The sequence below is a fragment of the Mastacembelus armatus genome, chromosome 21 (assembly GCF_900324485.2).
Source record: "Mastacembelus armatus chromosome 21, fMasArm1.2, whole genome shotgun sequence".
Classification (NCBI taxonomy): Eukaryota; Metazoa; Chordata; class Actinopteri; order Synbranchiformes; family Mastacembelidae; genus Mastacembelus; species Mastacembelus armatus.
In genome coordinates this window covers 6,200,107-6,272,195 of record NC_046653.1, presented here as the reverse complement: position 1 = coordinate 6,272,195, position 72,089 = coordinate 6,200,107, and positions in this window count along the sequence as shown.

The following is a 72,089-nucleotide window of genomic DNA, read 5'->3' as shown; positions in this document are numbered from 1 at the left end:
AGCAATGACATGCTGCTACCTGTAATTGTGACTGTGACTCAAAGCTGCATACGACGGGTAGAGATTCTGAGTCTAAACAAATTTAAGCTTTACAGGTTTTACTGTGCAAAACTGGAAAGTGTACACATTTTCTTATTATTGTACTATTGTACAATTGTACTGTACTTAGCAGTTAAAATTACAGAACACGGCAAATTACTCAAAAAATAAAGCAGCTCTCATATTTATTAGGATAACACTCAAGTCTAGTACTTCAAATACATAAACATTTTTAAAATACTCCACAATAACAATAACAACAATACATTAAAGTCTGTGACCTTATTGGACTTCTGTAACACACTATTCATCGCTGCTTAATGCTACCATCTTGAAGCTACATTAGCTATTATTCGAACAGACATCTTTCGCTATTGTGACCAAGCTGTGTTGTGGGTAATGCAAGTTTTCATAAGAAAGCAATGCATGGGGTATTAATTAAATAAAGACCACATCTCATTTTCTGCTGCATTTATTTTTATAAGTTAAAAAAACTCATATCCATCATCCAATAATAAAGGTCACAATGGTAAATTGGTGGAGTAACCTTGAATATAAATCAACAGGTAGCAGGTTTGTTAGCTTTGCATAAAGAGCAGAAGTGGCCAGCACCACTCAGTCCAACAGCTACAAAACCTCTAAAAGTCGCAAATGAATGCATCTACTTTAACACAGAAAAATCTAAACACAAAATGTTCTGATTTACTAGGAATTACATGAAAAACAATTTGTTGGGCCAGTAAATTGATAAAATAGAGTTCAGGAACCTCAATTTTCTGGTGCTGCTGAATGGTACTGCATTATACAGGATTATAGCAGAATAACATGAAAGAGTTTAACTGCACCACTACAAACTACATCTTCCAAAATGACTGGGAAATTACAGATAAATCAGTAGCTTTCTAAAATAGGATGAACTAAAATGATCATCATCATGAAGGTAGGATTTAGTTTTAGATTAGTTTATCCAGTAAGCTGCAACTTGAGTATAGTTAGCTTAGCTCTTTGACCTACTTCCAGTTTTAGATATCCAGCTTTCCATTACCTATACCTGCTTATTCCTAACCGGGGTCACAGGGATCTGCTGGAGCCTATCCCAGCTCTCTTTGGGTGAAAGGCAGGGGTACAACCTGGACAGGTCACCAGTCCATCACAGGGCCAGTCTTAGGTCTGTGTGTGGTATTGTCAAATTCTAAATTTCTTAAAGAATAACTGTATTTCCCAAAATGGTGACCTTTTTTTCAGATTAACACAAATTGCTTAGGGTAAAATCTACTATATGTTGGTAAAGTCTGAGAAAATCCATTGATGGGTATTTATCAAGGGCTTCACTTCAGAGCCCATATCTACAGTGGGTACGGAAAGTATTCAGACCCCTTTAAATTTTTCACTCTTTGTGTCATTGCAGCCATTTGCCAAAATCAAAAAAGTTCATTTTATTTCTCATTAATGTACACTCAGCACCCCATCTTGACAGAAAAAAACAGAAATGTAGAAATTTTTGCACATTTATTAAAAAAGAAAAACTGAAATATCACATGGTCATAAGTATTCAGACCCTGTGCAGTGACACTCATATTTAACTCACATGCTGTCCATTTCTTCTGATCCTCCTTGAGATGGTTCTGCTCCTTCATTGGAGTCCAGCTATGTTTAATTAAACTGATTGGACTTGATTAGGAAAGGCACACACCTGTCTATATAAGACCTTACAGCTCACAGTGCATGTCAGAGCAAATGAGAATCATGAGGTCGAAGGAACTGCCCAAGGAGCTCAGAGACAGAATTGTGGCAAGGCACAGATCTGGCCAAGGTTACAAAAGAATTTCTGCAGCACTCAAGGTTCCTAAGAGCCCAGTGGCCTCCATAATACTCAAATGGAAAAAGTTTGGGACGACCAGAACTCTTCCTAGACCTGGCCGTCCAGCCAAACTGAGCAATCGTGGGAGAAGAGCCTTGGTGAGAGAGGTAAAGAAGAACCCAAAGATCACTGTGGCTGAGCTCCAGAGATGCAGTAGGGAGATGGGAGAAAGTTCCACAGAGTCAACTATCACTGCAGCCCTCCACCAGTCGTGGCTTTATGGCAGAGTGGCCCGACGGAAGCCTCTCCTCAGTGCAAGACACATGAAAGCCTGCATAGAGTTTGCCAAAAAACACATGAAGGACTCCCAGACTATGAGAAATAAGATTCTCTGGTCTGATGAGACCAAGATTGAACTTTTTGGCGTTAATTCTAAGCGGTATGTGTGGAGAAAACCAGGCACTGCTCATCACCTGCCCAATACAATCCCTACAGTGAAACATGGTGGTGGGAGCATCATGTTGTGGGGGTGTTTTTCAGCTGCAGGGACAGGACGACTGGTTGCAACTGAAGGAAAGATGATTGCGGCCAAGTACAGAGATATCCTGGAAGAAAACCTCTTCCAGAGTGCTCAGGACCTCAGACTGGGCCGAAGGTTCACCTTTCAACAGGACAATGACCCTAAGCACACAGCTAAAATAACAAAGGAGTGGCTTCGGAACAACTCTGTGACCGTTCTTGACTGGCCCAGCCAGAGCCCTGACCTAAACCCAATTGAGCATCTCTGCAGAGACCTGAAAATGGCTGTCCACCAACGTTCACCATCCAACCTGACAGAACTGGAGAGGATCTGCAAGGAAGAATGGCAGAGGATCCCCAAATCCAGGTGTGAAAAACCTGTTGCATCATTCCCAAGAAGACTCATGGCTGTACTAGCTCAAAAGGGTGCTTCTACTCAATACTGAGCACAGGGTCTGAATACTTATGACCATGTGATATTTCAGTTTTTCTTTTTTAATAAATTTGCAAAAATTTCTACATTTCTGGTTTTTTCTGTCAAGATGGGGTGCTGAGTGTACATTCATGAGAAATAAGATGAACTTTTTTGATTTTGGCAAATGGCTGCAATGACACAAAGTGTGAAAAATTTAAAGGGGTCTGAATACTTTCCGTACCCACTGTACATCCCACTAACAATGTTGGGAAGCCGGTCATTTGGTTATATAGACCCATCTTTGCAAACACATTAAGAAAAATCTAATTATCCACAAAAAAATATGACACAGCATTTATAAAAACAATCGTCACTGTGCTGCCATACCCTCCTTGAAAACTATACGTTTGCATACAGTAACTGAAAAACATGAATATAGAACTGCTTCAGCCCCAGGAATGTTGTATGCACATCATTTGTGATATATAATAGTGTTCAGAAGGATATTTAGTGATGCTTCTTAAGCTATTTCTCATTATACCTGCCACTTTGAAGAACATTTTACTGTTTGTACTTTAGTAATACACATTTTAGAACAATGGTCAATAAGACCATTCTACCAGTATCTGACCTATATTTCATATATTACTCAACGTTCTACTCACTGAGAAGAACCCTAAGTGGCTTAACCTCAAGAGAAATTCAACCAACAGCAGCTCATACTTTTTTACTGTTGTTTCCTGTGATTGCTCCTGCTACTCCCTCAGGAGCTGTAATATTCACTTACAATGTGTACACAAAATAGACACAGGTATACATAGAACAGTTCATGACTGCAAATTCAGCAAAAGAGGTTATTTGTGTTGAGATGTCCTTTGCTTCATAAGAAAAGCCAGGGACATGGGTCAATATTTGAACATGATGGAAAGATGCTTACTTACAACGGGCTTGTGGAAGTAATGGAAAGTGGTCAGCCATTTAGAGTAACACTCCATTTAGTCTACAAAGTGTGAGCACTTTCCAGGTAAAAATGTGTGAAACTGTGCAGGCCACAACGTAGCTAAAAAAGAAAGTATTGCTTTTAGGCAATCTATATTGGGTAAATAAAAATCAACATCCCCAGTATGAATGAAAAATGACGTGGTACTTTCTTTTTTTGTTGTTTTTTTTTGTGTTAGTTTTGTCTTTTTTTGTTTATTTTCAGAGGTGGAATTGCAGCATATACTTATGCTTATACTTATATTTATGATATATTTGATTAGTTTTATTTGTAGATTTTATAAGATAAAAACATTCAAATTTAACTTATTAAAAATATAGGGAAGCATTTTACCTTTATCCAGATGTGGTGAGAGCAGTGGGTAGACATGAAACATATATGGCAGAATAAAATCAGTGACATTGTGATTCCATGATATAAATCTTAAGATGCTGTCAGGAATGCCCTACAATTTCTCATTGTAAACATGTCATCCAAGAAACACATTTACTGAGTTAACTACTCTGTATATAAACACCTGTTAATCACTAGCAGCTTCCAATCATCTATTCTTCTGCTCATTTGGCTCATGCCAAGATGTTGGAGTGTTTTGTGTACTGAATATTTGCATGGTGGTTAGCACTGTTGTTGCACAGCAAGAACTTTACAGCTTTGAATTACACAAAACAGGGCACCCTATGACACAGTTTGGAAAGGACAGGCACTTTTAAATGATCATTTGGCAGGTGATTGGTTAATCCATCTGTCAATCACAAACTAACAATAAGTTATTTCAAGTAATCAGAGCAACAAGGCATACAAAGTTGTACACCAAAGTGTAAACAGCTGTGGGCGGTAAAGAGCTACAGTTGTTACCATTATCAATGATTCTGACTTGGGTCATTTTTGTAAGGTAAATATGTGAATAAAAGGCGTATTATCAAACACAAAACACTGTTGTTGCCACCACTGTTGTTTGCAACTGTCACTTCTCGCTGTCATCACCATAGACTGTCGTCACGCCCCAACTGACGCTCCCTCCTCACAGGATGCTGATTAGTCCAAACCACTGGCGGTTCAGTGAAATTACATACCACCAAGTCTCACAATATGCATTGTCAAAAGTTTGCAAACTCACAAATATCACGAAAATCCAGCAACTATGCAAGGATAAAGTTTGAATCCCATTCAAACCTTGGGCCTTTGTGTGGGGGTTTTCATGCCGTCTCCTACCCTGGGTTTTCTGGTTTCCTCCCACAATGCAAACATATGTAGTTTGGAGTTAGGTTATTTGATGACTCTGAATTGCCCATAGGTGTGTATGTGAGTGTGAGTGTTTGTCTGTCTCTGCCTCTATCCCAGTGTCAGCTGAAAATGGTTTCACCCCACTGCAAGCATGAACTGGATTAAGTGGTACAGAGAATTGCTAGATATTTGTTCAGGGAACATTAATGTGTAATCCCATTATCAAGTGGAAGTAAGACAATATGCTTCTTAATCCTGCAGATATGTGAACCTATAGGCTACATGAAATTGATCATATAAAAAAAAAATCAAGAATAGATTAGGCTTAACCTATTATTTTTGCGGTTGTGCTATGTGAATATCTTCACTGTAATGGGACCAAACAGACAGCAACAATGGACCATATTTTCTTCTCTTTACCAAAAAAATCTGAAAAGCTACAATTGGACTGATTACAACAAAATCTGAAATTAGAGAAAATTGGTAACACTGTCCTGACAACAGTATGGACTATGTGTGTGCAGCTGTGTAATGCAGACACACACACACACCCACACACACACACTCACACACACAGATCGCCTGCTCTGCCCTCCTTGTTTCTCTGGGTCAAGTATTTTATCCAAAATAATGATAAATCATCTATTTCCAGAAACTGGTAACTTTGGTATATTTTTCCTAGTATGTAATATAATCCCTGTGTTTGCGTTTATGTAGCATGCTAAAATTTTATCAAATTAATTGATGTCAGTTTTCCTGAATATATGAGAAGTTGTTAAGGGCGGGTATTTCTTGGTCTCATTTTAATCTCTGGAATATCAACTTCCCATATCTCAGCATAAGGCAATAAGGTGTAGGTTTATAGTTTCACAAGTTGCCTTTGGTGAAGACAGTATGAGTAAAAGCATCTCTCCACAGATTGGTGTGTCAAACATTTATTTATTACAATCTCCACAGGACGAAAAAGTGTCTTATTTGGTCAACTGTCTTTCCATTCTCTAGCTTGCTCAAACAATGAACAATGAAAAAAAAAAAAAAAAACACCTTTAAACAACCCTCATCTGAACGCGTCTGGGCATTTGCTTGTTGACTGGGGCAAGCCTGTCAGCTCTGTGACCTGGCTGCCTGAATCAGGCTTCAACAGGCCAATTCTCTGCTTCAGTTCCACCATGACCTGAGTACACTCAGCATCCGTGCCCACCCAACCATCTCCACTCCATAAGCCACAAACCTCCCAAGCGACCTCTTATGTGTTCTTCAACGCAGTTGGGCATGTATGAAAAGGGTCATAGGAAAGCAAGTCTGACTGAAAGCTGTTGTCAGCAGCAGCCATATCGAGTATATTAGTACAGGTCTGCAGTGATGAGCAGCAGCGTGAATGTACAACTACAGTAAACCACAAAAGGAAAATCTTTATTCATTCTCTCACCTACTGCACTGCTTAAAGATAAACGTCACAGTGGATGACAGCTTATTCAGTAACATGTACAAGAAAACCAGCAATTTTCCTATTTACACTCTTGTGTCATCCAGTTCTTCCTAGGGTTTCCAAAGGTGTTTCCAGGGCAGACTGAATATGTGGTTCCTCTGTCATTTGCTGGATCTACCTTGTCTTCTCCTCACTGGACTTGTCTGGAATACTTACATCTAGGAGGCCCCAAACTGTAATACTGTAAAACATACTGTACTACGGCCATTGAACTAGTACATGCTGTAAAATGCCAAAAGGAAATTCAATTCAATTCAGTTTTATTTGTATGGTGCCAAATCACAATACAGTCATCTCAAGGCACTTTACATAAAACAAAAAAATCCAACAAATATCTTATGAGCAAGCACTTGGCGACAGTGGAGAGAAAAAACTCCTGTTAACGGAAGAAAAAACCTCCAGCAGAACCAGGCTCAGTTTGGGCGGCCATCTGCCTCGACTGGTTGGGGTGAGTGGATAGAGGAGAGAGAAAAGAACAGCAACAATAAACAACAAATAGACACTGCAGGTTGGTGGGGCCAGTAACTGCACATCAGCAATATACAGCTCCAGGACCAGGGACACCTGCAGAAGGTACAGAGAGAGAGAACAAAGAAAGAGAGAGGGAGAGAGCACAAACTAGGGGACAAACTAGGCCTTAAAAGTACAGAGAGTGTCTGAACCTGATGAACCCAGACTGGGAGCTGGTTCCACAGGAGAGGAGCATGATAGCTAAAGGCTCTGCCTCCCATTCTACCTTCGCACCTGCACTCTGAGAGTGAAGTGCTCTATTGGGATAATATGGTTTTTAAGGTATGAAGGAGCTTGATCATGAGAAGAATGGATTTTAAATTCTATTCTGGATTTTACAGGGAGCCAATGAAGAGAAGCTAATATAGGAGAAATATGAGCTCTCTTGCTAGTTCCTGTCAGGACTCTGGCTGCAGCATTTTGGATTAACTGACTTTTTATGGAGATACTGGGACATCCAGATAGTAATGAGTTACAGCAATCTAGCCTTAAGGTAACAGATGCATGGACAAGTTTTTCTCTATCATTTTGAGACAGGATGTTCCTAATTTTGGAAATGTTGCGCAAGTGATAGAAGGCAGTTCTAGAGGTTTGTTTCATGCGTGAGTTAAAGGACATGTCCTGGTCAAAAATAACTCCAAGGTTTTTCACAGTAGTTCTGGAAGCCAGGGCTGTGCCATCTAAAGTAGCTATAATTTTAGAAAACCTATTTCTGAGGTTTTTAGGCCTAAATACAATATGATACAATACAGCACTAAGGTCTAGCAGGACAAGTATAGAAATTAGTCCATTATCTGAGGCTAAGAGAAGATCGTTGGTGACTTGTTGGTGACACCTAAATCCTGATCGAAAATCTTCAAATAGTTCATTTCTGTGTAAGTGGTCTGATAGCTGCTTAGTAACAGCTTCTTCAAAGATTTTAGAAATAAATGGTTGGTTGGATATTGGTCTATAATTAGCCAAGGCTCCTGGACCAGGACTAGGCTTTTTGAGTCAGGATTTGATTACTGCAGTCCTAAAGGCCTGTGGTACGTAGCCTGATACTAGAGATAAATTTACCAAGTCTAATAAAGATGAGTTAATTATTGGCAGGGTGTCTTTAAGCAGTCTAGTCAGGATGGGGTCTAAGAGACATGTTGATGATTTAGATGAAGCAACTACTGATGTGAATTCAGAGAGATCTATGGGAGAGAAGCAGTCTAAACATAACTGAGGTCCTACAGATGATTCAAGAGCTACTGTAGTAGAAGATTCATTTATTGCAGGTATAGGAAGCATCTGCTGAATTTTATCTCTAATAGTTGTGATTTTATTTGTAAAGAAACTCATAAAGTCATCACGGCTGAGAGCTAAGGGAACACTGGGCTCAACAGAGCTGTGACTTTTTGTCAGCCTGGCTACAGTGCTGAAAAAAAACCTGGGATTGTTCTTATTTTCCTCTATTAGTGATGAATAGTATGCAGTTCTGGCTTTATGGAGAGCTTTTTTAGATGTTAGTAGACATTTTTTTCCAGGCTAGATAAAATATGAATAACTCCTCTTTTGTTAACTGATGATTTATGATTTATATGTTCGAGGAGCAGACACAATCTCTGTGGGGTCTGGGGCAGGTGACGGCTCTAAGGAAACTGCAGAGAGGCGTTTTAGACAGAGTCTCTGCATCCTGGTCCCCACTCTGGATTGTCAAACTTTAGGTCGGCTAATAAACTCGGCCAGATTTCTAGAGATGAGAGCTGCACCATCCAAAGTGGGATGGATGCTGTCCCTCGCTACCAGACTGGGTTTTCCCCAGAAAGTGGCCCAATTGTCTATGAAGCTCACATCGTTTGCTGGACACCACCTAGACAGCCAGTGACGGAATGACGACATGTGACCAAACACTTATTACAGGTATCATTATCACTAAAGGAGGCAGAGGAATAACTAAACATGTGGCACACCGAGCAGGAGACAGAGAGGGAGAAGCCATGCTATTAGCTAGCTAAGCTAACTGGTAGGCTAACGAGCGCTAAGTCTGGTAATAGCAATAAAAAGGTACTTGACTAGTATTGGAATGTGTAGCGATTAATGAATTGTTTAGAGAGTTTAGTTACTTTTTAGGTGTGTTAGACTAAAGGTAGTCTGTTGCTGATCTGTAAAAACAAACTATTCAGCACAATGCACTTGCAATAGGAAGTGAACTCACTTACCCGGGAACAATCCTCCTTCAGTATCAAGTGCCTTAGCCGACTCTTTTCAGCGTGAAGGAGCAGCAGTTCAACTTCACACTCCCTTTCAGAGAAAATTTATTTCTGTAACATGTATCTGTGATCAGTCATTATTCAAAAATTGGAGGTGAACCTAGACTGACTGGTAAATCAGGAGTTTGACAGTCTGGTACAGTGTGTGTATCAATGTTGACATGGTAACAATTGTGTCAATCTCACCATCTACCTTACCCTCACACGTCAACAAAATACTTTAAGTCCATTGCTGAGGCAGTACCCACTTCTCCTCAGAAACACTGCAGTTTTGCTTTTTTTTCTGACAGTAATAGAATTTACATTTGGAGGTGCTTTCCCTCATTCCAGGCTGCAAATAGGCAGAATGTACACTGGAGGTCCCAGTCTGATGAAACAATACTGTAAGAACCACATCAACAGCAAAAAGAAAAAGGATGCAATTCTAGGCCTACCATTCTGAAGACACTAGCTGCACCTCAGGATTCTGTCCATGATTTAAAAGTTGGTGGGGTTTCATTACATTTAAGATATAGATTATCCCTACAAAACTACTGTGTGTGCCTATAAGTACAGCTTTATTTCATTATATAAAGCTTACCATATTTTGTTTTGGTCTATTTTTTGCACAGTCTGCTGTGCTTATTCAGTTTTGATGAATAGGCATTTACTGTTGATCTGTCGAGTCCATGGGAAAAAAGGGTGATTTTCAATTTTGCTCAGAGAAATCTTGTTCCCATTTATCCAAGTTGCCACAATAATGTTTTCCTCTGCCTAAATGAATATTTAAAACCAGACTTAGTGGGGATAATATTGATATGCCAATGGCATAGATAGTACAGTATTTTACTTTGCAGCATTCCATGTGACACATCATATTAGTTTTGCAGGCATCCTTCTGAGTCATGAGATTTGTTTTTGCTTGCCACTATGATAAAAGGGGTAGTGATATGTCAAAAATGACAAGGCAGAGAGAGAGGATACTCTTAACACTTTACTGAAGTAAAAATAGAATGTTTCTCATGTGAGCACACATCAAGTTAGACACTTTTCCTTGTTTTTAATAACTATAAATTACCCATTTTGAAGAACAGGGGAGGGGTACTGATGTCATATTCCAGATAAATAGATTTAATGTCTTCTAGCAACTTTTTTTCTTCATTCTTGTATGTTTTAGAGTTGTCCTTAAAATATTGGAGAAATATCGGCACAGGGAGCAAGTGCCACAGAAGACTTATCTGCTAACGACCTCTTTGTCAGAATCTGTCAGGATACTATGAAATTAGAATAAACATCTGAGAAAAGTTAAGAAGGAAACTGTCTCAGGATGTCCCAGATGTAATAAATTTGTCATCAAATGGCAGTGCACTCATAGCAGATACTAGCCAAATATATGAGTAGCAACCTATGCTTAGTGATGAGGCTTTCACTCAGTCTTACCACTTCAAACATCAGCACAATCTTTGTTTTCAAGCTCACATGGACATTTTTATGAACAGGTACACAACTTCCTTTGCTTTGAAGATATTTGTGACTATCTGCTAGGACTGAGTTAAAAACATTGTTTTGGCGATGTATTGTTAATAAATCCTTGCCAATATGCACATCGATTTGATACGTTGCTGTATCGATGTGATGGGACAAATTTTCATTCTCATTCGGAAAGAACAGCATTGTAAGCAATGTACCAAGAACATATATGCTGCTACAGCTGCCAGAACACAAACTTATATCAAACGTTACTACGAGATGGAATAGTGTGCATGACATGCCAGAGCGCTTTCTGGAGGAGCAGCCACAACGTGCTGCTGCACTCTCACCTGATGTGTGAGAGTGCAGTGTGAGTGAAACTGCTAAGGAGCTGTGAACATTGAATGAAACTGAGATCACCTACACTGGGTAGAAAGATGCACAGTAAAAGTCTATTACAGACAGAGAAATATCTGCCCAGTTGTAGTTCATCTTTGTCTGGAGCATGACCATAGAGCTAATTAAATTACATGAACATGGATTATTGAATAAAAGTAACCATTTGCCAGTAGGTTGTTGTGGCTGCATTCATGAATTCAAATCATCAGAACATCGTCTGAACTGTTGTTTCAAAGTGCTCAGACCAGGGGTGAATTTAGAGATTTGGGGTTACACAGTGTCACAGTCCTGCCCTTGATCTTCTTACATTTCAATAGCTAATCACATTATAGTCTAGTGACCTGTTCAAAACAATACTGTTGCACTTTGCTTTCCAAGAATAGTAACGGTAGTGTACACATGAGAAAATAAGGGATTTATAGTCTGTACTTGATTATTTCTTTTTTTTCTATTTTTTTGAAGGGGAATAATGGCCTAAGTTTTTGCGTAAATGGATTATGTTAATTTTCTCTCTCCTCTATCCACTCACCCCAACCGGTCAAGGCAGATGGCTGCCCAAACTGAGCCCGGTTCTGCTGGAGGTTTCTTCTTCCGTTAACGGGAGTTTTTCCTCTCCACTGTCACCAAGTGCTGCTCATAAGGGATTTGTTGGGATTTTTTTGTTTTATGAAAGGGGCCTTGAGATGATTATATTGTGATTTGGCGCTATACAAGTAAAACTGAACTGAATTGAATTGTGTTACATATTGTATTGTGAAGTTGTTGGCAATACTCAGCTCCACTATCTGGCTATACTGTCAGTGAATATGTGTTCTTGTTTGATTTGCATTTATGTTTATATATGCGAAGGGCATTAATGGATACAATTTTCTACATCCAATTTTGATATAACTCTCCCACATTACACACGACCCAGACTTAAATGGGCTATGTTGCATTGGTAGCACAATTGGAGAAGATGCGACCACAGGGGGGCACAATCCAGTGTCTTCCTGTGCTGGTCCCAAGTCCGGGTAAATGCAGAGGGTTGTGTCAGGAAGGGCATCCAATGTAAAATCTAAGCCAAATTAAACATGCAAATCACAAATATGACTTCTATACCGGATCGGTCATGGCCCGGGTTAACAACGACCGCCACTGGTGCTGTTGACCTACAGGGTGCCAGTGGAAATTGGACTACTGTTGGTCGAAGAAGGAGAGGAGGAAGGTGTGTTTGTAGGCAAACAGAGAAGAGGAAGGGCAGGAGTGTAGGACTTAGAGTAGGGACTTTGAATGTAGGGACTGTCAGGGAAAACTAGAGAGTTGGCTGATATGATGGAGAGAAGAAAGGTGGATATCTTGTGTGTTCAGGAGACCAGGTAGAAAGGTAGCAAGGCCTATTGATTAGGAACAGGGTTCAAGCTGTTTTATCGTGGTATGGCTGGAAAGAGGAATGGAGTAGGAGTTATCCTGAAGGAGGATTTTGCTAGGAATGTTCTGGAGATGTAGAGAGTGTCAGATAGGGTGATGAGCCTGAAGCTGGAAGTTGAAGGTGTGATGTTGAATGTTGTCAGTGGTTATGCCCCACAGGTAGGATGTGAGTTAGAAGAGAAGGAGAAATTCTGGAGGGAGATGGATGAGGTGATTGAGGGTAACCCTAGTGGTGAGAGAGTGGTGATTGGGGCAGACTTCAACGGACATGATGAGGGAAACAGGTGATGAGGAAGTGATGGGTAAGTTTGGTATGTAGGACAGGAATGCAGAAGGACAGATGGTGGTAGACTTCACAAAAAGGATGGAAATGGATGTAGTGAACACATTTTTCCAGAAAAGGGAGGAGCATAGGGTGACATATAAGAGTGGAGGCAGGAGCACACAAGTTGATTACATCTTTCAACCTGAAAGAGATCAGTGACTGCAAAGTAGTGGCTGGGGAGAGTGAAGCCAGACAGCATAGGATGGTGGTGTGTAGGATGACTCTGGTGGTGAGGAAGATGAAGAGGACAAGGGCAGAGCAGAGGACCAAGTGGTGGAAGTTGAAAAAGGAAGAGTGTTGTGTGGCTTTCAGGGAGGAGCTGAAACAGGCTCTGGGAGGTCAGGAGGTTCTTCCAGATGACTGGACAGCTAAAGTGATCAGGGAGACAGGTAGGAGGGTACTTGGTGTGTCATCTGGAAAGAGGAAAGCAGATAAGGAGACTTGGTGGTTGCTTGGTGTTAAGAGGAAAAGGTTAGCTAAGAAGAAGTGGGATACTTGAGAGGACAGAGGAGAACCGACAGGAGTACAGGGAGATGCAGCGTAAAGTGAAGGTAGAGGTGGCAAAGGCCAAACATAGGGCGTATGAAGATTTGTATGATAGGTTGGACACTAAGGAGGGAGAAGTGGATTTGTACAGGTTGGTGAGGCAGAGAGACAGAGGTGGGAAGGATGTGCACCAGCTTAGGGTCATTAAGGGCAGGGATGGAAATGTGTTGACAGGTGCCACAAGTGTGATGGAAAGACGGAAGGACTACTTTGAAGAGTTGATGAATGAGGAAAATGTTAGAGAGCACAGAGTAGAAGAGGTGACTGTTGTGGTGCAGGAAGTAGCAAAGATCAGTAACGATGACGTGAGGAAGGCATTGAAGAGGATGAAGAGTGGAAAGACAGTTGGTCCTGATGACATAACTGTGGAGGTATGGAAGTGTTTAGGAGAGGTGGCAATAGAGTTCTTGACTGGGCTACTTAACAAGATCTTGAGAGTGAGAGGATGCCTGAGGAATGGAGAAGTGTACTGGTGCCCATTTTTAAGAACAAGGGAGACGTGCAGAGTTGTGGAAACTACAGAGGAATAAAGCTGATGAGTCACACAATGAAGTTATGGAAAATAGTAGAGGAGGCCAGACTGAGGTCAGAAGTGAGCATTTATGAGCAGCAGTATGGTTTCATGCCAAGAAAGAGTACCACAGATGCAATAGTTGCTTTGAGAATGCTGGTGGAGAAGTACAGAGAAGGCCAGAAGGAGCTGCATTGTGTCTTTGTAGATTTGGAAAAAGCGTATGACAGGGTGCCGAGAGAGGAGCTGTGGTTTTGTATGAGGAAGTCTGGAGTGGCAGAGAAGTATGTTCGAGTGGTGCAGGACATGTATAAGAGCTCTAAGACAGTGGTGAGGTGTGCTGTAGGTATGACAGAGGAGTTCAAGGTGGAGGTGGGACTGCACCAAGGATCAGCTTTGAGCCCCTTCTTGTTTGCTGTGGTGATGGACAGGCTGACAGATGAGGTTAGATAGGAATCTCCGTGGACCATGATGTTTGCAGATGACATTGTCATTTGCAGTGAGAGCAGGGAGCAGGTGGAGGAAAATCTAGAAAGGTGGAGGTTTGCTCTGGAAAGGAGAGGAATGAAGGTTAGCCGCAGTAAAACAGAATATATGTGTGTAAACGAGAGGGACTCAAGTAGAACGGTGAGGTTAGAGGGAGTAGAGGTGAAGAAGGTGGAGGATTTTAAGTACCTAGGGTCAACAGTCCAGAGCAACGGAGAGTGTGGAAAAGAAATGAAGAGACGTGTGCAAGCAGGTTGGAACGGGTGGAGGAAAGTGTCAGGTGTGATGTGTGACAAAAGAGTGTCAGCAAGAATGAAAGGAAAGGTGGACAAGACAGTGGTGAGACCAGCAATGTTGTATGGTTAAGAGACAGTGGCACTGAGAAACAGACATGAGGTAGCGCTGGAGGTAGCAAAGCTGAAGATGTACATCAAAGTACATCGGAGGGTCAGCTCATGTTAGACGTTTTGGAGAAAAAGCCAGGGAAGCCAGATTGAGATGGTTTGGACATGTTCAGAGGAGGGACAGTGAATACATTGGTAAATGCTGAGGTTAGAGCTGCCCGGAAGGAGGCCTAGAGGAAGACCAAAGAGGAGGTTCATGGATGTAGTGAAGAAGGGCATGAGGATAGTTGATGTGGGTGTGGAGGACATAGAGGATAGGGTTGAAGGGAGGCGGATGATTCGCTGTGGTGACCCCTGAAGGGAGCATCCAAAAGGAAAAGAAGAAGGTAGCACACCTAGCAGCTCTGGGGTTTCCATTGCCAGCCTCTCACCTCTTACCCTGTACTATAGCCATAGTATAGTATAGTGCTCACAAGTGACAGGCCTAAGATCTTACAACCCCTGCAGCTTTCCCGTGCCCCACTGGGAATTGCAGCATGGCAACAATACCTTGTGGGTTTGGCACCTAAAAGTTAAAAGAGAGATTTCAAGTGTAGTGTTCATTAGAAAAGGGGAAGGGGTAAGATGGAATCAGAAAGTGAAGATGTCAGACATATGAACATGAATTTAGGACATTTTTTGAAAAATCTGAATGCAGACACAATAATATGATTTCTTGTCATTATTATTTTCCATCTTGTCTTATAAGGTTGATACTTTGTGCAGTGTGTAATGTAGAATGTCTGCAAAAAAAAATCAAATGATGGATTCATCCATTATGCTTTCAAATCAGCAATTTAAATACTTTGTGACATAAACCCAGTCTCTTGAAAGATGTCTGAAGATGAAAATAGGAAAATAACGCTGACTATAATGCTGAATTATTCTCAGCAATTTAGTCAGTTTTATAGATATGCTTTCCCACATGTATAGAAATTACAATCTAAATCAGAACCATTGACTGACATAAACAGACTTTAAAACAAGCTGTCAGTGGCGGTCTGTCTGCCTCTGCTAAGTGACAAAAAAAAAATTCTGCACAGGGTGACAAACTAACAACATTGGGAAACAAAACCCAACTAGAATAAACAAGCATAACATATAGCTGCTGTTTACAGGTACATGAATAAAAAAATGGATTATTGGTCATTGTCTGTCTACATTGTATATGGTTTATTACTCAATTAGACTATGCTCATGTGCTACATGTGCCTGTGGATTAAAAAAAATAATAATAACACTGTTTATGCTACGTAAAGTAAATATTAGTAATTTCCATTCCCATGGTCATGAGAAGAGGAGGAAATCAAGCTATGTTATTTGGATTTAGAACATACTGTACTGGTATTTTTAAGGCTCAGTCTCCCACTCTGTTACTTCCTAAATGCAAATGTGAAAAATATGCTAATGAAAACTTGATTGGACTCTATATACAGTATGTAGTCCATTTAATTTGGTTAGGACCAAGAGGGAAGAGAAAAGAAAACTTGTTGCCTTGTATTTCTGGAGCAGGCTGGTAAATATGAATCAGAGGAGGGATGAAAAAACTCACAATTCAGTTTGACTTTTGGTATCATTTGATTCAGAATCAATTCTTGATGCAAAATGATTTTTGATTCAACAAAAAACATTAAGTGTTTGAAGTAGAAAGCACAAAAAGAGCAGTCATTTAGCAATGACCATTAGATGTTAAAACAAAAGCTATCCCAATCAAGTCATTGTGCAGGGATGTTAATTAGGTGTGCAAAGTAACTCACCTTGTTCCTTTCAAGATAAAGGAACAGCAGTTCTACTCTGAACTCTGACACCTTGCTCCAATTCTCAGCCCAACAAAAAGAAGTCCAGAAATGAAGTGAGCACACAGACACTGACTGCTCTAAAATCCGCAGCTGCTCCTGAAATATGGAACGCCTGTTGATGTCATAGTTTGTACTAGGTGAATTTATCAAAGACACATACAAAAAACAATTGCCTCTCTATTCCTGTATCAGATAACTGTTTAGGAAATCTGACAGATCTGACACTTACCTGCTCACTTTGGATGGCTCAGGCTGGCATACATGTGATGCAAAGAAATGCCATTTACATTCCAGTCTATAGTTTAATTACAAAGCACAAGTCACTTGGTGCTGTCACACAAATTAGATTAGTGGCAAGAGGCAGTGCCGCCTCGCTCCATTTTCCCTCGTGCGTCTCCTTCCCTCTCATTTCGTGTCTGTTGTCTCGTTTGCGTGATTATTTGCAGGTGTGCAAGGTGAGGAGGCATGCAGCTCATTACGCTTCCCATACCATAAAAGCCCCGGATCTTCACCAGTCAAGTTGCCAGTTCGTCAGTCTGCCTCACCAGTAGTAACTACCTTTGGCTCCAACTGCTTGTTGCTCGCATTTTTACGTACCCAAATAATTTCTCCGCATGTCTCGTAACCTCAGCCTCAGCCACCTGCGCCTCCCTAAATTTGGGGTTTTATTTCATCCCTACTGACCGCCACAGGCGGTGCTTCAAGCACTCAATGATCATCCTTGCGCAGGCCGAGTATTAATAACAACAAAGTCACCTGTGACCTTCCTGTGACCCCCCGGTGACCTAGTGAATCTATAAGATCATATGACACCGTAGGCTCAGTCCCTTTTGTTCTTCTCACACGCAGGTTTCTTGAGTGCATGTGTGGTTGTTATTAGCACCACTGCTTACTTTCATTGCTTGTCGCCAGCAGCCTCGTGACTGTATTACAGTTGGAGCTGCAGGTGCATCTCGGCCTCCAGGGGCTGCGCAAGCTAACTAACATTATAATATCCCGATGCTGGACTGTTGTTCTCAACAGCTGGTAAGTCATTTTTTGTTTATATTAAAACATTGGCCGTAGCGTATGCTGCTCCGCCAATTATATTAAGAGTGTTATTCCTGGTTGGTGACGGGCCCAATCCATCCCAATCCATGGCTTAATTTTATAATTATTATTACATATATTACCCGATTGTTTCAGAATTATGAGTTGCGTTTTTGACTCGACCTGATTCTGGAAGCGTGGAGTAGTGATACAGGTCGGCTAGTTTTTACCGTCAGCCGCATTTACTGAGTCGATAGTGGTGTCCCCTGCTCGACCCGACTCTTAAACAGCTTTTCCTTGACTCACTTGATAAATATTTAATTGCTGCATAATGCTTGAACCCGTGTGCTGCACCCCTCCAGCCTGAGGATGGGCATGATTTGTGTCATCACAAATGGTCTTGGAGTGGACCATCTCAGGGAAGCTCACTCTGAGAACGCATGTAACAATTACAGTATTTTGCCCCGGTCTGTACGGGCAGCCTGCTTGGCTGCATTTAATCAACCTACTGACTGGTTGGCAGAGGGACAGCTGAGCCAGTTGCTGGCAGGCCAGACTGCAGGCCTAAAGCGTTCCGCTACAGTGGGGGCATCGTCTGTTCCAAACAAGGAAGGAGAGCTCCAGGAGATTGTCTGCTAGGGTGGACCATCTCACTACGAAGTTGACTCAGATGAGAGCCCTCCTCCACACTATTCAGACGGTGACCACGGGACCACTGTCTGTGAGGAAGATGCTATATCATTGGCGGCATCTGATACGCATTTTGACGAAAGTCTGGTGGATGTAAGTTCTAGGACCTTGGAATTGGGGTCCCATGCCTCTCCGGGTGGCGGGCATGAATCGGCGGCTTCCGCTATCTGTGATGCTGATGTATGGGCCGTATTGCTAATTCCCTTTGCCATTTGCTTTTGGGTCTCTCAGCATCACTGGAGACCTATCCAGTTGATGCGCCGATGCATGGTTTGGTCATCGCTATGACTGCTTGCCTCTCACCTCAACACGTCAGCAGAATTCTGGAAATGCTCCCTGCATTCCAAAATGGCAGGATATTGCCCTTCATTTGTTATCTTTGCCTCCTGGGCAGATTGACAGCTGCTGCCAGCGTAGTGCCTCTCGGGTTGCTTTCTCTGCATCCCTTGCAAAGGTGGCTGAACGGCCTGCACCTACAGTGGGTACGGAAAGTATTCAGACCACTTTAAATTTTTCACTCTTTGTGTCATTGCAGCCAATTGCCAAAATCAAAAAAGTTCATTTTATTTCTCATTAATGTACACTCAGCACCCCATCTTGACAGAAAAAAACAGAAATGTAGAAATTTTTGCTTACCCGCCTAGATCTGCGGGTAAGGCATGTCTTGGTGCGGTCCTTCGGTCCTTCAGTCAAGCTGTACCTGTCAAACGCGAGCTTTCGCAAACACGCAATGGGCTGTTCTTCCGTGAATAAGTTAACACTTTCTTTTGTCGGCCATTCACTAGTTCTAGCGGAGGTGAAAGGGCTGCCTTTCCATGTACCTGCACTGTGAAGTGGCTGGGTATATGCGGCTGTAGGTTTTTCCTTTTGATGTTCATCATGGGCTTTTTATCTGCTTTTACTGATTTTTGTGCAGTGTTCCAGGATTCTATATTGCCTTATGGGTTGTGGAAGCATAACATGGCATTTTATTCATGCCTGGACTTGCATCATCTAAACTCCAAAACCTGGTCAAAACTGCAACTCTACAATCACTGTGTTGCGCTTGGAATTGCTCACCGGCCTGCGTTTATAACTTCAGCTGTTGGATGTACTATACCTGTACTATACAATATCCTGTCATTTGGTTTTCTTTTCGCTGGCTGCATACAAAAACACGTTATGAGGATGGCAACATAAACTTTACGAACCTCCGTTGTCCGGAATATGTTTCATTGGGTGCTCTATCAGGCATTACCACATCCTCAACGATAACTCAATCTCCAGTAAAAATGGCTCTAGTGAATGCTAGGTCACTGTCAAATAAATATTTTATTTTAAATGATTTTTTTACTTCTCATGCTTTTGATTTTTTTTTTTTGTGACTGAAACATGGTTAAAGAATGGTGACATTTCATCTCTTGGCGAGCTATCCCCCTCTGACTTTTCTACAGCACTCCTACACCCAAGTGGACATGGTGGTGGCTTAGCCACCGTTGTTAGAAACTCATTTAAATGTAGATTTCTGCCTGTTGATGCCTCTTTCAGTTTTGAAGCACAACTCCTAAAAGTGGATCTAAACGACCCTCTACTTTGTCTGCTGGTGTATAGTTGAGTTCTCTGAATTTCTGTCTAATCAAGTGCCTCATTGCGACAGGATGTTGGTCTTAGGGGACTTCAACATTCATGTTTATGTTTTCTGTCCATCTAAACCCATGGTTAGAAACTTTATTAGCCTCATGGACACAGTCAATTTTGCACAGTCGGTCTCTAGTCGTACACATAACGGAGGTCATACATTAGATCTTGTTTTGATTTGTGGTTTCTCTGTATATATCTGTGAAATATTTGATGCTGGCATCTCTCTGGCAATCATTATCCTGTGGTGTTTGAACCTGTCATTTCATATGATCAGCCCATCCTTTCTCGACCTGTACATTACTCCCATGCCTTTCATGCTAATGCTGCTTTTGAATTTTGTGAGTCTTATTCCAAGTTACTTTCAAATTCTAATCCCCCTCTGTCATCTTGTATGGTCACTGAACAACTGGTCGAAATTTTCAACTCTGCCTGTTGTTATCCAAAGTTAGTGTTTGTGTGATAAGATCTGACCATACAACGAGATGGAAAGATCAGTGTGAGTGAGAACATATTGTGTGTATGTTATAAACCCAATGAAAGTTTAAGCACCAGTCCCAGTGAGTTTAGGAACATGGTGAATAAACCAGGCAAATTAGAAGTATTATCTGACTCTCTTACAGGCCCTGCTAAAATATTGGCAGATAAATGGGATAAATGTACGATTGAGGAAATTCCACTATGACACGCCATCCCTGAGGGAGTGTTTCCATTGCAAGGCACACTTAGCACAGAGTGTTTGAATCGTTGTAGAATATTGTTACAAGAAAGAGGAAGTGAAAAAGAAAAGGAAAGCAAAGAAAAAAATAAATAAATTGGCACTTATTTCAAAAGTGGGAATGGGAGGCAGAAGTAAAAACAAAAAAAAAAAATCTGCTGCAGATTAGTGGTATTAATGGTAAATGTAAATTCCTACATTCAAGTCTGATGTTGAGGAAAATAAGATGGATAAACAGAAACGTAGGGGAGGAAACAGGAACCTTCCTCCTCCATATGCTGTCTCTATGCCCGTGGCTGGTCCACCAGCAGCACAGTTTCACCAGGCCCAGTGGATTGCGTCAGCAAGTACCCAGTCACATGAGAGTTCAGAAGAAGCACAAGAAGGTGAAGCTTAGCAACTATAGCCTGACCTATCTTCTCTTTACATTACCCCTAAACCACCAAAAACCCAGACTGAGAAAAAAAATCAAAATTCACCTGATCCTTTAACCTGTTAGGTACCCCCCCCTTTTTTTGCACAAGGCCAAAAAATGCATACCTAAATTAAACTAGCTGTTGTCTTTACATTTTAAGGGTTATATTAATGACCTTGGTATCATTGGAAAGGAAACACTTTACAGTTTATTGTGGAAAAGTCAGAATATGGCTAAGTCATACTGTCCTAAACTTACACAGACACAAACTTGACAAAAATGATTGAAAAATCCTCACCTAATTTTATTGTGTTTTTTTTACCAGAAAACTCTAAATGTAGGTTGATCTGGTGAATCTAGTAACAAAATGGATTGAGTGTCACACTTGTGGACCACTGGAGGTTCAAATTTAGTCAGAAAGGAGCTCAAAGTGACTTCTCAGCATTGTTTTCTGTAAGACTTTGCCCAGGCAGAATTTTGGGAGTTTGTAGAACTTGGAGAGTCCAAAAATGGCAAAATGTCACAAAATGATTTTAATGATGTTTAGAACTGTAAAACACCATATTTTTATTCAAATCAACAAGACTAGGTAAACTACTCATAACATGTTTTTATTCTAAAAATAAAAACAAATAAAAAACAAAACTATTTACAATGTATCAAAACTACTTACAATGTTGCAACTTGGCACTGTTCCCTGTTGTTCCCTTTTTCACTGTGCCACCACAAAGCAGAGAGTCACTTGACACGTGATACAAATCACTGGTGTCTTTTGATTACACTGCCTGCACTTTCTCCTGCTGATTGTACTGTCCCCCTTGATGTATTCAGGTTTGTGTGTGGGAATGGGGGCTGATGTTGATGGTGGAGCTGCTGATGTCGAGGCCACTGGACTGGGGGACCCATAGTCTAGCAACTGCAGTACCAGGGCCTCTCTGAAACTCTTCTGTGTAAGAGCCTTCTGTTGCTTTGATTTTGCCATGTGGCAGTGCAGGATGTATGAATTTACCACTGCAATGTCCATGAAATGGTAAAAAAATGTCTTGTACCATTTCCTTGTCTTGTGGACGACATTATAGTAGCTTATAAGAGTGTCAGAGATGTCCACACAGATGTCCCCCATGCTCCTGAAAAGTCAGAAAGAGACAAAAAATGTTATTACAACTGAATGTATAAAATTAGGTGACTGGCTAATAAAATTGACAAAAAAAAAATAAGTGAATAAAAATACAATAACATACTTGTTGTACTCCTTCACAGCAGCTAGTACAGGGAAGCTCACCATTGTCCACTGGTTGCTCTTGTCTTTTACACGTTGCTTTACTTTGTCCCCCTCATAAGCCCTGTGCATGGTGGAGCACATAACAACCTCACGCGTGTCCATCCAGCAGACAAACAGCATTTGGAATTGAGTTCACTTCAGTCTTTGGAAAGCCAATCCTGTTAGGACGTATGGTGCCACATGCCATAGTCTTCCTTTGTAGAGGGTCCTGAAAGGGTGTGGGGCTGGTGTAAAAATTGTCAACAAATAGTTTGTAGACAGTCCCCAACACCTTGGGCTCTAGCAGCGCCATCACAGACTCAAAGCTGAGCCCTTTGCCGTGTTCTACCACTGCCTTTCCTTCATAAATGAAGAAGTTCCAGGTGTAGCCACATGAAGAGCCAGCCAAAACAAAAAGTTTATACCCCCATTTTGTCGGCTTGTCCTTCACGTATTGTTTAAGTTAACTTCTGGCCTTTGATTTCACCATGCGTTCATCAATGGCAATACACTGAAATGTTTGGAAATTAGCCTTGCATGATTCCACCATCTGTTCATATAGTTGCTTGATCTTGAGAAGACAGTCATAAGCTGGTGTTCCTTTTTTTTTTTTTCATTTTCAGCATCCATCTTGGAATCACTTAGATGGACGAATCTAAAAATCTTCTGGAACCTCTTCCGTGACATGATGTGGGAAGGCAGTGGGAGGGAATAGATTTTGGACCTGCTCCAATAGTCCAACAAATTTGGTACCTTTACAATACCCATGTGAATTACAAGAGCCAGAAAACAGTACAAATTCTCCACAGTGAAGTCTTGCCATGGTTTCTGACCATCTTGCTGATTCATGGCGCCGTAAGTGTTCGTGTTAGCAAGGATGGTCTGCAGCACAGTTGATGTGAAAAATAACTGCAGCAATTCCACTGGATTGTAGGTGCATGTCGGTATCAGCTGAGGACCTGGAGTTCTTGCTGGCTTGAAGGGGAACCTTGGTGGATCGGTATCTTTTTTACTGATATCATACCATTGATCTTCAGAAGTTCTGGAGGCTGTTGTTCTTTGTTGCAGTGTTGCCTTCCTGGCTGGAGCTTTTCCCTTCCCCTTTCCTGCTGTAGGTGTGAAACCTGCTGATGAGGTGGGGGGTGGGGCGGGTGTTGTTGAAGGCCCTGCTGATGAGGTGGGGGGTGGGGTGGAAGCCAATCTCTGCCTCTTGGTAGAGATACTATCTGGTTCCCAGTCACTATGTAAAAAAAAAACGTATAGAAATGGAATCAAAACTACATACATAGTAAACCTGAGTAAACATATGTATTTGTATGTATCTATATGTGTAATGGTCTCACAGGTCGATAGTATCAATGCATCAACAGCATTTAGCGGTGTACTAATCATTGACTACACTATCATTTTAGTATTCATTTAGCTTTACATAAATAACATAAAAATCACACACACAGCCCTTTTGATACAGTGGGTACGGAAAGTATTCAGACCCCTTTAAATTTTTCACTCTTTGTGTCATTGCAGCCATTTGCCAAAATCAAAAAAGTTCATTTTATTTCTCATTAATGTACACTCAGCACCCCATCTTGACAGAAAAAAACAGAAATGTAGAAATTTTTGCAAATTTATTAAAAAAGAAAAACTGAAATATCACATGGTCATAAGTATTCAGACCCTGTGCTCAGTATTGAGTAGAAGCACTCTTTTGAGCTAGTACAGCCATGAGTCTTCTTGGGAATGATGCAACAAGTTTTTCACACCTGGATTTGGGGATCCTCTGCCATTCTTCCTTGCAGATCATCTCCAGTTCTGTCAGGTTGGATGGTGAACGTTGGTGGACAGCCATTTTCAGGTCTCTCCAGAGATGCTCAATTGGGTTTAGGTCAGGGCTCTGGCTGGGCCAGTCAAGAACGGTCACAGAGTTGTTCCGAAGCCACTCCTTTGTTATTTTAGCTGTGTGCTTAGGGTCATTGTACTGTTGAAAGGTGAACCTTCGGCCCAGTCTGAGGTCCTGAGCACTCTGGAAGAGGTTTTCTTCCAGGATATCTCTGTACTTGGCCACATTCATCTTTCCTTCAATTGCAACCAGTCGTCCTGCCCCTGCAGCTGAAAAACACCCCCACAACATGATGCTCCCACCACCATGTTTCACTGTAGGGATTGTATTGGGCAGGTGATGAGCAGTGCCTGGTTTTCTCCACACATACCGCTTAGAATTAACGCCAAAAAGTTCAATCTTGGTCTCATCAGACCAGAGAATTTTATTTCTCATAGTCTGGGAGTCCTTCCTGTGTTTTTTGGCAAACTCTATGCAGGCTTTCATGTGTCTTGTACTTCCGTCGGGCCACTCTGCCAGAAAGCCCCGACTGGTGGAGGGCTGCAGTGATAGTTGACTTTGTGGAACTTTCTCCCATCTCCCTACTGCATCTCTGGAGCTCAGCCACAGTGATCTTTGGGTTCTTCTTTACCTCTCTCACCAAGGCTCTTCTCCCACGATTGCTCAGTTTGGCTGGACGGCCAGGTCTAGGAAAAGTTCTGGTCGTCCCAAACTTTTTCCATTTGAGGATTATGGAGGCCACTGTGCTCTTAGGAACCTTGAGTGCTGCAGAAATTCTTTTGTAACCTTGGCCAGATCTGTGCCTTGCCACAATTCTGTCTCTGAGCTCCTTGGGCAGTTCCTTCGACCTCATGATTCTCATTTGCTCTGACATGCACTATGAGCTGTAAGGTCTTATATAGACAGGTGTGTGCCTTTCCTAATCAAGTCCAATCAGTTTAATTAAACACAGCTGGACTCCAATGAAGGAGCAGAACCATCTCAAGGAGGATCAGAAGAAATGGACAGCATGTGAGTTAAATATGAGTGTCACTGCAAAGGGTCTGAATACTTATGACCATGTGATATTTCAGTTTTTCTTTTTTTAATGAATTTGCAAAAATTTCTACATTTCTGTTTTTTTCTGTCAAGATGGGGTGCTGAGTGTACATTAATGAGAAATAAAAGGAACTTTTTTGATTTTGGCAAATGGCTGCAATGACACAAAGAGTGAAAAATTTAAAGGGGTCTGAATACTTTCCGTACCCACTGTATAAATAAAAGCAAAGACATTCAGAAACGTACCGGTCTAATGCTGGGTCTAACCCTTCTTGAAACAATTCCTCATCCAATGAATCAATGCTCGGCTCACTTTCAGAGGACTCTTCACTCAACGGAACTTCCTTGTCGAGTGACAAATCTCCGCCAAAATGTCCTCTACACGCCTGAAACATTTTCTTGGAGATGACATTGTTGAATTCTAAAAAAACCCCATAATTCAGCTTTTCCAAAACAACCAGTTTTCTCGTGCGCTCCTCATGTGGTGATGAGTCCTAGTCGCTCCTGTGTGTAAAAGTGCGTCTCTGCCACTGTGCTTTCCCTTTTACGCAGATCATTGTTGGAAAGGGAATTTTATTCGCTACAATGTGGGTCAATCATTACTGAAAAGTATTGTGACTGGCAGCTTACAGCTACACGTCACAAGTTACACCCCTGCTAAGAAGTTTGTGTGAAAGGTGGGAACTTTCATTGGTTTACTGCCTAGAAAACTAGGCAAACATTGGCTAAAATGCTTGAATGACCTCTCATTCTCTTCAGGACACTGTTGAAATGAAACCCACCATTTGTTTCATTTCTGGCGGTACATAGACGGTAAAAACAAGTGGAGAAGTAACCAAAACAAAACTTGTTGAAGACTGAAACGCGTACAATGATGGTTTTACGGCTTTTTCTCAAGAATAATACATCTTTTGGACAAAAAACCTGGAGGCATTTTGTTCCCTGTATTATTATTATTATAAAAAATTATACAACACTCGCTGGTTCAGTACATGGGTGAATCTGTGCACAACTGAAACGGTAAGCTGTGCCATTTTTGTACATTTGTACATGTTAAATATGAAGAAACTAATGTCACTGTGATTCAATCCTAAATTGCTTTATACCATTCGAATCGTGAGACTTTTATTTATAAGCTTTTATTTGATATATACTGTGTTAGAATTTATTCAAATTTATCCGACGATCTTTTTGATATATCTGGACCTACAACTTTGGGACCGGATCAGGCATCAGCAGCTGATTATTGCACCCACATGGAAACTGTATTCGCTGCGCAAAGCAACCGAGTGGAGGCTGACATAAACCAGGTGAAGAATCTCCAAACTGCTCAGTTGATGTACTACCAGCAGGGAATTACACAAACCCACAGAAGGGGTCTGAAATCTCGACAGAACAAAACAAGAGGACGTCATAGGAATCAAGGATTTCCGCAGAATCAGCGACAAAGAGGGCAGCTTAACATGGATGTACAGTGTTACACCTGGGAAGGCTATGGACATATATCCCATATCTGTCCTACAAACAAAAGAAGAAACCAACAGGAGACACAAATCCAAGAGAGATCTTGGCCACATCCTTCACCCCAGGGACTTGCTGTACATTCACCAGGGTTCCAGGCCCCTCAACCACAGTAGACAGGGGAGGCAGATCTTAGCATTGAACAACATCGAAACACACATAGACCACTAAATCCATGCACTAAAAAGCCAGTTGTTACATATCATCAATATATACAACTCACACCAGACTGCAAACCATCACCTAGATTAACTCTTAAAATACAAGGGATATATGTAACATTCTTAGTAGATTTTTTTTTACAGAAATGGGCTTTATCCATCACACTGCATTAACAAAACAACCATATCAGTCCTGGGAACATATAGGGTCTTGGGTTAAAAAAGCCATTAGGTTTCAAAAGAAAAATTACAACTTGTCTCACAATCTGTGCGCTATCTTGGCCATATTCTAACTCTGGAGGGTCGCAAATTGGGTCCTGAACGCATCCAAGAAATTCGGGATGTACCAAACCTGCGAAATAAAAAACAAATGATGTCATTTTTTAGGATTAGCAGGCTATTGCCGTCCATGGATTCGTAACCATGCGGAAATCTCCCAACCCCTTAATGACATCACACATGGGGGAAAACATCTGGCCATGACTGACGATTTGACTTGGACTTGGACTGCAGAGACTGCTTTCACAGAACTAAAACATGTCTTGTCAGGCACACCCTGTTTAGGACTTCCAGGACAACACAAAACCATTTAATTTATTTGTATCTGAACAACAGGTTAACATAGGTTATTATTCAGAACATCTTTCTATAGCAGAGAGAGGTATGGTGCCATGTTTAAGAGCAGGAGCTATTCCTGAAGCTGTCTTACCTACAACTGATATTGTTGCCATGAGTCCTCTTACAGTACATGTCCCCCATGCTGTCCACTCTCTCATTGTGCAAGCAAAAACAGCTCATCTTACACCAGCTACGCAGATGCACTGGGAAAATGTTTTATTAACAATGTCACATGTTACTCTCAAGCGCTGCACTGTTCTTAACCCTTCAACCTTGCTCCCTACAGCTGAAGATGGAGAGCCACATTCATGTCTAGAGCTTGTGGAAGCTACAGCAAATCCACCTGATAATTTATTTAACACACCTTTGGTAAATGCTGAAGCTCTATTTTTGTAGATGGGTCTTCAATGAGGAACCCAACAAATGGGTCACCATGTGTTGCTTATGCAGTTTGTACTGAATACAATATAATTGAAAGTGCCAGACTACCGCCTCACTTATTGGCCTAGGCAGCAGAGTTGTTTGCCCTTCCTTTTAGGAATTGGAAAAATCATCACAGTGTACACTGACTCTCAATATGCATTTTGTCACAATTTCCATGCTTTGTGGAAAAACCAAGGTTTTCTCGCCTCATTCTTATTGTTAATCTTCTGAATTTTGTCATTATTACTACTTGCTTCAATAGCAGTGTGCAAAATGCCAGGCTCACACTGGTGTTACTGATCATGTCTCACAGGGAAATGCAAATGCAGATGGGGCAGCTGCAAGCAGCTGCAAGCTCACCTTTCTCTCCAATTCTACAAATGCCCTATGTCTATTCAGGAAAATGTTTTCTCCCTTGATGATGTCTCCTTGTTTCAAACAGGATCTGATATTGGTGAGCAAACTTCCTGGATAAAAAAGGGGTGCACAAAACATCCCTCAGGTATCTGGGTAAACCCAAATGGACTCCCAGTACTCCCAAAATCCATATTCCCCCTCCTGGCAAAATTGACTCATGGGCCTGACCATGTTTCAAAAGGGGGGATGTTGTATATTGTAAATAGATCTTGGTATGTACCAGGGTTTTCAGTGCGTGCTAAATGTGTGATTTGTGCTAACAACATAGGCAAAAGTTCAGAAATGACTATGTCAGCACATCCAAAACCACAAGGTCCCTTTGAACATTTAAAGATGGATTTTATTGAACTCACTCCATGTAATGGCTACAAATATTGCTTAGTAATATTTGATATGTTTTCAAAATGAATTGAGTGTTTTCCATGCAGAAATGCTACTGCTGTTTCAGTGGCAAAGGCATTACTAAAAGAAATAATTCCACGATGGGCACTCCCTTCCAAACACATTTTGTAAATAATGTGATATCCCTTCCAGTGGCAGTGCAGGTGAAAGAGCTATTCAGACACTGAAAACAAAACTAACAAAATTAATGGCTGAGACACAACTGTCATGGGTCAAAGTCTTACCTTTAGCTCTAATGTTGCCGCCCACATAGAACAACTGGACTCTCTCCTTATGAAATACTCACTGGATGACCCATGTGAATGACAAATACACCTTTTCCCCAAAATAAGTTAACTTTAACAGGGATGGATGATGAGATGTTACTGTTGTGCACTAAACCATACTCTGAAGCTCATTTTCCCTAAGGTAAAAGCTGCCCTTCCTGAGCCTGTGGTGGGACAACTCCATACCATCCAGCCAGGAGACTGGATAGTGGTTAAAGATCTTAAGAGAAAGCATTGGCACCAGCCCTGTTGGACAGGACCACACCAGGTGTTACTAATAACCCCAACTGCCGTCCGGATTGCAGAAAACCTTCCCACATGGTGCCACCGTGGAGACGACAACAAGGAGCTGAGAAGATGCACAGACTTTTTGTGCCATTAGCAGTTGGAATAATCACCACTGCAGCCATCATTCAATGGTGGAAACAAGCTCAAACAAAAGAGGGTGACCTTTTACTTTTGATATCTAAGAATATATTAAGAACAGACAAAACCACAAAAGGAAGAATAAACAATGACATGTCACCCAGACAAGATCATGAGCCCCCAGAAGATGCTATCTTAGAGACAAACAAAGAACTATTAATAAGGCGAAAAGACTATTGTTTGAACAGTCTGATTGGAAACCTTGGGGGGTTGATGCAGATGAAGTGCTATCTCAACCCTCTGTTCATGTTAATAGTTTCCTACATTCAGTGGCATAAAAACAAACTTTATGGACCATATTCTAATATTCTAGCTATTCAGGGTCCTCCTGAAAATTGGCATTTTCTTTTCCAACTAAAGACAAGGCATTGCCCTTGTTTCGACCCTGTTATTAGTTTAGTACAGTCTTTTGCAAAATATACATCTGTAAGCGATCACATCAGACAATACTGTAAATATTCCCATCTAATGTGGTATGATGCAAAATCATATGCATATGGCCATTCACAGGAACAGAAAATTATTTATTTGTCATGTGTAGACTGGTTTTGTGATCATATGTTGCCTGCACCATTTCAGATAAGTTTGGTCCTTTGGGTGCAGGAATTGTACAAATTTTAATTCCTGTAGTTATTATGTTTGATATTATTATATTATATGCTATATTATATTTTATGATAAAGGTATCATATATTATAGTTTTTGTACATGTGCACTCACTTGTATGCAAGCCTTGATGTATAAATGGATAGGAGGAGTAATTGGAGGAGAATACACTTCACTTTATGATAAATTAACAACTGAATCAACATCAACAAATATTGTTGATTCAGTTGAATGATTGGGCCCCAGGAAACCCGTATAATGACAGTGATCTAGATATAGAAATATCATGACTAAGAATGTAATATTTAGTTTTCTCTTGTAATGTCTTATGATTATGAAGTGTGGTGACACTTTGTGTCAGAAGGGGAGAATGTGGTTGTTTTAAACAAATGTGTTGGCTAAAGAATGCATGGTATGGGGGTTTTAGTGTTTTAGATGCCTGTAAATGACTGCCAACTGTTTTAGTGCTGTTAGAGGCCGGAAAATGAAGAACACCTGGAAAAGCATTTGGGGTTTTTTCAAGATGAGTCCACCCCTTTTTGCAGCTATAGAAACCTGAATTTTAGGGAAAGAAGACTCTGTTGAAGTCTTCTCTCCATGTGCATGAATTAAATTGAGATGATTCATCACACTTGTGTTTTGTTCTTGAGAATTAGAAATTCTCACAACTTAAAAAAATTTCCACGACAGCCCTCACTCCCTCAGCCTGAGCTCTCACTCCTTCAGCCTGAGATCCTTGTCTCGCAGCGTTGGCGGTACCATCAGAAAGGGCTCACTGCATCTCCGGTCCTGCAGCCAGAGAAGAACCTAGAGCTGCCAGAGTCTCCAGCGCCACAGCAGCCCAATCCTCCAGCGCTGCAGCAGCCCACGCCTCCAGCACCATCACCAGACTCCCCTGTCCTGCAGCCTTGATGATGGCATCGCCACAGTCCAAAGAGATACACTCCAGAAGCTCAGTGCGTTGACGACAGCATCCCCAGTGAGGCTCCAGTCCTGCTTCCAGAGCCTCACTGCGCTGACGACAGCAACCCCGCTGAGTTTCTGCCCAGGATTCCAGAATCTCAGTGGCCAGCCACTCACCCGAGTTTCCGACCAGCCCTTCTCCTGAGTTTCCAGCAGGCCTCTCACTTGAGTATCTGGCAAGCGCCTTGTCTCAGTCTCCGGCTAGTCTTTCACCTGAGTTTCTGGCCAGCCCCTCACCTGAGCCTCAGTCCAGCCCTCCCTCTCAGTCTCCAGGCAGCCTTTCACCTGAGTCCGCTGCAAGACTTTCACCTTCAGCAAGCCATTTGCCTCAGTCAACGGCCAGCCTCTTACCTGAGTCTCTGGCCAGCCCCTCACCTGAGCCTCTGGCCAGGTTATCACCTGTCTCCAGCTAGCTCCTCACCCCAGTCTCCAGCTAGTCCCTCACCTGGGCCTTCGGCCAGCCTTTCGACCTGAGTCTGCGGCAAACCTTTTGCCTCAGTCTCTGGCCAGTCACTCACCTGAGTTCCCGGCCGGCTTCTCACCTCAATTTCTGGCTGGTCAGACCCCAGCTCTCCCCAGATTTCAATTAACCTGAGGGGCTGTCTTCCTCCCAAGGGACGCCGGATTCTTGTCCACTTAAGGGTCCGTCCTCCGGAACCTCCCCAGATTCCGGTTCACTTGAGGGGTTGTCCTCCTGAGTAGTCCCGGGCCCCAATTCGCCTGAGGGGCCAACCTCCAGAGCAACGCACAGCTCACAGCGGCTGGAAGGCTCATCCACCCAAGTCACCCTACATCTTGTGGCGTTATTGGGGCAGATCGCTGGACTTTGGTCAGCCTCCCCTCCCACCCACCCTTTGAGGCCCGCCTCGCTCCTTTTACCTTCGTGTGTCTCCTTCCCTCTCCTTTTGTGTCTGTTGTCTCGTTTGTCTGTTTATTTGCAGGTGTGCGAGGCGAGGAGGCACGCACCTCATTACGCATCCCGTACCATAAAAGCCCCGGCTCTTCACCAGTCAAGTCGCCAGTTCGTCAGTCTGCCTCACCAATAGTAACTACCTTTGGCTCCAACTGCTTATTCTTGTCAAGTCTCTTGAAGTAAAGATATCACAAAAAATGTGTTTGCTCATCTCTGCAGCACATTTCACAAGTAGTTTTTATGCGTCTGCACTGGCAATAGCATGTACGTAGAGGCATGTTGTTTTCGGGATAATTCAATTCAATTCAATTCAATTTTATTTGTATAGCGCCAAATCACAATACAAATCATCTCAAGGCACTTTACAAAAACTAAAACTAAGAACCCAACAATTCCCTTATGAGCAAGCACTTGGCGACAGTGGAGAGGAAAAAACTCCCTTTAACGGAAGAAAAAAAAACCTCCAGCAGAACCGGGCTCAGTTTGGGCGGCCATCTGCCTCGACCGGTTGGGGTGAGTGGATAGAGCAGAGAGAAAAGAACAGCAACAATAAACAACAAATAGACACTGCAAGTTGGTGGGGCCAGTAACTGCACATCAGCGATAAACAGCTCCAGGACCAGGGACACCTGCAGAAGGTACAGAGAGAACAGAGAGAGAGGGAGAGAGCACAAACTAGGGGAGAGAGAGAGCACAAGGTTAGTAACATTCAATGGTGGAATATACATGAGGTGGGAGAGAAGAGGGGGGGGGGGGGTTAGGGTAGGGGAGCTCAGTGCACCGATGGTCCTCGGGCAGTCTAGGCCTATAGCAGCATAACTAACTAAGGGATGGTTCAGGGTTACCTGAAGCCAGCCCTAACTATATGCTTTGTCAAAGAGGAAGGTTTTAAGTCTAGCCTTAAAAGTACAGAGAGTGTCTGCCTCCTGAACCCAGGCTGAGAGCTGGTTCCACAGGAGAGGAGCTTGATAGCTAAAGGCTCTGCCTCCCATTCTGCTTTTGAGAACTCTGGGAACCACAAGTAGGCCTGCACTCTGAGAGCGAAGTGGTCTATTGGGATAATATGGTACTATGAGGTCTTTAAGGTATGAAGGAGCTTGATTATGAAGGGATTTGTATGTGAGAAGAAGGATTTTAAATTCTATTCTATATTTTACAGGGAGCCAATGAAGAGAAGCCAATATAGGAGAAATATGATCTCTCTTGCTAGTTCCTGTCAGGACTCTGGCTGCGGCATTCTGGATTAATTGGAGGCTTTTTATTAAGATATTAGGACATCCAGATAGTAATGAGTTACAGTAATCTAGCCTTGAGGAAACAAATGCATGGACTAGTTTTTCTGCATCATTTTGAGACAGGATGTTCCTAATTTTGGAAATGTTGCGCAGGTGAAAGAATGCAGTTCTAGAAATTTGTTTTATGTGTGAGTTAAAGGACATGTCCTGGTCAAAAATAACTCCAAGGTTTTTTACAGTAGTGCTGGAGGCCAGGGCTATGCCATCTAGAGTAGCTATAATTTTAGAAAAGTTATTTCTGAGATTTTTAGGCCCAAATATAATGACTTCTGTTTTCTCCGAGTTTAAAAGTAAAAAGTTACTGGTCATCCAGGCCTTTATGTCAGTTAGACAGGCTTGAAGTCTGGTTAACTGGTTTGTGTTAACAGGTTTAATAGATAGATATAACTGAGTGTCATCCGCATAGCAGTGGTAATTAATAGAGTGCTTCCTAATGATATATCCTAAAGGAAGCATGTACAGGGTGAACAGAATCGGTCCTAGCACAGAACCTTGTGGAACTCCATAACTAACTTTTGTTCGTGTGGAAGGTTCATCATGGACATGAACAAACTGGAATCTGTCCGATAAATAGGATTGGAACCACTTTAACGCTGTTCCTCTGATACCAATCACATGCTCCAGTCTCTGTAATAAGATGTTGTGGTCAATGGTGTCGAATGCTGCACTAAGGTCTAGGAGGACAAGTATCGAAACAAGTCCATTATCTGAGGCTAAGAGAAGATCGTTGGTAACTTTCAACAGTGCTGTTTCTGTACTATGATGTGCTCTAAATCCTGATTGGAAATCTTCAAATAGTTCATTCCTGTGTAAGTGGTCTGATAGCTGCTTAGCAACAGCTTTTTCTAGGATTTTAGAAATAAATGGCAGGTTGGATATTGGTCTATAATTAGCCAAGAATTCCTGGATCAAGACTAGGCTTTTTGAGTAAAGGTTTGATTACTGCAGTCTTAAAGGCCTGTGGTACGTAGCCTGATACTAGAGATAAATTTACCAAGTCCAATAAAGATGAGTTCATTAATGGCAGGGTGTCTTTAAGCAGTCTAGTCGGGATGGGGTCCAAGAGACACGTTGATGATTTCGATGAAGCAACTACTGATGTAAATTCAGAGAGATCTATAGGAGAGAAGCAGTCTAAACATAACTGAGGTCCTACAGATGATTCAAGAGCTACTGTAGTAAAAGATTCATTTATTGCAGGTATAGGAAGCATCTGCTGAATTTTATCTCTAATAGTTGTGATTTTATTTGTAAAGAAACTCATAAATTCATCACTGCTGAGAGCTAAGGGAACACTGGGCTCAACGGAGCTGTGACTTTTTGTCAGCCTGGCTACAGTGCTGAAAAGAAACCTGGGATTGTTCTTATTTTCCTCTATTAGTGATGAATAGTATGTAGTTCTGGCTTTACGGAGAGCTTTTTTATATGTTAGTAGACTGTTTTTCCAGGCTAGAAAAATTTCCTCTAAGTTTGTGGAACGCCACTTCCTTTCCAGCCTTCATGATGCCTGCTTTAAGGTACGAACATGTAAATTATACCATGGGGCTAGTCTTCTCTGAATCACTAACTTCTTTTTCAGAGGGGCTACAGAATCAAGCGCTTCACGCAGTGAGGTTACAGCGCTATCAACAACATGATCAATTTGGTAGGGAGTAGGATTAAGGCAGCTGCCCTCCACTATGTTTATACTTGGCATAGATGCAAATAAAGATGGAATCATTTTCTTAAATTTATTAACAGCGTTGTCAGATAAACATCTGCTGTAGTGGAATTTTCTTCCAGACGCTGCATGATCCATCATTTTAAATTCGAAAGTTATTAAAGAATGATCTGACAAAACAAGATTTGGGGGAAAAATTATTAGATGTTCAATTTCGATGCCATAGGTCAGAACAAGATCAAGGGTGTGATTGAAACAGTGGGTGGGTTTATTAACGTTTTGAATGAAACCAATTGAATCTAATATAGAATTAAATGCAATGCTGAGGCTGTTATTTTCAACATCTACATGAATGTTAAAATCTCCCACTATAATGACTTTATCTGATCTAAGCACTAAATCAGACAGGAAGTCAGGGAATTCAGTTAAAAACTCTGAGTAAGGAACAGGTGGACGGTACAAAATGACAAGTAGAACTGGTTTTGTGTTTTCCAGTTTGTATGTGAGAGACTAAGAGTGAGGCTCTCAAATGAGTTATAACTGTTCTGAGGATGAAAGTTTAATAATAAGTTTGAGTGGAAGATTGCAGCTACTCCTCCACCTCGACCTGTGCTTCAAGGAACATGACAATTTTTATGACTGAGGGGGGTTGATTCATTCAGACTGACATATTCATCCTGCTGTAACCAGGTTTCAGTAAGATAAAGTAGGTCAATTTGGTGATCAGTTATCAAATCATTTACTAACAGAGATTTAGAAGAAAGGGACCTAATATTTAATAATCCACATTTGACAGTTCTGTTTTTCTGTTCAATAAGAGGAGTGGTCTTAATTTTTATTAAGTTTTTATGAATAACTCCTCTTCTATTAACTTCTGATTTATTTGATTTATATGTTCGAGGGGCAGACACAGTCTCTATGTGGTTTGAGGGGGGCGGCGGCTCTAAGGAAACTGCAGAGAAGCGTTTTAGACTGAGTCTCTGCATCCCGGTCCCCACCCTGGATTGTCAGGCTTTAGGTCGTAAAACAGCATGCCAAATAGCATGTCAAATAAAAGTAGATATCAAATGTAATAACCATATTGAGTATTATAAGTGACCACTGTCACATTTAGGATAAAATATTGAGAGTGCCTCGTGTTGCTGTTGAAACCCAACTGAAGAATTTGTGTATCCCTATCAAACATGATGAGCTTGCATATTTACAAAAAAGAACAGATGTGCTAGTTAAGAGTGACATCTGTTAGTACATGCATGTCAATTATACAATAAAACATCTATGTAGGAATCCTCTCCACTTTGTCATATGCATAGCTGCTTGCAACTGCTCAACTAATACCTACTGGCAAAAGGCTGTGTGGCATTTTTGTTAAAACAGAAATGGCCAACAAAACAGCCTGCTCTGTTTTAAGTTAGTGTTTTTTAGTTTAAGTTTTATCTTTAACCCTTTTTTTGTTTTATCCTAAGACAGAATGGGTAGATTTGACCCGGGAAGACAAAAGGTGTGCTGTAAAATACGACACACCTTTTCTCCTCCTGGATCAAATTTACGCATTCTGTTTTGACAGCATGGTGGCTGAGTGGTTAGCACTGTTGCCTCACAGCAATAAGGTCGTGGGTTCGCAACCCGGCCTTTCTGTGTGGAGTTTGCATGTTCTCCCTGTGCTTGTGTGGGTTTTCTCCAGGTACTCTGGTTTCCTCCCACAGTCCAAAAACATGTATGTCAGGTTGATTGGTGACTCTAAATTGTCCATAGGTGAGAGTGTGAGTGTGTGAGGTTGTTTGTCTCTATGTGGCCCTGTGATGGACTGGTGACCTGTCCAGGGTGTACCCCTGCCTTTCACCCGAGAGAATGCTGGGATAGGCTCCAGCAGATCCCTGTGACCCTGGCTTTCAGGAAAAAGCGGGTACAGAAGATGGATGGATGGATGTTTTGACTGCTTATAAAGCATGTGGTATAAAATGATCACCAATTTTTTTTTGTTTCACCTTTTTAGTGAACTTGTTTCCATCATATTACTATATATTTTACACTTATAGTAGTAGTACATTTTTAGTTAGTTATATGGAAGAAAACTAAAGTTATCATGTTACCTTGTGAAAATAGGTCTAATTGACCCAGAGACAACAGGAGGCTTAATACCATTATAAAGTAAAGCCAAATGGTTTGAGTACATGAGGATTTATGTTACCCTTAGACTGTTACAATTGCCCAATGAACTTTGACAAAAATAACTATCGATACAAATGTCTCAGTCTAATCTAATCTACAAGTCTGATTTTTTAACACGTGGTCTCATGACAATAATGTGTCAGTTTAAGCTGAACAATTGCAGTGATAGAAATGCAAAACAAGAATTAAAAGTTGCCATACCAATAATTCCATACCAAGGGCATCTTCATACATTTCATAAAATAGATTTTCTACTACACTGACTTACAGGAACCCAGAAAAAAAGGCATCCTACTATTTCTTCATTTTTGTGCATTTCATAGCACTTTCATTCGAAAACTTTACAAATTACTGCATTTCAGACACCAGCCAGCATGCTCTGTGCTGGTCTGACCATCAGGAGTGATTTGGGATTCAGAATAAAGGTTAACCAATATGGGTTTTTCTATGGTCAATGTCAATGCCAATTTTTAAAGATCAAGGCAGTTGATGAAGCAGATTTTTTGGCCAATATGTTGGGCCAATTTTCTTTTACTGCAATTGTGTTTTCTGGCTAAAAGTCAGGGGCAAGTCTAGGATCAGACTTTTAGGTGTACTCAGTTCATAAGCAAAATGTAAAACTTATACAGGACCTTATGCCCAGGGCTGTTTCTGCTGACTGAATCCTGCTTTCTCCACTTCTCTCCCTCTCTATGCTCCTCTCTACCTCTTTGTGCTGTCAAACAAGTAGCAAACTTAACATCTAATCACAGAGTCTATAATTTAATAAGAGGTATAAATTGATCAGTATTGATTTGTAACATTATTCTAATTGAATATTGGGTTGCTATGTGCAATGCACTCAGGTAATGTCATTTTGACCTTACAATAGCACTTGAACCTGGATGTTTTTTTTGTTTTTTTAAATCAGTACTTCTTCAATGTTGCTTTTATCTTGCTTTTATGTGGTGGTGGATTACAACAACACTGCCTGTAAATTGGTTTAATATGCTCAGCCAGGGGCCAATGCTGATTATGTTAAAAATAGCTAACTTTGAGTCATAAAGGATCCAACACCAAACACACATAGTCTGATGATCATTTTACTTTAGTGTGTCAGCATACTTATATGATGGTTTAATGTATTGATTCATAATATAATAAATGTCTCCGAGCTATGTGACAAAATAAGTTGTAAACTTGTGTTAAGTAGAGGAATCATCCCTCATCCGTCAAATAATACACAGATTATGACTATGGAGATAACAATTCTATTTCTTTGAATTATGTGTTAACATTTGAGTCTTTCATCCCCAATTCCTTGTGAGTCATTTGCAAGGCTGAGGCTAAAACTGCACTGAGACAACCACTGCGCATGTCATGAGGTGGCAGTGCCCGCCTCTCCTTTTCTCCTTGTGTATCTCTCCCTTTCCCTCTCGTACCTGTCTGTCTCTTTCATTATTGTGCTCCAATCTGCGTGTGAGTGTAGAGGAGTATTGACTTTCAGATGCTTGCCACGGATACCTGGAAGGACAAGGTGCTAAAGGAGCTGTTTATTAAAGGACTGTAGGATGAACTTGTCTGTCGAGATGAGGAACCCTCCTTACTGTTGCTGATTTCTCTAACTAGTTGCTTGGAGAACAAGATATGAGAGTGAGGAAGAGGAGCGAGCCAGTGTTTCCATGACCAGGGCTTCACCCACGCGGAATCGGACTGGCGTGGGCCCCAGCCTTCCTGATTCCCCTCCTGCTTCTCCTACTCCTGTAGAACTTGGGGAACCCATGCAGCTCAGTCGTGCCTGATTAACACCAGAGGAGTGGCAATTCCGGGCCCGTCAGGACCGCTGCATGTAATGCGGCAATGCAGGACACCTGCTCGCCACCTGCCCTTCCTGCCCTATTAAGCTGAAAGAATCGGCTCACCAGTACCCCCAGCCTTACTGGTGAGCTGATTCTTCCAGATAAGTCACCCTCTCCTAGGTTTATTTTACCAGCCACACTAGTGTCAGGGCCCGTGAGTCATTCACTGCCAGCCCTTATTGACTCAGGGGCTGATGATACTTTATTAGATGCTTGACTAGCCCGCATACTTGAAATTCTGCTGCACCCGGTAGCTCAGGCCATTAGCGTGGATGCATTAGACGGGCACCTTTTAGCCGGCATCCTGAACGCCACTGAAACTCTCATTCTTCTTCTCTCTGGTAATCACCAGGAGGAGATCAGCTTCAAAATTATCTCCTCACCTCATTCACCCCTCAGCCTATGTAAGTCCACTTACATAACCCCCAGATTGATTGAGCTCATGACAAATTGTCTGGGTGGAGCTCTTTTTGTCACTCATCCCGCCTGCATTCTGCACTCACATCAGCAGCACCGATGAGCTCCCCTCCAGAGGCTCCACCTGACCTATCATTAGTGCCGGACTCCTACTATGACCTAGCCACAGTTTTTTCTCTTCCCCCTCATCGCCCGTATGATCGCTCCATCAATTTCCTCCCAGAGGCGACATTGCCATACATACATACATTGCCATGCAACCTGTCACGCCCCGAGAGGAAATCGATGGACGCGTACATCAGGGAATCTCTGGCTTCTGGTATAATTTGGCCCTCGTCATCTCCTGTCGGTTCAGGGTTCCTTTTTGTAGGCAAAAAAGACGGTACGCTGTGGCCATGCATTGATTATCGCAGCATTAATGAGATCATGGTGAAGAGCCACTACACTACTACTTGCGCAGACCCTGCTAAGATCAGTGCAGTGGTTGACTGGCGCCAACCAACGAGCCAGTGGGGACTCCAGCAGTTCCTGGGCTTTGCCAATTTCTGCCACTGCTTGATCCAGGGTTACAGTGGCATTGCTCAGCCTCTGACCAGCCTGACATCCACCGAGACTCCCTTCTCCTGGACACAACAGGCAGAAGAGGCATTGGAGGAGGAGCGCCTACAGGCTGGGCTCCTGGAATCTTAAACCTGATGCCTTCTCTCTCGACAGTTTCCCCACACCAGAGAAACAGCCAGAGGTCATCCTACCCCCTCGCTGCATGGTGGCCGCAGTGACTTGGAAAATCGAGGAACAGGTGAGGGTGGCTCAATGCACTGGGCCAGATCGGGGGGGTCCTCCTGATAACATCTTTTTTACAAGCTCCATGTGCTTCGTATCTGGCCTTCGCTCCTCTCAAGGTAACACCATCATCCTTACCATTATTGACCGGTTCTCTAAAGCAGCTCATTTCATCCCTCTTCCCAAGCTTCCCACAGCACTGAAGACCGCACGCTTGCTCACAGAACATGTCTTTAGGTTGCGCGGCATTCCTTGGGATGTGGTGTCGGATAGAGGGACCCAATTCACGTCACGGGTCTGGGAGGCTTTTTCAGCCTGTCCTCCTGTTTCCATCCGCAGACTAACAGTCAGGCTGAGCAAGCCAATCAGGGCCTGTTAGAGGGGTGATACTGTCATGAGGCGGCAGTGCCCGCCTCTCCTTTTCTCCTTGTGTGTCTCTCTCCCTTTCCCTTTCGTACCTGTCTGTCTCTTCCCCTCCCATAAAACCTCTGGTCTCCCACGGTCAAATCACCAGTTCGAAATGGATCTCCTCCCCAGCGATCCCGGGCTACGCTGCCTTCCTCTTCCCAGCGCCTGCCACCTTCTCCTCAGTTCCATCAGCTCTCCAGCAGCCCTGAGTGGCTCTTTTCTCCTGTCGAAGACATCCTCTTGGTTCGAGATGGTTTTTATTCCTGTCTTAGAAAGAACTGATAAAAATAAAGACATTATTGTGCACCAATCTGCGTGTGGGTGCTCCTCTCTACGAACCGTGACAGTGCAGCTCATAACTCAGACATGAAGGACCAAAAGATTCCACCTGGGTATAATTGTGTGGGGTTATTCTTTCCAGAAGCTTTTCCTGAAATTTATATAGAATTATGATAATAACTTAATTTCAGGAAAAAGAGAGAAGTAACATCTCTCAGCCTCCAATTATACTGAGATGGGTTTCTCTCAACTGTACTTTATTTTTCACACTCCTCCACACCCCAATCTCACTGTGTCTCTACAGGTTTCACCTTCACTTTGAATATAAGTGCCAATATGTGCATATAACTTACATCAGAACACTAATGTTTGTTGTCTTGTATAAGTCTGTATATTTGTGACATCAATTTGCACTGACAGGTAAGGATGAACAACTGTTCTGTTTCTTAGCCTCAACAGACAATTGTGCCCCAGAAAAGCAACAACTTTATCACATTAGGACCCTTGGTTAGCACGTGCCAAGTATCCTAAAGTCAATTACACATCAGTTGATTCAACCCTAAACAAATCAATGTATGTGTAGCGCCTAATATCTTCTATCTCCAACTGTTTTTCCGGCTAGTCTACAGTGCATTAACACAATATCACTGCCAGCAGTTTCAAGTATTAGATAAACTTCAAACACAAAAAATTAAAGATTACTTTTTAAATTCCTCCAATAAATAAATTGGGCACTGACTCTAAATTGCCCGCCACATTGAATGTGAGTGTAAGTGTTTATGTGTCAGTCATGTGATAGACTGATGATCTTCCCAGGGTGTATAGCTCTCACCCAGTTTCAGCTGGAATCAGCTCCAGGCCCTCCGTAAGCCTGGATAAGTGGTAGATACTGTGATGGATGGGTGGACAGATAGATGTAGCATTCATCAATATTTTCATGTCAGTATTCACTTAATTGCAAACAATATTCATGAGTAGTCCAGAAATGTATGATTTGGGCAAAAAACAAATTTTTTTCTGAAATTATAATATCTTAATCTGAAAAAAATCAGAAATTAAAATATCATTAAATATAATACCCTCATGGACAGCTTTCCTTTAGATGCATGCATTTTTGCATGTAACCTCATATCTAATAACTCCCTTTCTTTTTGTTACAGTACAGCTCTTCTTGGAAGAGACACCATTAGCAGCTGTATTATTGATGTCTTCAGGTCTTCAAATGCAGCTAATTACACTGTTAAACATATATTTACACAGGGGGAAACAGAGGAAGAACCGATCAGAGAAATTAGCTGAATTAAAGAATAAAACATTATAAGCATAAACAACAGTCTAACAGCAGGTTGTTTGCAGTGGTGGAAAAGAAATCTTGAGATTAATTTATGTTCTGTGTTTGAGTCTGAGGTCTAAACGCAGTTTAGGAGGAAGCTCTAGTAATTATGGAGACCAACTGAGATTAGTGTGAGACAACCAGCATAGTCACAGCTTACTTGCTTGTCCTTGGGTTTACGGTGGCTTGGACCATTTCGCTGTGGGCTGGTCTGACTGCAGTCAGCCGGCGGGAGTAGGAGAGACTAGACATTCCCCGGAGTCTTGGGCTTCGGGCCTTGGTCCATTCGTTGCCTTTTCTCGCTCTCCTTCTGGCCGCTGCAGGGTTGTCTCAAGGAGTTGGTTAATGTGAGATGGTCAGCTGGAGAACAACCACACGTAGGGAGAATGTCTTTGTTTCTCCTCTGCTGGGCAGTAAAACAATCTCTACTTCATGGTTCTCCTCAGGGAGAGAGGGGGTCTCAATAAGTCTGGAAATCTCTTAACTTTCTTTGAATCTGTCTGGAACTTTGTCCATTTCTGCTCTCTTCGGGGTGTTCAGTTCCAAGAGTTCATTCTCAAGTCTGCTTCAAGTTCCAGTTCTGGTTCTGTTCATTTTCTCTTTTCTTGTTCGGGTGTGTCTGTCTGTGTTTTTGTGTCTTGCCACGCTGGGCAGGGGAATCCATCTGGTTCATCCTTCACTGTGCATAACACAATGTGAAGTGCTCCATATTTGGTTCAGTCTCCTGACTGTGATGGGAAGTCTCACTAATCTCTGTGAATCAAGAGATTACCCTGTTCTTTAAGTGTTGTAGGTTTCCTAAAATGGGAACAATTTCTTTTTCCACCCAGCAAAGTTTAAACACATGACAAACTTAATAACTAATCAGTTAGTCAGAATAGTTCAGCACAACATAGATGAAAATCACTAAAACTTCATAGTTATATAGAGATTAACTATAAGCGGGAATAGATAAACAATAGCAAAGCTTCTATATCACACCGTAGTCTGACAATGATGCTCTGTAGGTCTGGTCACACATGCTACATATTTAGCAACCAAAGCAGGAATATAAGGACAGGATATGAAGACCAGTTCATAAGTCATTGTGTAGGTTTTAGGTCCTGCCTGAAAAGTGAATAGTCTTAAGGAATTTATGGCAGGAGGTGAGCAGGGGGAGTCTGTTTGTTAAGAGGGGTTCTCCTTGTGAGGGCTGTTGGCCTTCTCTTTATCAAAAGGGTAGTCTTGACATTGCAGTACTTGTACCATCCCCGTTGTTTATTTTAGTGGGTCACAGAGAGTTTCATAGTCATAAAGTGTCAGAGGATATCACTCCTGCCTCAATCAAGGTTGAACTGTCCTTGAGGTAAGTCAATAATTCCTTTCAGTAAAGCCAAAAATCTCCCACTCAGTGTCAATTAACACACCACAGAGGCACCTGAGGGTTTTATACAGGGCTTACTAGCACAGCCACAGAGAGACAATAGTACTTCTGCATATTTATTAGCAAGCAGGTTTCATACAATATGGAAAGCATATTCAAATTATACAGCTATATAGTGTATAACCATATGTTATCCTCACTTTACCACAGACATTCAGAATAGGCTACAAAATACAGACTTAGATGGATAAATGGAGAGAGTCTCCCTACATAGCTCTTTTCTCACTCTGCGTAACCCTCTCTCTCATTCTCTGTGTCACTGAGCATGAGCATTTTATATCGTCCTGAGCCAATTAATCTGGCTGGGGACAGGTGTCTAAGTCGACATAGCAGGAGGGCACTATTTACCTCTCTGCAGCTGGCTCTTTGAGCACATCTCCAATGCCTCAAAGCATCTGTTTACCCACTGTCCAGCCAGTCTATCTGCCTCCAAGCAGTTGCACTTTCTTTGGAAAAATGGTAAGAAGCATTTTGTATTAGAGCAAACATGAGTGTAATCTAAAGAAAATGGGTGGTAGTGTAAGTCTGTTAGGTGTCCAGCACTTTTGCATTTAAAAATTTGAACTACTGGACATATTGCCATTAACATTTTTAATTTTTAGTTACATATTTTCCAGATGATGTGCCTTGGTAAATAAATGTGAAAAAAAAAAAACAGCTGTATTTTGCCTTTAGTCACCCCATGGAGCGGATCCGCTCTAAAAGTTGTATGTTTCTATTTTGTCACAAAAAGATCGTCGAAAAATGTGGATATAGTATAATACATTTTATGTCTAATAAAACCTTAAAGTCTCACGATTAAAATGGCATAAAGCAATTTAGGATCGAATAATCACAGCGACTACAGTTTCTTAATATTTAACAACAGTAAACATACAGTACAAAACGCCGCTCTTTACCTTTCTGTCGAGTAACTTCATATCTGTAGTCAAACATGGAGTGCCGCATATCGTTCTGTTCGTTAGAATCCATAGAACAAAGTGCACCCATGTTTTAGTCCAAAAAGACGTAATATTGTACAGTAAATCCATAAATCCATCGTCCTCCTCATAATAAGCCGTAAACCGCTTCGTTTTACGGCTGTTTTGTCCGTTTATTCAATAAAGTTTGACATAGCAAGCTTCTGTGAATCACATGAGGCCTCAATCAAACAGTGTTGTTACGTTTCATAGCGTAACTAACGGTAAAACCAATGGAAATCACATCCTCAGAGAAAATCCCAGTCAGGGGGCATAGTCTAACTTCGATTGACAGGAGAATTAGCCAGTCAAATTGGTCGTAAATGGTGACAGACGCATCTTGTAGCCAATGATGAGGCCTAAAAATCAACATATCGCATGTCGTGCCAGATGACGCAACAGTGGGCTTTAACGCAGCCCCCACTCCTACTGTAAATGTAGCCATGACAACACTGGGCAGGCAGCGCTCGACGCTAGAGGGGGAGGGGAGTCATGTTTCACATTCTACAGCGCGCCGATAGAAAACTGGGACGCTTTTGCTTCAATCGGCACCAAGGCCGTCAATATTACTCTAAAAATGTAAGAACAACAGCTAGTTTTATTTAGCTACGTGTTGTCGGCCATTTGCAAAAAAAGGGGGCGGGGTGACTAAGAGGTTAACTCTAATTAGCAAATGTTAGATTGTTAACATGCTAGGAAAATAATACAATTGTAACAACAGCATTTTAGTATTATGTGAGCATATTAACAGTTTGATGCTAATTCAACCCCCCATGCTAAAGTACAATAGGCTTATCTAGACAGCAAAGTAAAGTAATGCACTATATTTAATTACTGAACAAACTGAGGTGCAGGATCAAAGATTTCTGATTCCATATTTTGGCCTGATTTTGCAACAGACTTAATTAGCTAGATTATATGGTGAGTGAAACGTCAACCACCTTGATAAATCCATATTTCTCTGCCACAGATTCATAATCTTGTTTTCATAATCTTAAAATTTCACTTAAATAATTCCAATTGCAGGGCCTTATGTTTACCCTGTACTAATGATGTTGCATCCCTAACACTAAGGGGCAGTCGTGGCCTAATGGATAGGGTGTTGGACATGTAACCCGAAAGATGAGGTCGAGTCTCAGGACCGGCAGGACTTGGCTACACAAGTCACTTTCACTTTCAAAGGTAATCTCTCCAGAGCCACAAAGACCCAGAATTTCCACACATTCCACAGTTCTTGAGACATTTAATGTGTAGAAGGATCTGCAATCAATAATCAATGGATTCTTTGCTTAATAACTAATGAGTCTACGACACTCAGTTGAGGGCCCATTTTTCACTTAGAATAAATGATTCCCTCGGCTTTTGACAGCTGGATGGAAGAGTAAGAGACAAAGGTTTCAGTCTCAAGGGGTTGTAATCCTTTCTACATTCAGCAAAAATGGGACAGGTGCATTTTCTTAAAAGAAGATTTTTCTCTGGCAGGCTGCATTGACAGCATAAAGACAGGAATGGCTCTTAATGTGTTTTGAACTTTACCACATAGGTAGCTCTAATGGTGGCAAAAAATACCCACTAGGACATCTTCAGAAAGGTGCTCAATATTTGATGCTCAAGTTTACTTTGCTAGGAAGACTAGAGTCTAGCAAAATAGGTATTGAGTTTTAAGGTGGCTTATTTAATCTTTTTCCAGTTTTTCCATCTGTTCATGGTAAATCACTTTACCAGCAGTAAAGCAGCCTATTCCTAAGTTGTAGTAGCAATGATTCCTTTCCGTTAACAGTCTCTTTTCATTCAAATTACCCATTTTTACCATTAACTGTTATTTAGTAACTACCATAGATTGGACAAATTATGTATTTGTCAGTATTCCTCCACATTTCTAATGGATTATTAGTTATTTTTATTATTAATTATATTAAAATAAGTATATAAAAATATATTTACTAAAATAATTAATTTATTATTCAATTTTAGTTTAATTTAATGCTTGCAATAAATGTAGGGCTGGTGTAGGATGTACCCTGCCTCTTACTTAAAGAATGTAGTATGTATGCACCAGTCTAGCACAATCTTGATTAGAATAATTAGTTCAGGAAATTTTCAGACTGATATACTGAATCTAAAAATGTTATGCACCCATAGGAAATTCTTAGATGTTCATGAGCAATGAAGTCCCTGTCAGATCCTGTTGATTTAATAACTTTTTCTGAAGTGCATTTCATGGTATCCTAGCTTTTATCAATGAGCCATCAATGCCAAAGCCTTGGTCACAATACAGAAAATTACATGCCCACAAGGTCATTTCTTTTTAGTCTAGCATTGATGGATCAAATGATAAAAAATTAATTCAGAGGTAATTCTAATAAAATGCAGAAGGATCTGCAAGAACGACTAATAGTTTTATGTAAACAAGCTATTAATACTGCTGCTTACTGAAATTGTACAAAGGTTATGTAGTTGACAATATCCTACAGTATTATGTTTCATGGCATTAAGTTGCCCTGTGTGCTATTATGCTGTATATATTATGCAGGTAAAATGGTAGTGTTTTTCATCTGCTATATGGTAAAAGTATGAATTATTTCATTATATATGTAACTGTTTTGGATTACTGATATAAAAGCACTGGCAGTGTTCACCGCCATGTAACTGTAATGAAACCGCAGCTGAGGACGTAAAGATGCGACACAGATCTTACTCTTCATCCATGTGCGTTTTTTTAAAGAAGTGCATGATTCATGATTATTCAGGGGATGACTGCCTTTGAGCCAGGACCCCAATTCTGTGGAACAGATTACAGAAAGATGGCAGGTTAGTTAGCATGCAGTCTTGAAATTTTAAGAATTTGACTATCTACTTTTCAAAAACATTTTAATTATACAATCCTTTATGTGCTTAGTGAATTTTGCATTTTAATTCCTTAATTCTTTGTACTGTATAACTATGTTATTTTCTTGATGCTTATTTACTATGGTACATTTGTTGTTGTTCTGTTGTGCAACACACTGTAACCTTGTCAGGAAAGGTGCCCTATTAAGCTTAATATAATTCTTACAGTAATTTATAGTGTCCTGTTATTTGCAAATCTTTTTCTTTTTAGGATCGTCTCACTGCATCAACATTCTTTAAACATTCTATCCAAATGGCGAAAATGTCGTACCTCTCCTGTCAGTGTGGTGTAATTTCTATTTTATGTGCCTTGAGCTTATGTCATGCGGGAACCTTGCACCCAGTGAGCAATGAGAACAAGGTGAGGGGGCTCTGGAGTGTAATTATTTTCATTTCGGAGACAGTGGGGCACTGCTCTACATTTGTCTCAGCCATACGTGACAGTTCACAATCTTCCAGTGATGGTAATGAGCACTAGGCTCTCATTATCTGTTGGGTTTGGCACCTCTAAAAGAAAAGGCTAAAAATAAATGTTACCTTTCACTGTCCACACATGACAAGGAGAAGAGGAAAAAAACTACAGCAGAGCTGGTGTCATGAGCTGAGCAGAGTGAGTGCCTTGTGGAAATGTTGTCTTTTGGAAGAGTATAGAAATACCAGAAGAAAGGACAGGTCAAGGGAAGGTAAAGCTGGGACTCATGTCAAGATGAATTTAATGATACATATAATGAGCCACCACATAGGAAGCATGAGGTGTTATTTATATTCATACATCCACACAAATACACAGCTACTATATGGGACTGAAACAAAGCAGTTTTTTTGCAAGGTGAAACCTTTGGGCAATTTTGTCCCCTGTCGCTTTACATATTTCTAGAGCACCAAGCTTCATTGCTTCGTCCTCAACTGCTGTCTGCTACATTGCTCAAAGTGGAACAGAAGTTCTTTTAGGGTGTTGACCTGGCAAAATGTATTTTGTCATTTGTCAATGGACTAACTGAAACCCAGATTATAAGTTTTACAACAGATGATGGTTGTATCTATTTCTATCTTAGATTCTGAGATATTTTAGAATTGTCACAGTTTAGCTGGACAGTGAAAAATGGCACGCACACTGCTGTTGGGATGACTCTGAATGCAGCGTCAGTGTGTATTAAATGTTTCTGTTTTTACATAGAAACTCTGGATCACTGAGGATTGTAATGCTTTTGGCACCACGGAAAAAATGAAAGTCACACTTGATGTGAGGATTCTGAGAGCCCATGAACGTATCCCGCTGTTATGTTATCACTGGTCAAGTTGACTGTCCATGGCAGGCTAAATGACCCGCAGAATACCAGGAAACGTCCCAATGCTCCCAACAGTGTGTCCACTCACACCACAACACTACCAAGACTTTTTTACAGGGGAGCTTGCAGGAAAAAAGTCCAAGTAATGTCTGGTACGTGTTTCGACAACTGCATTCTTACATTCAGCTCACAGCATGTCTAGCAATGTTCAAGATTACCATTCCAAGGTTGGAATTGAAAGCTGCAACATTGGCTTCGAAGATGGATAAAATGTTGAGAAGAGAACTGCAAATGCAACTGGAACCGTCAGTATTGTGGACTGATAGCCAGTCGGTGTTGAAATATATAAATAATGATCAAACAAGATTTCGTAACTTTGTGGGTAATCGACTTTCTGTCATCAGAGATTTAACAAGTAAAGATCAATGGAAATACGTAAATACAGAGAACAATCTGGCTGATAAAACATCAAGAGGCATGCATGTAGATGCGTTCTTGAGGTCAAAATTGTGGTTTAATGATCCGGATTTCCTTCATGCAGATGAAAGCCAGTGGCCCCAAGATACTAGAAAATCTCTCTCCGTGGATCCGAATGGCCTGGAAATCAAGAAAGTCACACAAGTCAATGTGGTAATGGAGAATCCCATAAGCAAATTATTGGAATACTTCTCACAATGGAATGACTTGGAAAGAGCAGTGGCATGGCTATTAAAACTGAAAGATGTCCTAAAAACAAAACTGAAGAAAAGGGAAGTGGATAAAATGGTGGTTGAATGTCATGTGCAAACTAACCATATTTCTGTAGAACAGTTAACCAGAGCAGAACAAGCAATTGTATCTCATGTACAACAGCAACATTTTAAAGCTGACATTGAAACCTTGCAGTTAGGACTTCAAGTAGGATTTCTAACTTGGATCCATTTCTCGATGTTGATGGAATACTGAAAGTTAGAAGTCGGCTCAATAAATTATGCCAGTTACACAATACCCAACTATCTTATCTAAAGATTCTGATGTTGCAAAGCTTATCATGAGACACATCCATCAAAATACAGGTCATTTTGGAGAAACTACATGGTATCAAAATTTAGCCAGCGATTCTGGAGACCTTGTGCCAATGCCTTAGCCAGAAAAACCATTAACAATTGTGTCTTCTGCAGACGTCATTAAGGAAGAACAGGAGAACGGGAAATGGCCCTTTTACGAGCTTTTACGTATCACACCAGGTTTACCACCATTCACTTATGCCTGCATTGATTATTTTGGACCCATAGAGGTCAAAAGAGGTCGCTGTCTGGTAAAACGATATGGAGTGATTTTTACTTGTTTAACATCTCATGCTATTTACCTTGAAGTCTCCAATTCTTTAGACACAGACTAAAGAAGATGCAGTAGAGGCCCAGTGAACAGGATAAAATCGGATCAAGGAACGAACTTCATCAGTAGTCACAGAGAGCTGTCAGAAAGTCTCAAAAGTCTAAACAGTGACAAGATTCATGACAATAGCGATGGAAGGAGTGAAATGGGAATTCAATCCACCCTCCACTCCACATTATGGAGGAGTTTGGGAAAGACTCATTAAATCACTTCTGCAATCACTTTTCCGTGAGAAAACCCTGGATGATGGAGGACTATCCACAGTGTTCTGCGAAGTTGAAGCAGTCATGAATGACCGACCATTAACTAAGGTTTCAAATGATCCAAATGATTTCGAACCTCTAACACCTAACCACAATTCTACACATTAAAGCAAAACCTGTTATGCCAACTGGTATTTTTGAGAAAAGAGACTTATATCTGCAAAGAAGATGGAAACAGGTGCAGTATATTTCTGACTTATTTTGTAAACGATGGATTAGGGAATATCTCCCTAGCATCCAAATGAGAACAAAATGGACTTCAAGAAAATGAAATTCAAGACATTTGATCATAACAATTATGAACTTTCTATGACCTCTTATCAAACATCTAATGAAGTTGAAGGAATATGAATTGTTATGCAATTATGATGATAATAAAATACATGCATATATTGTTACTGGACATGTTTATGTTTGTTTATGAATATTATTGTTATTTTTTTAATTAGATAGTTGTGCAAGCCACAATTAGGGGTTGGATGTTAAGGCCATCTAAATTTGGCCTTAATTTTCCTTTCAAATGGAGTAGAATATATTGAGATTGTGATTACCACACACATTCATCCTTTAGCGAAATACCTACCTCTAGTGTTGCATACTGATTACTGCACCTAAATAATACCTGTAGGGTCCTGCTTAAAAGGATGTAGTAGTCAAGCTAAATGGCCTTGTTGGTCAAAGCAAACAATTGTCCAACCACATGGCGCTAGGTTGCCTTTTGAAAATGGAAACTACAATCAAAATAAATGGATTATACTTACCTGAAGTGTGTTGATCAAATGGATACTAGCAGCAACAACTCCTGTTTGCATCATAGTGTGTATACTTACATGTAAGCATTTAAACACCAAATAAATCAAGGTATTTCCAAATTTTGTTTCCAGGGTTGAAATGTAGGAAACAAGTTTTATTCAGTATTATAAGGACTTTCTTTACATAGCATGTTTAACTCTCTTTTTGTCTTTCTCTTTTTTCATTAGTTACACAAACCAAAACAAAGACTCTTCACAAAAACTCTTCACTAACTTTGTGCTCACTCACTTTATGCTCTCTCTCTCCCCTAGTTTGTGCTCTCTCTCTCGCTCTCTCTCTCTCTCTCTCTCTCTCTCTCTCTCTGTACCTTCTGCAGGTGTCCCCGGTCCTGGAGCTGTATATCGCTGATGTGCAGTTACTGGCCCCACCAACCTGCAGTGTCTATTTGTTGTTTATTGTAGCTGTTCTTTTCTCTCTCCTCTATCCACTCACCCCAACCGGTTGAGGCAGATGGCCGCCCAAACTGAGCCTGGTTCTGCTGGAGGTTTTTTCTTCCGTTAAAGGGAGTTTTTCCTCTCCACTGTCACCAAGTGCTGCTCATAAGATATTTGTTGTTTTTTGTAAAGTGCCTTGAGATGATTTGTATTGTGATTTGGCGCTATACAAGTAAATTGAACTGAATTGAAAAAAAAAAAGCCAATAGTTTAAGTAATTCCTAAAAGTAAATGAAAAATACATGTGTGCTGAGTTTGGGATTTAAGTGTGATTTTCTTTCTCTTGCTCTGTTTCTTTCATTATCCTGTTTTTCTTTTTTTCATGTTGATAAACTTTCCCTTGGCATTAAAAATTGATGAACTCTTTCTTTGTGTACTACCGCCTCCACTGCCCTCAGTTTTCAGTTGAAAGCACTGGCTCACTGCCAGTTAGCCACTAATAGCCCTGGACAGCTAGCTTCCTCAGTGTCTTGTGTCAGGTAAGGTGCTGTGTTAAAAAGCCCATTATGCTAATGCTAATTCTGCCAAGGGAGAATGGGAAGATCGCCCCTGACACTTCTCATCTCCATCATTAGCAGTAACATGGTGGAAGGGAGAAGCTCTTCACTGCAATCTGAGCTTTTCCATAGGATTTCAAATGGGATCTGAAGGAGGTGTGGGCTATTCACTTAACGGGTAGAGGCTTGACAGCTCATTTCCACTGTTGAATGCAACACAGATGGTATATGATACTAGCTCATTCGTGAACATCTGTTGTTGGTTTGGTTTTAAAGGAACAATCATAACAGCCTTTTATGATTGGAGGACACACTGCCAGCAAGACAACTCAAGATAGATGATTACATTTTTCAGATGCATTACATTACTTCATTGTGAGAATCTTTTTTAATGTAGCAGTATAAAAAAACACCTATCTGAGGTAAAATGTCTTTAATGATTAAAACTGCAAAGTTTAGGTTGAGAAGTTGACAAATGCATACAGTTACAAGTGTTATATGTTATATTCTGTATGAGGCATAGATATACAATAAGTGAGCTAGATGTATTTTTTATGGGAGTTTGAGTATCTGTCAGACATGCTGTATGTGAAATGGATGAGAGAAAAGCCACTGAAATACTTGCTGTGTAGACACAGTGGTAGACTTTCAATTTTGATAGACTTTAATGGGATAAAAGATGAAAAAACAACAAGAAAATGAATATAAATCTGCATTCCAGGACAGGTCAACATGCAATAGATGCCATGTGTACAGAACAGACAAAAATAATAACAGACAATTTACAATATAGACCAAATAATAATACTAGGCATGATTCTAGACATATAAAATTTGAGCAATATGGATAGACTACAGGAAGACACTGAGCAAACTCCAGGTGCCACCAGGTACTAGGCAATTTTGTCTCCTATAAATTATATTTATATAATATTGATTTGTTTTCCTAATTACACTATAATGATGTACAGTTGTCTGGATCATGGTTTTTGTTTTTACAGTGTAGGATTTGCTACATTTATGCACAGTACTTCCTGATTTTGTTCTGGGAAAACAGGTAAAAATACAACTGCTATGAAAATATTATTTGATTAGATTTTATATAAAAATTAAAAATATATCGTATTTGCTGTTTTATGAAGCATAAATGTAATTTTTAGGAGACGGGCCTGATCTGGGTCATACATACCCCTTTTCCACCGACATGAACTAAGTGCTAGTTTAGAGCTGGTTGACTTGCAAAACCTAGGAACCTACCTCCTAAGAATTGTTTTTCCACAGGTGAGAGAGCCACCACAGAGCGACATACTTATGTCACAGTATATGTCCCAGTCAGACAAGCTCCACTGCGTCTTTTGAGTTAGAATAGCAGCACAGCAACTTGTGCTCTATTTCTCACGTCATAGCAACATAGTTTATTTTACCTGTATTTGTAGTCTGTGCTATCTCTCCCCTCTCTCTTCTTCTTCTTATCACACAGAACACAAACACATACCACACTGAGAGACCAGCTATTTAATGTGTCTTTCTTCCCAATAACAAATCATTTTAACAATAGTTGTTTGAAATAAATATTGGTAAAAGCCACTTCTTTGTTCTTTGCTAATACCACGTGGCTCTTGTTTATTGCAGTAATCCCAACCCCAGCTCCCAACTTAAGTGGTTCTTACTTCTAGACCAGCAGTGAGATGGTGCCATCAAGGACAGTATATGTCTATGCTGAAAAATTCTCACAAATGGGCAATCTCCAAATAAAAACTTACAAAATATACCTTCTTACGTGAAAACATTGTCGGACAAGCACAGTAGACCTCATTCAGTGCAAGAATTTAAGTGAAATTTCTGAAATGCCTAGATCTTCTAAAATATTGAAGAGCTATTTCCTTGCTTCAAATGATATGCATCCCTGAGCACTAGAGTTCATATCCGTTACTGGATGTGCTCTGACTTTGCATCTCATAAATGCTACACCAACAAGAAATGTCAATGGTAATACACACTGGATGGCTGCTATAACAAGACTTGCTCATTTTACAATTATTCCAAGCAGTGAACACACCACCATTGCTTACAAAAAACATGCATAAGTCAAGAGGCATCAAGCCTGAATGTCTCCTCCACTCATTTTTATGGCCCATGAGCAGGTTGCAGAAGAGCACTAGTTACTAAACTAACATGCATAGTGTGGTCCCGTTCTTTAGTTTCTGTGGGGATGTGTGTGAGAGATGCCTATACATTTATATAAAACTAAGTGCCAATTGATTGAATTTGACTAAAATTATACTTAAATGTTTGTGTTTTTTTTTTTGACTAAAAATCTACAAAAAATAAAATGTATAATGCTCATAACCTTTAATCTCAGGACTAAGACTAAACCTAAAATACTGGTGACAAAATTAATTAATTAAACTATTAGCAAAAGCCTTTTTCATCAGCTCCAAATGGCTGTGTTTACTTCGAGCACTGGATAAATATGCCTACACACCAGGCCTGGCAGGATTCAAACCGAGAATCTTTTTGCTGGCAACAGTGCTAAACACCACATTAGCCCCACCATTACTAGATGTCCTCAAAAGGACAAGTCACTAAATGGGTTTTATTTTACCCTTTCAGCTAATGTTGGAGTTTTGTGAATCAGTTTCCCCCTGCTAAACAAACTGTACCAGGTTGAATGAGGAATCATTTATTTTTATAAATGAAGCATCGCCCTGAGCATCCCAGCAGGCACAGTGAAGATAGTCTGTTTTCCTTAGCTTTGATTTCACCTCACATGCAACATCTCAGCTAAACTTTAGCTGAGGTAAATATTCTTTCAACTTCAAATACCATCCAAAGCACAAGAATTTCCTTGAAGTAGCTGATGCAATGCATGAAAATTTAATGCTAAACAGTCAATCTTTGAGGCAATATCCTTCTAATGCCACTTTTCACAGTATCTTAGAAAGATATCTAAAATGTATACAAATGCTCCATTAATGTTTGAGCAACTAAAGCAACTAAGGTTATTCAGTAAACAGCAGATTTCTCACAGAAACATCTTGACAATTTGGTTTGACCTGTCCCATCTGGCACTTCCTGCCGGGGACCATTATTTTGTAGCAGGTTACGTATGTAACTATGGTTCCGTGAATTCCTGGATGACTGCCAGTGGCAGTAAACAAAGTGAATATGTGTCATGATGTGAATTTTGAGTTCCGGTCTTGGACTTTTATTTTGGGGCAGTTTCCTATTTTCTCCTGTGTGGTTTTGGTTGACTTTGTCTCTCGTTGGTTCATTGGTTCCACCTGTGTTCAATTGGTCTTCAGATAATAACAGAATACTCAGGCCACTAATGGACCCAGCGGACAGCGAGGGGAGGATGCCAGAGGAGAGATGGAGCGGTTGGATCCTTTGGCTGTTTGTCGGCCGCCTGCAATCCTCCGAGGATTACTGGGATGTCATGGACTTGTGCTGTCGGTTGGAACGGGAGTTTCCTCCTCGGTACGTGTCAAGGGGAAGGGCAAGTGTGATGGCTTCCCTCTTTTCTAACTTGCACACAATACTGGGGACGTGTCTGACAGCTAGGCTTCCCCTCTACGAGGCAAGGCAGTGGTGCCTAGCCTCCCTCGACCCCACGGCGCGAATGCCAGAACCGGAACCCACAGCGAGAACACCAGATCCCTAACCCCCGGTCAGTGTGCCCGAACTCCCGGCCAGTGTGCTCGAACCCCCGGCCAGTGAGCCTGAACCCCTGGCCAGTGTGACCGTGCTCCAGTTCCCGGCGTCCCAGTCGCCAGTGTCCCAGTCGCCAGCGTCCCTGCCTCCAGAGCTGCAGTCGCCAGTGTCCCAGTCCCTCCTGGCTTCCCAGCCCAGGAAATCGAAGTCCCTCCTGGTTTTCCCGCCCAGGAAATCTGAGTTCCTCCTGGCTACCCAGCCAGAGTCCCTCTTCGCTGCCCAGCGCCCGGAACCTCAGTGCATCGATGTGGCTGTCCCTGCTGAGGTTCCACACCAGCAACTCGAACCTCAGTGCGCCAACGAGGCCATTCCCGCTGAGGTCCCTCCCCAGCATCTAGACCCTCAGTGCACTGATGTGGCCATCCCCACTGAGGCTTCACGCTAGCTCCCAGTTCCCGCACCTCGGTGGCAAACTCAGGGGATCACCAGAGTGATTAGGATAATCATTTGGGAAAGTCTGTACAAGCTTTTGTGCAAATCCATTTAGTACAGTAATTGGAGAGAAATTTCACTAGATAAGTGAAAAATTGGAAATGCCGCATGAAGAGTCAGAAGATTACCATTAACATTATGATCTATTCTCTGGGTACCATCTATATCCACAGTAAATGGTAATGGTTATATATTCAGTAGTTGTTAAGCCATGTCACTATAAACCAGAGAAAGTCTGGTTGCTGATGGTGCGGGAGAAAGTCAGATGATTAGGCAAAGTCTTTGGAATTTATCCCCTGAGGACCATGAATGTCCATAGTTAATTGTTCAATAGTTGATGAAAAATTTCACTCTGGTGAACAAACTGACAGACTGACTGAATCTCTAAAGCAATGTAGGCAGCATGACTTAAACTGAGAGGATAATAATTCAGAAAACAAGTGTGTAACTGTGAATTTGGAGAAGATTCCAGTCAGTCCAGTCCAAGATTTAGTCCCAGCTACTCCAGCATTTCTTTTCAGCAGCAAAAGACTGAATGTGCCAGACCTTGTGTTTTATTATGCATTCATTTATACCGACTTTTTAGAATCTCTTAATTGAGAAATTCAGTGATAGAGTAAGTAATATCAACTTCATTAATGTGCATGAACTCAAACAGTCAAGTGTCAAGACCAGGATACCCAATTTCTGAGATACATGGGTGTTAGCACACTGAAGTTCCTCATCTAAATAAAGGGATGCCATCTAGTGGAAAAAATGGCTGTGAAATCTTCAAAGAGAAGCCATGCCTTTGAAGGTGTCTCTGGAAGCTTCAAAGAGCAACATACTTGTCTCCCAATGGGCTGGCAGCTTATAAGTGTATAACTGTTGTGGTGCTATCTTAACACAGGCCCTCTAACTCACAACAGTATTTTATACCAGTGCACTGAGACGATGAGACATTCCTAATGAGACAGTTTTTATGTGAAGAACTGATGCATCAGTTTTATGATTTTATCAGACTTGATAAAAAAAAACTTGACAAATGCTTAAGGTAAGCTGTTTTTTCAGTGTCATGCAAAAAGAACCTTTAAGATCTGCAACTTCAGAGTTGCAAAGAAACATTCTGAAATTGTTAAACAATTTGCAGATGCAGCTTTTCACAGATTGGTGAGCCTCTGCCCTATGTTCTTCCAGCTCTTCCTTGTTAGTACCACTTACTTTTCCAGCTTTTGTTGCCTCTGTCCCAAATTTTTTGAGACATGTTTCTGCCATCAATTTCAAAATGACCTTATTTTTCTTAAAATGGTACATTTTTTCAGTATAAACATTTGATACAGTGGGTACGGAAAGTATTCAGACCCCTTTTAATTTTTCACTCTTTGTGTCATTGCAGCCATTTGCCAAAATCAAAAAAGTTCATTTTATTTCTCATTAATGTACACTCAGCACCCCATCTTGACAGAAAAAAACAGAAATGTAGAAATTTTTGCAAATTTATTAAAAAAGAAAAACTGAAATATCACATGGTCATAAGTATTCAGACCCTTTGCAGTGACACTCGTATGGTTCTGCTCCTTCATTGGAGTCCAGCTGTGTTTAATTCAACTGATTGGACTTGATTAGGAAAGGCACACACCTGTCTATATAAGACCTTACAGCTCACAGTGCATGTCAGAGCAAATGAGAATCACGAGGTCGAAGGAACTGCCCAAGGAGCTCAGAGACAGAATTGTGGCAAGGCACAGATCTGGCCAAGGTTACAAAAGAATTTCTGCAGCCCTCAAGGTTTTTAAGAGCACAGTGGCCTCCATAATCCTCAAATGGAAAAAGTTTGGGATGACCAGAACTCTTCCTAGACCTGGCCGTCCAGCCAAACTGAGCAATCATGGGAGAAGAGCCTTGGTGAGAGAGGTAAAGAAGAACCCAAAGATCACTGTGGCTGAGCTCCAGAGACGCAGTTGGGAGATGGGAGAAAGTTCCACAGAGTCAACTATCACTGCAGCCCTCCACCAGTCGGGGCTTTATGGCAGAGTGGCCCGATGGAAGCCTCTCCTCAGTGCAAGACACATGAAAGCCCGCATAGAGTTTGCCAAAAAACACATGAAGGACTCCCAGACTATGACAAATAAGATTCTCTGGTCTGATGAGACCAAGATTGAACTTTTTGGCGTTAATTCTAAGCGGTATGTGTGGAGAAAACCAGGCACTGCTCATCACCTGCCCAATACAATCCCTACAGTGAAACATGGTGGTGGGAGCATCATGTTGTGGGGGTGATTTTCAGCTGCAGGGACAGGACGACTGGTTGCAATTGAAGGAAAGATGAATGCGGCCAAGTACAGAGATATCCTGGAAGAAAACCTCTTCCAGAGTGCTCAGGACCTCAGACTGGGCCGAAGGTTCACCTTTCAACAGGACAATGACCCTAAGCACACAGCTAAAATAACAAAGGAGTGGCTTCAGAACAACTCTGTGACCGTTCTTGACTGGCCCAGCCAGAGCCCTGACCTAAACCCAATTGAGCATCTCTGGAGAGACCTGAAAATGGCTGTCCACCAACGTTCACCATCCAACCTGACAGAACTGGAGAGGATCTGCAAGGAAGAATGGCAGAGGATCCCCAAATCCAGGTGTGAAAAACTCGTTGCATCATTCCCAAGAAGACTCATGGCTGTACTAGCTCAAAAGAGTGCTTCTACTCAATACTGAGCACAGGGTCTGAATACTTATGACCATGTGATATTTCAGTTTTTCTTTTTTAATAAATTTGCAGAAATTTCTACATTTCTGTTTTTTCCTGTCAAGATGGGGTACTGCGTGTACATTAATGAGAAATAAAATGAACTTTTTTGATTTTGGCAAATGGCTGCAATGACACAAAGAGTGAAAAATTTAAAGAGGTCTGAATACTTTCCGTACCCACTGTATGTCTTCTATGTTTTTTTTTATGTTTTTCTATGTTTTCTGTTTTTTGAGTGCACAAACTGGGATGTACTGTTGGAGAAGCAGGAAATGAACAATCACTTGGACAGGAGAGTCAACATCTGTTACGATCTGGTGTGGAGTTAGTGTGATGAATGAAGGAGGATGAAGGGAGGACCCAAGTGCAGGACACCAACTTTTATTCTCCCTGGATCGTCCAGGGCTCAGGCAAAACACAAATGTTCTCCGCCGTTCAGTGGGCAGGCAGACAGAAAGGGGAAGCGGTAAGACACACATGTACACACATTATCAATGCTCCGGCAGGGAACAAAGGAAGACGGGGGATATATATACACAGAATTCAGGACACAGGTGAACGTAATCTAACTAATGAACAACGAAACACAAAGCTACCTGGGACTAACACAAACAGAACTGGAACACAGGAAACTGACCAAAATAAGGGATGAAAACCGGACAACTCTTGTCGGGGCCTAACAACATCATCACTGACTATATTAATTTCTGTAGAGACACAGTACTCCCAGTTAGTACAGTACGGTGCTATCCTAACAATAAACCATGGATCACCAGTGATATTAAAGACCTCCTGAACCAGAAAAAAGAGGGCTTTCCAGGACAGGGATAAGGAGAAACTGAGGAGTATACAACAGGAGCTCAAAAAGACAATGAGGAGTACAAGAAAAAGTTGGAAAAACAGCTGGAGAACAATAATACCAGGGAGGTGTAGAGAGGGGTAAGGACCATCACTGGCTACAAACTGAACAACTCTCAGTCTTTGGATGGTGATGTGGATAGAGCCAATACCTTCAACCAGTATTACATCAGTTTTGACAATGTGACTACTTCCACCTACATCTCTACAGCTACTCCGTCCACCACCACCCCAAAGGTTGCTCTCTCCACCTCTGAAGCTCCTCACTACACCTCATTCTCTATGTCTGCTCCCTCCACCTCCACCTTCACCTCTGCTGCTGCTTCCTGTACCTCCATGTCTAAGGCTGCTCCCTCCACCATTAAATCTACGGCTGCTCCCTCCACCATTACGTCTGAGGCTGCCCTCTCCACATATTCAGCTGTCTTCTCCACCTCTGCGGCTGCTCCCATCTCTGCAGTTCTTTACTATACCTCATCCTCTATGACTGCTACCTCCATCTCCACCTGTATGGCTGCTCCCTCTACCTCCACCCTCCCTCTGTTACTATCTGAACAGCTCCTTCTGTCTCTAACAACAGAAGAGGTTCGGAGCTGAGCTCAGGGGACTTCGAGCAGGGAAGGCAGCTGGACCAGATGGAGTATGTCAAAGGCTTCTGAAGGACTGTGCAGGACAACTAGCTGTTCCTCTTCAGAGGCTCTTTAATATGAGTCCTCGGCTGGAAAAAGTCCCGGTACTGTGGAAGACTTCTTGTCTAATACCAGTGCCCAGAACAGGGTGGTCGGTGGAGCTAAATGACTATAGACTGATGGGTTTGACATCCCATATCATGAAGACCTTGGACCTCCCTCGCATGAGGCTGCAGGTTGAGGAGGATCTTGATCCCCTTTAGTTTGCCTATCAGAAACACATGGGAGTGGAAGATACAGTGCTTTACATACTACACCGGGCATATGCCTATCTGCCCATTTCATATGTGAGGATTATGTTCTTCGACTTCTCCAGTGCTTTCAATACTCTACGAAGATAAGCTTCTATGTATGGGGGTGGACCCTTCCCTGACGTCATGGATTATGGACTATTTGACATCCAGACTGAAGTATGTCAGACTGGGGAGATGTGTTTCTGGGACATTGGAATGTAGCACTGGGGCTCCACAGGGGACTGTTCTTGCTCCTTTTCTGTTCACGGTCTACACTTGCTTTTACTTACTTAATTCCCTTATTAGTCCCACAATGGGGAAATTCCATTACCACACACAAACCCGGCCAATGCTGCGGCGCCCGGGGAGCAGTTGTGGGTCCGGTGCCTTGCTCAAGGGTCTCACCTCCGTCGAGGGTGGACAGGGCGCTGGCTGTTCACTCTGCCCACCGGCAATTCCTGTCCGACTCCCTGTCCATTAGGCCACGCGTCGGACTTTATGTGTAACTCAGAGTCTTGCCACCATAAGAAGTATTCTGATGATATGGCTGTTGTGGCATGTGTGCGTGGTAGACAGGAGTGGGAGTACAGGGACCTATAGTGGAGGCCTTCACTGACTGGAGCAAAAGGAACTATCTTGTCCTGAGCACCACCAAGACTAAGGAGCTGGTGGTGGATTTTAGGAGATCAAAAGCACCATGCCACTCAGTCTGCATTGATGGACAGGAGATAGAGACTGTACAGACCTTCAAGTACCTGGGGGTGGTACTGGATGAAAAACTGGAGTGCTCTCCCAATGTGGATGCAGTGTACAGAAAAGGGCAGAGCCGCCTCGTCTTCTTGAGACGGCTGGGTTCGTACAGTGTCTGCAGTGACATGCTGTGCATGTTCTACCACACTGTCATGGCAAGTACACTGTTCTATGCTGCTGTCTGTTGGGGGAGTGGCATTACAGACAGGAACTGTAGGCACCTGGACAAACTGGTGAAAAATGCCAGTTCTGTGCTAGGCAGGGGACTGGACCCTCTCAGAACTGTGGTGGATCAGCAGATGTGGAGGAAGCTGCTTTCTATATTGAACAATAATAGACACCCCCTCTACGATATACTGACTAAACAGAGTAGCAGCTGCAGTGGGAGGCTCATCTCACTGCTGCAGAACAGATTGAGGAGATCCTTTGTCCCCACAGTCATTAGACTTATTAATAGTAATTGTTATGTTATTTATATGTTATTAGAGTGCCTTTATCTGTTTATTATATTTTAAAGTGAAATTTCTATGTTAAAGTTAATATAAGAGCTGCTGGCGAACCTGAATTTCCCCCATGGGGGATGAATAAAACTATTTATCTATCTATCTATCTATCTATGTTCTATTTTGAATAAAAATAAGATGATTATGAGATTCGCAAATTATTGCATTCTGTTTTTATGTAGATTTAACACAATGTCCCAACTTTTTTGGAATTGGGGTTGTATATTAGGTGGCACCATGACAGATATATTTAATAGACTATGGAAATAAACGGTAATGGTTTCGTCAGTTGCACAGGGGGTCTGTAAAACACTTCATTTATGCAGTTTTGTGCTTTGTAGTTGTCAAGAAAGAGGTTTAATACGTTCTTGCAGGAAAAACACACATGCACCCACACACACACTTCTTTAATCAAGCTAGGCTTCATCTTATAAAGAAAAGCACTGTTAGGAATGCTTTGAAAAATAATGCCTTTGCAGGATTGTGCAAGTTCACAATCTTGCTGTGCCCATGCTAAGATTATGCTAATAACAACCATTACTTTTCTCTTAATCTGTTTTTTCCTTTCATATTTAGTCAACATTCCTCTGCAGAACTTGTAAATATGCATGAGATTTGCCTTCTGTGCAGGTAAATATGCTTAAACAACCTCTTTAGCTCAATGACATTTTGAGTGTGTTTTAAAAACCTATTTAATATATATGTATTTGCACAATCTCAGAATGTTAGCATAATGTGATTGAATACTATGACATATGAGGTCCACGCTTACACATCCAGCAACTTTTGAGTTGCTGATGATGATGGTATCCAGTGTTTATGTGATTAGCAGGTTGTTAGAGCTGTGATAATGAGTGTTTAATGGTGAAGCTGATGGCAAACATGAGAAAATGTGTGTGTGGTCTGTGCCATTGATCTGAAGAACATAAACAGCTCTCTATTATGAGAAATAAACAGTAAAAGCCCATCTTTCGACAAATACCTAAAATGATATGACGTGTGGAGGATTTTATGTTGTATGTCAATTATCACACTGATCACATCTTTTGAAATGGATGGAACTCAGTGTTGCAATTTTCCATGTTCAAAGTTTCACTAAAGAGCTTTACTAAGGCTTAAGGCAACACCTCTTCCCCCACAGAAAAAAAGAGAAATTTCACAATAGGTGCATTTTCACTTGCAATAATAAAATAAAAATAAAAAATAAAACTCATAAAAGCATGATGCTTTTATGTGAGAAGAAAAGATTTCAACTGGAGTTAAACTTGTGCTCTTATCCATGGGCTTTCTAAATTTCCCTCATAAACAAAGATACAAAACAACCACAAAAACCACAGCATTAACTTGCCACACAGCATTTGTGAAATATGTGTGTGAAATATACACAATGTACAAAGGTACAAAAACATGCAAGTTCTTTCTGGACTTAATATTGATCTCTGTTTCAACTGCTTTGTTCAAGATTTTCTTTTCTGCTTTTTAGAGTGGCTTTTTAAATTACTGTATTCTAATTTTAGCTGTTCCACCTGCCATGACTTTATTTACTGTTGTATATTTACAACTGGTCATCAGTAGATGCACAGGCTGTAAAGAATTAGTTTGGACATTAAAGGCACTGTGCTGTGGCTGACATTTTAATGCGCTTTAGTTTGTAGCCAAAAGCTGTAACTGTTATATTACACAGCACTATAGAGCACAGTAGCATATACTTAACTCGTCTGCCTTTTACAGTTTTTTACACAAAAAATGAGAAACAAAAATCTTCACAGTAGAGGACTTTCAATTTTCCTTCCATTCCTGGCATATTATATCACATTTATGCATCTGATACTATATGTGTCAGCTATTCACGGAAATCTCACCAGTCCTCCCCACTAGTTTAGCAGAATTAAATGTAATGTTAACTCCAATTTTAACATTCACAATCTTTATTTTGAAGATGAATTCTATGCACAGAACTTCATTAATCTTTGCATCAGATGTTAGTAAATTCTTTTGTTCCCATTATGGTCTCTGCATACAGCTCTCTAGCTGAACATCAAACAAGAACAATGAAATCACAGGGGCATTTAATACAGTACCTGCACAGATGCAATATCCCAGATTACATAGAAAAGTCATTACTATCCTCAACCCTCCATACATTAGGCTGATTCAACTCTGAGATTGATAGGCAACCCTCAGGCAGCCTTAGATTTCAAGGGCACCATCCTGTGGAATCCCCAAACCAATATCATATTTTAATTCGACATGTTTGGCAATGTAAGATCTACAATCTTAGTCCGCCTGCTATTCAGAGAAGCCAGTCCAATAACCTTTCCATATGGATAATTACGATATAAGCTGATGCATTACAGCAGTGAGAAGGGCTAGCGAGCGTGGCAGTACATGAGTTCCAAAATTAGAAAATAAAATTTAACAAGCTGTGTGAAGGTGGGGATGATGTAATGCTGTACATGAAATATGCAATACTACACCTAAAATACTTTCTGAATTATTATACATTTGGCTGCAGACCTTTGAATTAGTTACATATTTTAGCAAAGTCTTGGTGAGAACAATGTGTTGTAAATTGCTTTTTGCCTCTTTGCATCCTAAGGTAAGTTTCAGTTTCGACAAATAGACATAGACATCCATGATTAAGCTATGAGTAAGTCAGAAATGACAAAGGCATATCACACATATCCTCAAATACTGTAAGCTATTTAAAAGGCAAGGAGTATGTATTGCTAAAGATTGTGTTAGTGGGACAACATGAGACAAACAACTTCCTTTCCTTTGATGAGTTAAGTAAGTGATTAACCTCGTCTTGAGACCGTTTCATTAAATCTATGTCCAGTATGGATATACTGTATGTTTGGAAATAGAAGACACAAAGGAATGGAAATTGATTTCCATCCATCTTTTCGTTGACCTTCCTACTTTTCACATCTCAGGGAGACGCTTCATATTGACTGACAGGCTGTCAACTCTAGCAGAGATGCAACAATTTGAAAATTGCCTTTCACAACTTTTTGACAAGCTAAGGTATAAACCACAATACCCCTGCACCACAAACATGCATTTAGTATACCTACACTATGAGAGACAGAGATGATTATATATTGATTATGTGCAAACAAAAAAATTTAAGTGTAAGCTACAGACAAAGAAAGTCTTTGTAAATGATAGCTCTGACAAAGTATTAAAAACCTTTATGAGACAAGCCTTAGGGAACACTGGAGACTAAAATAACAGCTTTTTTAATTAGAATGTCAGTATTCAGTATAAATATTGATTATATTTCGCTGCCCTTCAGAGAACAATCACAAAGCTGGCATCAGCAGCTGAACACTTAATGAATTTTGATATATATGTGGGTGTGTGCCAGAAAACACAACAGGATTTGAGCTGCAAATACAGTCAGCTAACCTGTTTATGTGAAACAGCTATTTCTTCAGGTGGCATTATAGCAGTGATACTAGTATTCTGAGTTTTCTCTTCTTGGCCCATTCAGGCACTGATGTTGTATTGGTGACAGAGATAAATAAGTTATAAAACATGGGAACAGCTAAATTTTTCTCCCTTACTTTTAATTTGGTTTGCTTGTCATTTAGCTTCTTGTTCATTTTGTTAAATATGAGCCAACTTTACTGATTTCTTCAGATGTTTTTGTCCTTTGTATTTGCAGTGTATCATCTGCAGTATCTGCAAAGGAGCAGCTGGCTGTCAAGTACAATTACGTTTAGATTGGACTAGAAGAATGTTTTATTTATTTATTTATTCAAATGGCTTTGCATTTTTTTGTAAATTAAGAACGAGGCTGAAAGAAATGGACAGTTATGACAAAATGCGACCGGAAAAAATCTTAGACAGATATAGTCAATTTATCATATCCACATATATACATGATCATGGCCAAATTAACCTCATTTCTCTGTTTCAAAAACCAAGATGGGTCAGGAAAGTGGAAAATATATCACTGCAACCTTACGGTAATTTAATGATACTTTATTGGGATTGGCAGAAGAGAAATGAGAAGACTGGCCCTTCTCAGCTGCATATTTTGTGGAGAGTAAAAAGCTGCTGATGCAAAGAGGATTCAGCTCTCAAGGTGGGATTTTGCATGCTATCAAAACAATGTCTTTCTGGCTTATTCACATGCACTACAGGTTTATGAAAAAAATTTGGCACATGAAAGCTGCCAACATTCTCACATAACTAACGAGACAGGACAAAACCTGCTTTCTTAATCTGTAGTGTAAGTGTTAAATCTGAAAAAAGTGTGGCTGTTTCTGTATTTGAATGGAACTTGGAGGTGGTCAGGAATGTCTTGTGTTCTGTCTTAATTATACTGTACATTTTTTTTTTATTTTAACTGGTTGTTTAATCCCAATTAAGGGCGACCTAGAAAAGATGCAGAAGAGCATGACAGGACAAGGAATAATTGCTCATGAGAGTCTGTTTACTGAACCTTAGTTAAACTGCCCTGTGGAGACAGCCTGGTTTTCATGTCAGTATATCAACACATCAATACTTCATTAAGGATTCTGTGTCCATCACTTACTGTTCACTGCAGATTGCTACACAGATTTGATAGTACAAGACAAACTGATTTTTTTGCATGCTTGCTGTGGTTTGTGATAAAAAGATCATGTTTATTACTAAATGCAATAAACAATAATAACATAAAATTAATGTTTCAAACAAAAAAGTCTAGTTAATTGGAAAAGATAAATATTTTTTCTGCCATAGTCTGTGAGTACCACCTCAACATGGGTGGGGCTCTCATAGCATGGCAGTGCAAAACTGCCACGACTCCTCCAAGCACAGAAATCTCCTCACAACACAACAACCACGGTGTTGTTTTGCAAGTAGTGTTAGCCATCGATAGCCTCGCTAAAGATTATAAAAATAAATATAAAAAACTGTTACTGTTGCCGGTTTTTAAAAATGGTGGGTTTGATTCTTGTGTCGGACGTGGTCGAACGTCACACTCATGACTCCTCTAGTAACGTCAGTCCCTGGCCAATCCCTGTTCTGCACTCTATTGACGTCACATTTTAGTATCAGCTTGGCTTGAAGGTACTAAAAAAGTACCTGCTACTATCCCCTTAATGGAAAACCCCAAAAAACAAATCTAGTTGAGTGGAGTAGAGCCGAGTAGTGCTAGTGGAAAAGCCCCAATAGACATCACCCCAGTACCATACGTGTACACTAAGTGAAGGCAATCAGTTATTTCCATTTGACATGCACAAAAACAACTAGTGATATCACACCTAATGTTTACTCAATCAAAGGTCTATATGTGTTTCTTATTTTTTAAGTCGATCCATCCATCATCTATACCTGCTTATTCCTTAACCAGAGTCACAGGGATCTGCTGGAGCCTATCCCAGCTCTCTTTGGGTGAAAGGCAGGGGTACACCCTGGACAGGTCACCAGTCCATCACAGGGCCACATAGAGACAAACAACCTCACACACTCACACTCACTCCTATGGGCAATTTAGAGTCACCAATCAACCTGACATACATGTTTTTGGACTGTGGGAGGAAACCAGAGTACCTGGAGAAAACCCACACAAGCACAGGGAGAACATGCAGACTCCACACAGAAATGCCCCTGATGGGTTTCCAACCAGAAACCTTCTTGCTGTGAGGCAACAGTGCTAACCACTAAGTCCCTGTGCTCATAGAATAAGTCATGATCATTTATTCTGACTATCCAAAACAAAATAAGAGTTCTTAAGATTTAACACTGGGAACATTTAAACAGTGATTACAGTGGTAATGGGCTTTTGATTCCTGATTCCTGTTATATAAAAGCCTCACTCACTGTGTGGTCATATGGTTAATGACAGACACATAGCATGCCAGAGACAAGTGTAGTAATTGCCAAACATTTGCTGATCAGTAGAGAGAAGCATGTGCTTAAGCTTCAAGAATGCCAATTTTCCTGTTAGCCACACTGTGTTGATGTGTAATGACATTCCAGTGTTTAATGGAATAAATTACTGCCTTGCCTAATGATGACAATGCTACAATTCTGGGCAGATGATAAATAAGCAAAGATAAATCCTATGATGAATGCAATGGCCATTCATTAACTTGTAGATTGGTTTAATTAATGATTTCTATATTAAAGTCTAAAAACACTGTAAAGTAAGTAGAGTTAAATGTGAGTCAGTTCTTTACAGACTGAGCATTTATCCATCCTTCCATTATTGATTGCTTTATGTACTGCATATATATGTGTATATATACATATTCATATATGTATATACACACACACACATATATATGTGTGTGTAGCTATATATATGTACATACTTATTTGTATATATATATATATATATATATATATATATACATATTTACATATACGTATGTGTGTATAAGACCTTGCTGATGTATGTGTTCTAGCATAATTTGAACAAACAAAATGACTCCTAGCTCTGAGAATTATCTAGCACAATAATTTGTCTAACATCCATTGAGGAAAGTGAAAAAGAAGTGCAAACCTGGTGGGGAAGGTGATAAGGCTGTTTACCAATGTTCAACACATACGCAGTATTTACATAAGCCCAGAGGCACATAAAAGCTGGCCAGCTGTGCCTACACTGAAGCGCTTACCCTGTCTTCTTGGCTTGAGACTGTAATATGGCGTGTCTCTAACACTTCAGTATCATCTCACCTGCTGAATGGTACAGAGCATAAACAACCCCCTGTGACCAATGGCTCTTGTTCATGGGGCTTCAAAAGTGATGAATGAGAAAATACTTTGTGCACCCAGAATTGCCTTTTTATGTGCAGAATTGTCCTTGGCCTACCACCATACATGGACAAAAATAGTACAGTTATTCCAAAAAGTGCTTACATCAGATGCCAAAAAAATTGTAGCAGCCCAGTTGACGCTGTTGATAACTGTGTATGAAAATGGGATGATCCAAATTCATTCATGCCCGAAGAGCACCCTCTGATGATTAAGAGCGTTGCATGTTTTTGTGCCCTGATTTTCTGAGATGCTTTGAAGATGCATCATGCTTGTAAATCTTGTTATCAATTCTATGCAATACCTTCGTCAATATCCTTGCACTGCTTATTTAGCCCTGCTTCCCTGCCCACTGCTTTACAGCCTGAAATTGTGACTATAAACCACAGGATGACAGCTAAGTGTTGTGTCACTTACAAGCAGCAATTACTTTTAACTGCTTTGATGCTGAGTGATGACTTTTGAATAACATGTTATACTATATCTAAAAATAGATACTCAATAACAGCATATCCATTTCATTCAAGGTGTGTCACTATGCAAAATGATCTTTCCTGCAGGGCTACTTGTTCATCAAGAGAAGTGTTGGAGAAACCATGCTTGTTGCAGCACACAGCTTTTATTGAGGGAGACAAGGAATTTTGGTAAAACTTGGATGTGGTCAGGCATAGGGATGGGAATTGATAAGATTTGACTGATACCAGTATCATTATTGATTTGGTTCATTGTTACAGTTCTTTATTGATTCCTGATCAATTTTCTGTGTTTAAAAAAAAAAAAAACACTACACCTACAGGTTTTTATCATCAAAGCAGCTGTTATATTATCTCTGATTCTGACCACAGAATTACAATAATTTCTTATCAATCCAACTGAACTTACTTTTAAAGTGTATATTTTTTATTGCTTTTTTAAATTCATTTTGCCATGTGTTTCATGATGTAATTCGGCACAAGAGAGTAAATTGTTGTGTTAAACTATTGTTTTCATGTTCGCATTTTAGGCCATAGTTTCCCCTTGTCCAAGGTGTTCCTCCAGGCTTTTCTCTGTTTTTTTGTAAACAAAGCACACTATTATTTGATTTGGGTTGATTTCAGTTGGGATACAGTGAAAAAACATGTTTCATGTTAGCATCAGTAAGAGGAATTGATAAGCATGGAGGCACACGGTTCTAAGTGATCAGAAAAAAAACTATATTTATGTATTTATATTTAGATATTTCTTTTAATTTAATTAAACTTATTCAGATTTTCCCCTTGGGGATTAATAGTTTATCTTATGTTATCTTAGCTTTTTTTAATCTCATTTATTCTATTATCCAGTAGGGTTTTACTTGTATGTTGACAGTTAACATCCTCTCCCAAATCCTGATCATTGGTGAGTAATAGTCTCAGAGACTGACACTGATAGACTGTGATAGTGCCCAGGAATCTGGCTGCTCTGTTGGACTGTAAGGTAGGCACATGTGGTAATAATCAAACATACAGTAAAAATTGTCTGGATAAGGCAAGAAGAGGCATTACAATGCCATGGATATAGTTTCTGCAAACCAAATACATTGCAGTGTAGACTGAAATTCATAATCATATAAACCATAAAGTTTGTTTTTAAAGTGCTTTTAAAGAAAATACATTTTTGTTTTAATTTCACATGAAATGGGAAGATGCAAACAAACATTATTAACATCATCCACAGCGTCACCTTGTTATGTGTGGGCAAAGAGAGCAGGGAGAGCAGGACCCAAGTGCAGGTTTCTTAGCAGTGACTTGACACCAAAGGGAACAAACTCAAGTAAGTCCACTAACACTAACATAAAACAAGGCACTCACGCTACACACTAAACGGCAAACAATAATCCAGTGGCAAACACCCATAACACACCCATCAGACCTTTTAAACCTCTATCATAATACAACCAGTTGTAAAAGTGTCTTAAAGAAAACAGATGAAAGTTTGGGTGTGAAAATAGATTTGCAAAAAATAATTACTTTTTTTCATCTAATCTGATTTTTATGAACCTTATAAATAACACGTAAGAACCCTCAGCTTTTCCATTTTCACTTTTTTTTTGTTATTTGTCCTGGCTCAGTATCAAGATAAGAGGAGGTCAGCTCTATACACATTGAAATGGTGAATATAAGGGGCTGGGTATATGGTCATTTGGTTTTACATCAGTGACATTGTCAAACTGATATGGAGTCAAAGGTGTGTTTGATAACTGACATACTGTAGCTGACATCGTCTTTCTCTAAGCATGACCACCCCTATGATTGGGAAGAACAATGATTAGATGTTCCATCTTGTGGTGCAGATATCAGCAGTGCATCTTAATGTGTCTCAAGGAAACATCACCAGAAGAAAATACAATTGATTACATGATTGTCCAGTTATACATAAAACTCACCCATTAGAAATAAGAGCAAAGAGCAGAAGCTCTAATTTGGCTGTTGTTTGTAATCTGGGGCATCTGACAGTCAATGTTTGTTTCTGTAGGTACATTAAACTACAGTCTCATGAGTTAACACTTCATTGTTGCTGTTTTTTTTACAGGATTCCCTGACCTGTTCCCCACAATATTACAAATTCAGTATTTCAGTTCCTTTAGTGTAATATTTTACTCACTGTGCTTCCTGCATTAGCCATAGACACTGGTGCTAGCTTGTGTTGCCAACCTACTAACAAATAAACTGTGATGATTAACTGGGAGTCAAGGCAACACTTTGATTAAGCTATTGCCATTACTGCAATTAACACCATAATCTTTTGCAAGACAGTTAAAGGCAAATGTCAGTCCCCTATATACTGGCACTGTTCACTTTGTGACATTGTAAACACAACTGCTATAAATGTCTCATGTGGGCTTATTAATTCCGACATCAAAGTTGCGAGACTTCTTATAGTGACAAGTGCTTTCTGGCATTGAGTCCAATCACTAGTGTAACAGTGTTTGTAAATCTGATTAAGATATATTACTTAAAATAACTGTCCATGAGGCACCCACTGTACACTCTTTACCTTCTCACTGCACACTGTTGAGATTTTATGTCAAGAACATAATCACATAGCATTGCCTAGTCCTTTTCCACACTTTTCCAGTGTGATCTGAGTAGTGGAGAAAAGTTCAGAAATATTATTACACGTAGGATGGGATACCTTAAAAGATAAGTCTCATGATGCTGTATATTAATATGGTGTTGAAAGTAGTCCCCATAAATGGTTTGTGAAGTCTAACGTAGGAGCACCCTGACAGTCAGGCAGAGTTTTAATATTGCGCTCAGTATATCTATATCTGACTATATCTCACTATCTTCCATTGCATGGAATGAATGAATGGACAGTGTCACTGTGATAGGCAATTCTAAAATGAGGCCAATTTTTCTGATCTGTACTCATTTTGTATAACTACACAATCTCTAAATGTTAGGGTATGAGCACCA